The sequence below is a fragment of the Urtica dioica genome, chromosome 5 (genome assembly GCF_054948205.1).
Source record: "Urtica dioica subsp. dioica isolate 48M chromosome 5, U.dioica_male_clone48M_v1_H2, whole genome shotgun sequence".
NCBI classification, from domain to species: Eukaryota; Viridiplantae; Streptophyta; class Magnoliopsida; order Rosales; family Urticaceae; genus Urtica; species Urtica dioica.
In genome coordinates, this window is record NC_142760.1 from 6065496 (window position 1) to 6137267 (window position 71772).

At 38.9% G+C, this 71772-nt stretch overlaps 5 protein-coding genes across 7 annotated transcripts; 3 read left to right on the plus strand and 2 right to left on the minus strand.

Annotated features, from left to right (window-relative positions):
• Positions 1-5600: 5600 nt before the first annotated feature.
• LOC149395010 (uncharacterized) lies at positions 5601-6074 on the plus strand. Its single transcript, XM_089614182.1, has one exon. The coding sequence runs from the start codon at positions 5601-5603 to the stop codon at positions 6072-6074; it is 474 nt and encodes a 157-aa protein (XP_089470308.1).
• An 8471-nt stretch (positions 6075-14545) lies between these two features.
• On the minus strand, positions 14546-19857 carry LOC149395011 (diacylglycerol kinase 7-like). Its single transcript, XM_089615218.1, has 12 exons — positions 19252-19857; positions 18412-18534; positions 18177-18314; positions 17998-18083; positions 17803-17890; positions 17314-17389; positions 17111-17193; positions 16889-16959; positions 16474-16551; positions 15772-15859; positions 15047-15163; positions 14546-14941 (listed from the first exon to the last, which is right to left on the minus strand). The coding sequence occupies exons 1-12, from the start codon at positions 19636-19638 to the stop codon at positions 14783-14785; spliced, it is 1494 nt and encodes a 497-aa protein (XP_089471344.1). The 5' UTR covers positions 19639-19857; the 3' UTR covers positions 14546-14782.
• A 21671-nt stretch (positions 19858-41528) lies between these two features.
• Positions 41529-45747, plus strand: LOC149395012 (tRNA-thr(GGU) m(6)t(6)A37 methyltransferase). Its single transcript, XM_089615366.1, has 9 exons — positions 41529-41668; positions 41731-41852; positions 42236-42336; positions 43119-43314; positions 43422-43514; positions 44013-44072; positions 44203-44277; positions 44515-44595; positions 45184-45747. Exons 1-9 carry the CDS (start codon positions 41599-41601, stop codon positions 45565-45567), a joined length of 1182 nt encoding a protein of 393 aa, XP_089471492.1. The 5' UTR covers positions 41529-41598; the 3' UTR covers positions 45568-45747.
• Positions 45748-48161: 2414 nt separating this feature from the next.
• Positions 48162-52650, minus strand: INDH (INDH1(iron-sulfur protein required for NADH dehydrogenase)). Of its 3 annotated transcripts, none has more exons than XM_089614044.1 (10): positions 52467-52650; positions 51564-51735; positions 51408-51445; positions 51177-51285; positions 50788-50910; positions 50002-50099; positions 49712-49838; positions 49356-49441; positions 48719-48844; positions 48162-48584 (listed from the first exon to the last, which is right to left on the minus strand). In XM_089614044.1, exons 3-10 carry the CDS (start codon positions 51432-51434, stop codon positions 48414-48416), a joined length of 867 nt encoding a protein of 288 aa, XP_089470170.1. In that variant the 5' UTR covers positions 51435-51445; positions 51564-51735; positions 52467-52650; the 3' UTR covers positions 48162-48413. The 3 variants fall into 3 exon arrangements, with proteins under 3 accessions (XP_089470170.1, XP_089470168.1, XP_089470169.1); XM_089614042.1 differs by having other exon boundaries at positions 51408-51450; XM_089614043.1 differs by lacking the exon at positions 52467-52650 and adding an exon at positions 52369-52390 and having other exon boundaries at positions 51408-51450.
• Positions 52651-68724: 16074 nt separating this feature from the next.
• LOC149395014 (uncharacterized) lies at positions 68725-69792 on the plus strand. Its single transcript, XM_089614183.1, has 2 exons — positions 68725-69378; positions 69772-69792. Exons 1-2 carry the CDS (start codon positions 68725-68727, stop codon positions 69790-69792), a joined length of 675 nt encoding a protein of 224 aa, XP_089470309.1.
• Positions 69793-71772: the final 1980 nt, after the last annotated feature.

Genomic DNA, 71772 nt, shown 5'->3' on the forward strand with positions numbered 1-71772 from the left:
AGCGCATAAGGGAGCTTCAGTACGATTTTTATGGCTAGGTGCATTCCATGGTTAGGAATTTGGTGTATGATAGTTTATATTCTCAACACCAGCCCTTGTTCTGCTACTATCATAGTTAGCTTATTGGTGGGGTCTATGTCCTCGGCCCTTATTCCAAATGGGCTTATTGATATTCTGTGTCGATGGAATTCTATGATTTCCTTGAGAATAATAACCACTTAGTTTATCAAAGTTGCTTTGATGAAAGCAAGGGGTAGTTTGTTGAGCTTTCGATTTTTCTTCTGATTTCACATCTCATGATTTCGTTCGTATAGCTCGCTAAACAGCCTCTTGATAGGTTGAGGGAGCTTCTCTTCCAGTATCCATTTCCTTTGCAACTTCTAGATTTAAACCTTGTATAAACTTCTGTTTTCGACACTAGTCACTTGCCATCATGTCCGGGGCAACTCTTGATAACCATTGAAATTGACGCACATATTCCAACACCGACAACCTTCCTTGGTTCAAGTTGTAGAAATCCTTGATCATATAATTACGCACTACATCACTATAGAATTTCTCATTGAAGAGCTCTCGTAATTGTACCCAAGTGAATGCTTGTACGTCCAGCGTCTACTTGATAATCTTCCACCAATATCATGCATCTTTAGTCAACATGTGAGCTGCACAGAGTACCTTATCATGAACTCAAATATTGACTCTAGTTCACTCATCTACTCTTCAAAACAAATGGATCGATATTTTTATCAAAGCTAAGTGGATGTTTTTTCCAAAACTTTTCAAACATTTGTTCCAACATCAGTGGAACATCAGGCACATGTAGCACCGATGGTTGATCTTGATGCTGAACATGTGGTATATAGTAACCTAGAGCTCGAGCTTGAGCTTGAGGTGCGTTTTGCTCTTGTTCTTGTGCTTCTCCTTGTGGCCGATATTGTATAGGTGCGGGATGCACATTATGATAAGGTACTTCTTGTCCCTAGGGAGGTGGTACGTTGTTATGTTGTGGTTGTGGAGCTTCCGACGCTTGGTGTTGAGGTAAAAGATATACTTCTTCATTCAAATCATGACCTTCCTGGTCATTTTAAGCACCTGGTTCTTGTTCCAACAGAGGGAGTAGAGCACCTTGTCTAACCATATGCCTAATAAGATGATTCAACGCCTCAATTTGACGTGCCACACCTTCACACAACTCACTGATTTCTTGGTTTACACAATTACCATCTGGTGGCCTATCTCTTGCCATGATCTAAGTTTTGATAGTTAGCTCCTACGATCTTCACCCATAAATCTTACATACTTAAAAGAGCATAACTTATCTCTTTGCAAGTATGACTCAAATAAGTCAATAATAAACTCAAAACCTATGTATAAAATAGTTAAACAGAGATACTTACAGAGGAGACGTTGAGGTCATGACCTCATGTACATACAAGTTTTATCTACATAATCGACTAAACTGAAGCTCTGATACCAAAACATTTTCACGACATGCTACAACGAGTTGCGACATTTACTGACTCAAAACCATTTACAAAAAAACACTTACATAATTTTTGAACTTTTAGACACGACATATATACATATAGTACTTTAGTTTCAAAATATGTGACACATCTCGTTTTGTTTCACACTAGTTAAAAATATTTACATACATACTCTTGGACCTGGAAACAGTTTCAAAAAGGTCTCCCACTAGGAGAAAAATGACATTTAGAGGCGGCATTTATTTTAGAGGTGGAATCCCGCCTCTATTATTCCGCCTCTAATATCTAGGGGCGGAAAATCCCGCACCTGGACCTTTAGAGTCGCACTTTTAGAGGCAACAAATTCCACTTCATAATCCGCCTCTAAAGTTATTTTAGAGGCGGAAATGTGGCTTTTAGAGACGGATATTCCCGCCTCTAAATGACATTTTTCTCCTAGTGCAAAGGTCGGGCTCGTCTTCCCTCAACTATCCATCTCACTCTTACCTAAAATACATTTAAAGTTATAGGCGATGGCTCAGTCAGTAGATAAGTTAACTAAGCTACACTATAATGCAAGTACATAATGAAATATTTCAATAAATCCGGCACTTCCTCATGCAATAAAACATTTACCGGACACAATATAGTCCTCTATCTCTAACTCGTCCTAGTTGATGTCTAATTCCATAATATACTTAGGCCCATCTAATACTATAGACGGCACTAACCACTATAGGAGCGAGAGAGATCCATAATCCCACCTTATCCCACAACAAACCTATCTTGTAAAGCATCCGTAGTCCCACTTGCCGTATTTTCTTATCAATGCAGGTGAGATCCGCAGTCCCACCTATCATCAGATCAGGCCTCTAAATGAGATCCGCAGTCTCACAATCCATGCTAATAAACAACAAAGATGTTATTCACAGTCCTACCTATCTTTTCCTTGAACTTGGAATATAAATGAGATATTCAGTCCCACTTGCTTTATTACTAATAAACGTAAATGAGATCCTTAATCCCATCTTTCTCCACACATGTTACTATCATCTAACTCATCAGCGTACTTAAGTCAATAACAATAAGTTAACACGTCACTAGGATCATGCTTATATCTCAACGACATGACACACATGTAGTCATCAAACAACAGTGTGGCTTGCGCACACTACACCGTAACATACAAAGTAAACTTGTATTGCAAATAAATATATACTTACGATTAAACGATTGGTACTTGTAGTGAGTTCCAGCAGATTAATGGGAAAAGTAATGCTAGGTGGTTTCGAGGAGGATGGAAAAAGAAATAAAGAACTTTGGTTTATCAGGCCATTGAGGCGTTATCTCGTGGCGGTTGCTCGTCGTGAACGTTGGTTTCACTTTGACGTAGATGAAAAGAAAATGGCAGCACGGTTTAGGATTAGAGAGAAGAGAAAGCGGAAATAGGGTGGTGGATCAACAGTGGGTTCGTTAGGGAAATGAGATATAACTGTGGTGATTTGGTCTCTCTCTCTTCTTCTGTTTTTTCGTCTTTTTTCTTATCGATGTGTATAAGAGTATATGAGGCAACAGAGAACTATATAGACTTATTTTAGATAAGGATGTAAATAAAGCTTCTTATCGATGTGTATCAGAGTATATGAGGTAACAGAGGACTATGTAAACTTATTTTAGATAGGGATGTAAATAAAGGTTCTTTCATAAGCTTATAGAAATGAAATAAGACCAAAAAAAATCGTTATGACAAATAAATCCCTCAAGCATTCTAACAAAAGGATTTTGAGCCCTTCGTCGAGGGGATTGGGTCTCGTTTCTTCGCCTCGCAACGCAATGCCCTTGACGCCCCATTCACCACGAAGGAAGTTAAAAGAACAGTGTTTGACATGAGATGCGACAAGTTCCCGGGACCAAACGATTTCAAAAGGGCATTTTTTTAGAAGGCGATGGATACGGTAGGCATCACGGTGTCTCAGATCTACCTCGGAGTGCTTAATGGGTCTTCCTCGGTTAATGTATTCAGCCATACCTTTGTGACTCTTATTCGGAATATCTCAAACCCGAGACGAGTTGCGGATTTTTGACCAATAAGCCTCTGTAACATGATATATATAAAATAATCACAAAATCTTTGGCTAATCGGCTTAAGATTTTCCTCGACCCTATAATCTTGCCTAGCCAAAGTATTTTTTCTCGAGCAGGTTAATCACAGACAACATCACGGTGGCTTTTGAACTCCTTCATTCGATAGGAAAAAATGAAGAAATGTTCGAACGGTTGTGTAAGCCTCAACATCGACATGAGCAAGGCATACGATATGGTTGAGTAGAGTTTTGTCACTGCCATTATGCAAAAAATTGGTTTCAGCTCTAGGTGGTGCGACATCATCATGGACTGCCTCTCGTCTACAGTCTACTATGTTATTATAAACAGATTTCCTGGTGGTAAGGTGACCCCTCAAAGGGGAGTATGCCAAGGCTGCTCGTTGTCGCATTTTCTATTTCTTCTGTATGCTGAAGGACCTCTCTTCACTCCTTGCCACGATGGCGAGGGATATGGATTTCTTAGGTTTCGCAGGTAGTCGATGGGAACCTTGCGTTAGTCATTTATTCTTCGCGGATGACTCTAAGTCGGGAGACATTACGGCTATCAAACATGTGTTATAGATCTATGCTATAGCCTCGAGACAATGCATTAATTTTTTTAGAAGTCGAAGATGAATTTCAGCCCGATGTGACATTAGAGCTGAGAGACGAGCTGGCTGGTCAGTTGGGGGTGTCATGTGCAAATGTTCATGATAAATATTTGGGATTGTCGTTTCTAGTTGGGAGAGAGAAGAGAAGATTTTTCTGTATGGTTAGAGATCGAGTATGGAAAACGCTTGCCCAGTAGAAAGGAAAGATGTTCTCTCACGCCGGAAGAGAGATTCTTGTCAAAGCGGTTGCCGTCACACTTTTGACGTATTCGATGAACGTTTCTTGAATTCCCATTTCTCTTTGCCGGGAGATGGAATCTATCATGGCCCGCTTTTGGTGGGGAGGCGACAATTCCCAACGTAAAATGCATTGGCAATCTTGGGAGAAGTTGTACAAACCCAAAGCATGGGGGGTTTAGGCTTTTAAGGACTTGGGCCATTTCAATCAAAAGACATGCTTGGTTAAAAAGCGTGGAAAATTCTCACCTGCCCTTTCTATTTGGCATCCCGGGTCCTTAAAGCAAAATACTTCCCTAACTCTACGTTCTTGGAGGAGAAAGTTTCAAACTCGGCACCTCATTTGTGGCGGTCCATGGCTTAGGGCCGTGAAGTTATCAAAAAAGGTCACCGGTGGAAATTAGGGATGGTTGCACGATTAAAGTCTTCAAGGATAGGTAGGTCCCCTACCCACCAAATTTCCGCCCGATAAAAGTTCCATCGGTGGAACACGGAGATATGACGGTAAACTCCCTTATCCTCGAGAGCGGAGGTGAATGGAATGATCAAGCCTTTCAGAGTACTTGTTGTTTAGTAGACCACGTGGTGATAAAGAGCGTTCCCCTTGGTCTGACGCTCACACCTGATAGTATCATCGTGAACTTCGACAAAAATGGTGAATACACAATAAGATCGGGTTACCGGCTCCTTGATCAAACTCTTTACCTGCCGGCCTCATCCTCTACAATTTATCCTATATGGGCTAAGGTGTGGCAGCTGCGAGCCCTTCGAAGGTCAAAGTGTTCATGTGGCAAACTTTATATTGGTGTCACCCAACTTTCGCCACTCTGTCTAATTGAGGAATTAATTGTGCGACCCACTGCCTTACTTGTGGAAAGCTGGAATCTTATGCACATGTATTCTTCGAGTGCTGGAATATTCGAAAGATATGGCAAAATTTGGTTTTTCGTGGAAGCCTCATATCGCATGACAAATTTGACTTCTGAGAAATCGTGGAGTATGTTTTGTAGCGATCTTTCAGAGAGGATCGAGAGATTTTTAGCACAATTTGCTTCCTTCTATGGCAGTCCCGGAAAAATATCATCCACGGGTCTGAGCGCACTCCTCCAGAGAGAATCCCAGTCCGTAAGCGAGTGACTTGCTAATTTCAACGCCGCTCATGACCGACATGGCCAGCCTCGCCGTCGACAAAGCAACGAGAAATGAAGATGGTTTCCACCGAGGAACAGTGCCTTGATTCCTTTGTCGAGGGCAGGAACAAAATTGGAGTTATCGTACGGAACAACAAGGGTGTCGTGATAGGCGCGTTTTGCAAGATGCTTTCGAACGTCTACGATCCACTAATTGCAGAATGTATGGCCATTTGGGAGGGACTGATTTTTGCAAGGACCCACGGTCTTATAGTTGACATCGTCGAAAGCACTTGCGTCCTTGCTATCTCGGGCATCACCGCATGGAACAATTGTCTAGCCACCCCTAAGACCGTCGTCGATGATGTTCAATGTCTTCGCAGAGAAGTCAGAGTTAAGTCTTGTTGCCACGTACACCGGGATGGTAATTATGCAGCTCACTCTCTAGCTTTTATGTCTATTCAATTTCGAACCAATGTAACTTGGTTGAATGAGTGTCCTTCTTGTATCAATAGTATAGTTGACGCTGATGCTGATTCGGGCTAGATCCCGCTCTTTTTGTGCGTGGGGCCTTCCTGGGTCCTGCCCAAAAAAGTTTGAATATTTAATCAGAGGGGGCGAGGAATGATTACATTTCTCGGAATCTGCCGTACTTCATCTTTTTTCTGAGGCTGATTTTGTCCCCGTAACAAACTTTACCGTTGAAGTTATCGTTACTGTCGAAGAATACCGTCAAATACCGTATTTACCGAGAAGAATCCAGTGAACAAATATTTATAAAAATTCATACATAACATAAGATAAAAATGGAAATAGTCTACAATATTTTCATTACATTACAAGTCATAATTCAAATAATTTAAAATAATGATAAACCAAATACCAACACTAAAATCAAAGATTAACAACACAACATTTATTTGAAATTATATTAAATTCATATTTAACAAACAAAGTAAAAATCAAAACATTCATATTAAAAACAATAAAAATAATAAGCAAAAACTGAATACAAAATAAAAATAATGATAATATTCATAAAAACCAACTAACTATAATAAACATTCATATTCCACAACTAATATAACAAAAAAAAACCCAAAAACACTTTAAACAAAACATTATTTTTCAGAAAAAAAACTGGAAAAAATATGGATCAGATTAATACCAATAATCAAGTTAGAAACTAAGAAATTGAACTTAATTATCAAAAACTCACAGGAAATTTCATAAAAACAACTATAGTTCATCAAAGTTTGAAGTTCGTCTGGATTCAAACACTTACCAGTCTCCACGCTCGCTTTTCGTCGGGACGCGGGGAAGAGTCGCCTTCAGACTACTGGAAAAATGAAGGAATCCGTGGGATTTGACGGAAAACAATGACAAATCGTCTTCAGCCAAACAAGAAAAAACCCTAAAACTTCCCAACACTTTTCTGATTTTGGTCTCGATTTCCACTTAAATACCATGGTTTTCTAAGAAAAAATAACTTAACCAAGCCGATTTTCATCAACAAATTTATGTCCTGGTTACCGTCCGGGTTACCATGGAATTCAAAGAAACTTCTGATTTTTTAAGAACCGGTGCTGAGACTCTCCAAAACTCTAGTTTCCATCCGATTTCCGTCCAATTTCAATCCTTGGTCGTAACGGTTGCTTAAACGACACATCCATAACCAAAGTCTATCCAATACGTACACATACCAACTGTGTAGAATGCTCCCCCCAAGTGATCAACCTTTACTTGTGTTCTACATATATGATTTTAGATCAAGCTACCCAGACATAGATCAATCACTAACAAATTTTAGCTCACCGCCCAAACTTAAATGCCCATCATATAACTTAGTTTAATATGGAGGCTAAGGAGTAGATGAATGTTGATAAATCTATAATAGAAATAAATTATAATAGAAATAAATTTTTCGATTCACATAAATAAAAATATGATAACTTAATTTTATTGATAATTTCAGCGTCTCAAAGATTACAAATAAATCTTCTCGTGGGAAATAATCCATAACAATCTTCCTCTTTGACATAGAGAAGATGTGGCATATTTCTAAGACCCATCCCTTCTATGTGCTTTGTGAAGACAGGATCAGACAGTGCCTTCATCGTTAGATGCGCGATGTTATCCAACGTCGAGATCTACATGACAGCTACATCTCCCCTTCGAACAATCTCTTATATAAGTTGGTATTTTCGTTCTATATGCTTTCCTCTCTTGTGGTTAAGAGGTTCCTTTGAGTTTTCTATAGCTTCAGTCTTGTCACAGTGTAGCTGAATAGGTTCACTCATGTTTCGGTGTTATAACAATGGAGCTGAATAGGTTCACTCATGTTAGGAATTACTTCTAGACCGCCAAAGAATTTTTTTAGCCAGCCAGCCCCTTTAGTCGCCTCGAAGGCGGCAATATATTCAGCCTCCATAGTAGATTCTACGATACTGGACTGCTTAATGCTTATCCAAAAAATAGCTCATTCATTGAGAGTGACTAGTGACCCAAACATTGACTTTAACACGTCACAGTCTACTTGAAAATTAGAGTCAGAGTAACCTTGTGCCACCAAGTTCTTACTTGTGTACACCAGCATCATGTTCCTAGTCATGTTCAGATATTTCAGTACGTGTTTAACAGCCATACAATGATCAAGACTCGGGTTTGACTGGTATCTACTAACTAATCCCACTACATAGCATGTGTCAGGCCTCGTACACAGCATAGAATAAATTAGGCTCCCAACTGCTGAAGCATATGGAACTCGTCTCATATCATATTCCTCTTGCAGTGTTTTAGGACACTGCTCCTGGGATAGAATCAATCCATGACGCATTGGTAACAACAAGTTATGAGCGTTTTGCATCAAAAATCGAGCAAGTACCTTACCAATATAAGCACCTGGAGACAAAGCTAGTACTTTATTCTTCCTATCACGAATGATTTGGATTCTCAAAACATAAGCAACATTTCCTAAGTCTTTCATTTAAAAATGCTTTGCCAGCCAGGCTTTCACATGTCTTCTCTTGACGGGTCTGAAGTCACTTTTCTAGAGCTCGGTATACTCAAGAAAAATTAGGGTAATTCGAATGATCGAGAGTTTCGGAACACCTTTGAATCACGAAAAAAGGGGGAGGAATCAACTCCTTTTGAAGCCGAAAAAGAGAGAGAATGTTGGGGATTATACCCGAAACGTCCATCAATCCACGGTTCTAGGGAGAGATTTGAGTGTGATGGTTGGTGGCCCTTCGCTCGACTTGACGCCAGAAGTGAGTTTGTTTTTCTCTCGATTCCACATCGGGAGTGAGTTTGCTCTTCTTTCGGTTCCACGCCAGGAGCGAGTTTTCTCTTCTCTCGACTCCACACTGGGAGTTAGTTCGCTCTTTTTTTTACTCCACACTGGGAATGAGTTTGCTCTTCTCTCGACTCCAACCTAAAAGTGCGTTCGCCATCGTGGTTTCCTATGAAAAGAGAAAGCGTGAACTCAGTCGGTGATATATTCTTCTTATTAAGTAAAGAACATGATAATCGGCTTCTCAAGCTCTTGGACACTTTTACAGATGGAATATATTTTGGCTTGATTAGTCTTTGTTTGTGAGAGAAAAAGAGAATATTTCTTCTCTCATTCTAGCGAGAAATGGAGTAGATTATTTCTCTTATTTTGTTTTTAGGTGAGAGACGTTGAAGATTTTCTCTTTTTTTGTGTGATATTGTGTGAGTGGAGTGGTTTTCTCTTTATTTTTTTGTCTCAAAAGTTCTTGTGGGAGAATAATTATTATAGAGAAGTAGGTGAGAAAATTGTGGAGTGAATGGGCTATTTATAGTGTTTTGAAGTAGACCTGAGGGTTTCTGAGTTGTTTTGTGGGCTCTAGCCGATTTGGCTTAAATTGGATGATTTTGTGCTTTTTGGCGAGCAAAAAGGCAATTAGGCAAGTAGAAATTGCTTAGGGCGGGAAGATTCCTGATTTGGTCGAGTAGATTCTGCATTGGGCGCGAAGAATTGTAGCTGGGTAGCTCCAACTGGGCGATGAGCCAAAAAATGGGAGAGTAGATCTTCCCAAGAAAGAAGTCCAGGCCCGCTTGGGCGGAAAAAAATTCATTTTGGCGAGGAAAGGCACGAAAGTAACGAGCACACGCGCAGGAAGAGAGGCTGAGAGTTGGCAGGCGCGTGGAGAAACAGTGTGTACGCATGGAGAAACAGAGTAAGGCTATGAGGGTTGGCTTTTGGTGGAAAAAAGCCTTTGGGCCCACTTTTTTGGGTCCAACATTAACCCCCTAAATTCTCATACGACTTGTCATGCAAGAAATTTAGTTATCTCGAGGGAGTTCTTCATGTGTCTCTTTCGTCAATGGCGTTGGTGTGTGCTCATCCAGACTGCAAAGGATCTAATTTTGAGCTTTTTGGAGCCGTGCTCATTTGGATCGTGATGGATCTTACTTTAAGCTTTTTGGTGTGCTATGCTCATCTAGACCGCGAGGGATCTGACTTTGAGATTTTTGGCTTTCTCGTCTGGATTGCATGGGATCTGACGTTTTGTTGTATCTGAATCGTTAGAGTGGTTCAGGTAGAGGTCACATGTGGTGATGATGAGGAATGGACTCGACTTTGACCCAACTTTCATGGTGTCAAGCGAAGTATACTTTGAACAGTGCAGCAACCTGAACCTCTTGTAGCCCAAGTTAGTCACTATTTTGGATAAGCTCACTAGTACCTCTTAGGGTTAGTGTTAACAATATTTTCCACTGAAGATAATAAAATGAAGATGAATGATTACTGAATATAATAGAAAGTTTACTTTATTAGCATTATTGAAGAATGGGTTATTTTCTAGTTAGAATCAATAACAACTATCGTCCATAGCCTCCGCACTAAACTAAATTACGTGATGGGCATCTAAGTTTGGACGGTGAGCTACAACATGATCAGTAATTAATCTAAGCTTGGCTAGCTGAATTGAAAATCACATATGTGGAACACTAATGAAAGGCTAATCACTTAGTAGGAGAATTCTATACAGTTGGTCTATATACGACCGAGACAGATCTAGATTAGATGCTTGTTTAAGTAACCATTATGACGCACAATTCTAGGTCGACGGATGGTCATATGATAATTGATCTAAATCCCGAAGTAGTCACATACTTCTAGGTTGTATTACCAAGTACTTTAACTCATTCGTTCATGGCTACACAGACGCCTAAATACTTGTCTTGGGAACTCGGGATATGATCAGAGTGAAATGTAATTCACAGATACAGAATCCAGCCATCACGAATGAGAGTCAATGTTAACTCATCTAAGTGTTGATTCTAAATCGATAGACATAGTAAGTGCGTATGAAAGAATCTTTCGTTAGGGAAGCAACGGTCCTTAGGAGTTATATGTAGCGAGAAGAGTATAATGGTAATAATTGACCTTTATTGCTACGAGTTGAACCTGGAGGATTGATATCATGTAGTGACTATATCAATGGATGCTCGTAAACATCGAGTACAATATAATTCTAGTAACAAGAATAGTGCAGTTCTGGTTCATCTTGTGGTGTGACGTCGGGATTGACGAATTGGATGAATAAGAAAAATAGAGATTTCGTCTGTTTATTCGGATTCATAGGAGCTTCAGTTACCAAGTCCATAGTCACATAGGTGACTCTAATAAGATGGATAGAGCGACTCGTAATAATTAGATAAATGATTACATACTCACACAGTTCAGATTTAATCGTAAAAATATTTCCAATATATAAAATAGTTTTTGGCGAATTAATTATGGTGTAAATAATTATTTATGGTTGAAGTAATTATTTAATTGATTTTCTTATTGGGCTTTAAGCAAGCTGAAAATAAATAAATAAATAATCTCAAGGCCCATGGGCATTTCGGGTAGGCGGCCAAGTAAGGGCAATATTGTCCTTGGATTATCTCTTTATTCGTTTCATATTCTCATGGAAAAAATAAGTTAACTAATTAAATCGAAAGATATTGATCTGACTGATGAGAGAGAAAGAATGATTAGTAATTACGATTTGATGGTTTAGATTTAATGAAAATCTTCTAGAATAGTTTATAAATATTTGTTTCCTATTTTCTTGGGAAAAAAAAAACAAAAAAAAGGTAACTTCCAAATCTAGATTTTGACTGAGGGCTAGGAATAATTTAAGGGATTGAGATCTTGATCTAATGGATTAGAGAAAAAATCTCAACGATAAATACTATATTCCTAAATAAGTACTTACCTAAAATAAGAGATTCGGTTAGAGATTTGATTGTCTAGAAATACTATAAATGGTGGGAGATGTGCAAGGAAAAGCATGCAATTCTATCTCTAAACAGAGTAGAAAAAATTGGCACACCCTTCTCTGGCTGTGGCCGAATTTTTTCTCTTTCCTTCTCCCCAGAATTTCTCAAGTTCCAATCCTAGAATTGAGAGAATTGTTCGAACAACTCGTTCGTTCTATTACTGAGTAAAGAGTTGGCCCATACCTTGGTCCCTATATATCCTTCTAGAGATGACATCTTGGAAGACTACGGTATCGATCTTTCCGAGCAACTGAGGAATCGATGATCCAAAAGCAAGGAGAAGCCGAGGAATCCGAGAGCGTGAAGATCCGAAGATCCAAGGAGCAAGGAGCAGCCGAGAGATTTGAAGATCACTGGAAGCCTGACGTAAAAAGCAAAGAGATCCAGAAAGCTAGGAGCGTGGAGGATATGTAGCTGAGTTGAAAGGTATGTAATCTGAATTCCTCTTATGGTATTGTGTTGATTGGGTTTGCCTAAATATTAGATTTATTGTTGTTGAATAAGTTTAAGTATCCTAGTAATTATTGTTTACATTAAAGATTAGCAATTGTTTGTGTATTCTTCTATTCAGCATTTGTAAACACATTTTAGGGCTAAGAGATTTGTTACCCAATAAGAAGTATCAAATCGATCATTCGTGATCGATACATGGGAACCGTAACTAACCTGTAAGAAGTAATTTATCTAACAAGTGGTATCAGAGCGAAGTGGTATCAAAGCGATTGTTTGTGTCTGATACAGCCTTATTTCCCAACAATTGGGTCTTCGCCTGTTTTGTGATTTTACGAGCCACGGGGGCTAAGCAACACGATTGTGGGGATTGAGCGACTCAAAATCACGGGGGTTGGGATTTTCGGAGCCATAGGCGCTAAGCGACATGATCGCGGGGATCGAGCAACCCAGAACCACGGGGATTGATATTTTCGGAGCCACAGAAGCTGTGCCGACTTGATCCCGTGCTAATCCAAAACAATGGGGATCGAGATTTTAGAAGCCACATGGGCCTTAAGCGACACGATCGTGGGGATCAAGTTACCCAGAACCATAATGGTCGAGATTTTGGAGCCGTGGGGGCTAAAACATAGCCTTGAATCAGTCCTCCCGTACAAAGTGAAGATAACGGGTCATTAATTAAAATTTGATGTACAAAATTAAAAAGAACATTAATATGATGGGCAATAATAACACAAAATATATTCAAATTATAAATCTCCATCACAAATAAACTTTAGAATGAATTACATGACATAAGTACATAAATAAAAAATAAATTTTCAAATGTAAAAATACAGTAAAATGAAAAGTTATATAACTAAATTATAATTTATAATTTAACTAAATTATAATTTATAATTTGTATGTTTTCACTGGCTTATATAATATGTTCTTTTCTTGGGGATATATAATGTGATTAAATCTTTATCTTATTTTATAATTGTGTGCTAATGTTTATCTTATATATAATGTGTGCTTATCCAACAAAATATTTATATTATGCAATCACATTTATATGAGAGACATTAATTTTAAATTCATATGAAATGAACAGGAAAAAAATATCATTGGATATAGAATTCACAATTTAAATATATGTGGATTTAAATGGGATACATAGAAAGTTGTTAAAAATTGATAAAATAATAGATAAATTAGAACATGTTTTTGTGTGTTAAAAATACAATCCTTGGCTAAAGATGAAATACTACTTGATTTGAAATAAATTGTATAATAGAATGAGAGAAATTATATGAAAATAGTTATAGGTTGGAGATAAATTGTATAATAGAACATGTCTTCCACTGGAAGACTCGGACTCCTTAACCAAGTCATCACTCATCTCCTATATCCATGAGGACACGTGTCATGGCAATTTAAGAATGATGAGAGAAATTCAACAAGCGCTCTCCGATAATCGCGCACTTCGACAGTCTATAAATTCATTTTCATACAAAAGATATAGAGGCACTATTTTTTATATACACTATATTATAATTCGCTTGGATCCACTTTTCATATATAGAATCGACGAGCTTGACTCGGTTGAAATTGCAATCATTTAATAATATCAGTTTATTTCATTATTAGTTCATTTCGAATAGATCATTATTCCGAGCTTACGTTATATTCTCATACGACAAATTTTTGAGATTCTTATAACCAAAGTCAAAATAACGTCATAATCACATATTGTTCATGATTTTTGAAGCCTGATTTTGGCATCAACAATAACTGAAAAGGGGAGAATTATACGTATGATATGCGTAGACCAATTATCAAAATATCGATGTTGATATTGATGCTGAGATTCTGATTTTATGGGTATATCAATTACCGACTAGTAAGCCGCAATGATTGCAATACCGCTATTATACTAATTTAAATTTATGAGTATGCCAAGTACCGACAGTCATATCAACTGATATCTAATAATATAAAAAATTTAAATATTTATCAATATTTCTAGTTTCAACTTTATTGTAAAAATAAATATTTATCTAAAATACTGTAGAGCATACTTCGTCAACACTTGAGTTGGGTTAAATTTTGAATATTTTTAACGTTTTAATAGTTGGACGATTATTTCCATGGAAGTTAACATTGGCTATTTCAAACCCTGCCTTCAAAAGTAAACGTATGTTTCAGAAGACCAATCAGAAAATGGTAAGAAGACAACTATACCTAAATAAAGACGCCAGAGACAGAAATATGCACAATAATTACAAACTAGAACACAAATCAGCAAATGAGCGATGAATTGCAAGCCAGGCAAACTCTTAGTGACACGATCAGAAACCAAGAGAGAGAGGGGAGATCTTTTACCAACACAATGAAATCAACACCAAGCCTGAAAAAATATACTACCACCATTCACGATATGTTACAACCACCTCTCTCAAAAGGCAATAAATACACCATTTTCTTTACAATGGCTTGTCGGTAACATGTAAGAAAACTCACCCGCCGTTAATCATAATCGACTGAAACGGAACTCGCTTGATCTCAAGAAAAGTCGAGAACTCCTTGTTTAAGGGCTGTTTCCATGGCTCGCCGTCCATTTGCATGAACGCGTCTTTCCATTCCCCGCCTCTTACTTCCAGCCGAATCGAAGCAGCCTGAATAAAAGAATACCATGAAAAATCAAAAAGAAACATGAAGTATGAATTGATCAGCTGTCGAGGGAATTAAAATACACGAATCATATATAATTTGTATAATACCTGGGCAATGTGCTTGGCTGATATAAGCTCAACCATGACAAAAGAGGCATGCCATCCTTGTTTGAGGCCGAATATCTCCAAGAGACCATCGTCGGCGTGGGCCTCAACAAACCCTCTCTAGAATAAACAAAAAGATTAAAAAAAATTCACAATATATTGCATTATGATAGGAACAAAAAGATTATAAAAATATGGGCTCTCTAGATAAATATCCATATGAAAATTCATATTTTGCAATATAGCTAATATTTGGTCAAATTTTAAGTAAATAACCATGAGATTTTATTAACAAAGCCAAAAAGACATTGATAGTTGTATATATTCGTTAATAATTGTAAATAATCTTCCGACTTCGAGAGCATAGATGTAATGCTACTAACATCCAAACAATCCCACATCATTGTAATAGTTATTTACTTAAAATTTACAAACGACTAGTTATTTAGCAAATCTCTCCAAATTTTAGTGGCTTTACTCAATTAATTGTAAAAATAAAGAAGGCAATGCCCATGTATTTTAGCCTCAATTTGATGAATTCATTTGAAGCCTGATTTTCAATGATTTTCTATAAGATAGTAAAAAAAACTAAAGAACTCTCATGATCCGAAACCTATCTTTCGTGTATTACTTAACTCTCTCACTATGTCAAACAAAGACAATTGAACAAAATGAAAATAATTAATGCCCCTGGTTACGGTCTTACATAATTTTACACAAATACATACCTTTTCCAAGTAATCGGGTTTTAAATTACCCCATGGATGTCGTCCACTTCCATAGTTGTGGAGATTCAAAGCAACGATAGACCTCACACTACATTCAACAAAATAATATTGTTTTCGTTAAATAGCCACAATAACAAAATGAGAAATATATATTAGGGGTAAACTCTTCTAATTATAATGTAAATCAAGATTAAAATTATCACATTTACCAAAGTAAAAAAAAAAATCAAAGAAAAAAGTAAATTAATAGTATTAGTTCTTTTATGTTCCTATACTCTTGCTGGCATAAGGAAAATATTAGAATGAGCAGATATTAATTCCCAATACACTAGCATTTGGATCTGATTTGGTTAATAAAACAATGAAGTGTTTAGTAAATTCATGAACACAATGCAATTGATAGTATTCATAGGAAAATGAAAGCTCCGGGTAATTCGAGAGACCCGTGGCTGTCCACAATTCTTTCAGAAAAATATCCCAAATGATTCGATACCTTTCTCCCACAATTCTCTCTTATTTGAATACTAACATCACATCTCATTATGCTATATTAACCCAACTCTCTTATTATCTACTTTCTGTTATCCAATATCCTAACAATGAGTTAATCAAATAAATTGGTATAGCATAATTATATTAACTACAAACCGTGTTACCAGAAATTAAGTTTGTAAATCGAATTTCGCAGTTCAAAAGTCATACCTTGAAGGGATTGGAATCAGCTCCCATTCTGAACAGTTTACCTTTTTAACATGCAACCTTACAATGTTTCTTAGTCCCCTAAAAATAAAAAAAATATTGGAAGAAAATTAACAAACATCACCAAGATAACATATTTTTCGTAAAGACAAGTGCTAAACAAGGAAATCCTACGGTTCTTCCGAAATCCCACTCCCGCGTGGCATAAGTACTTTTCTTTGCTTTAGCATTTCAAGAAAATTAACAAACATCACCAATATAACATATTTTCCGTAAAGAAAAGTTATAAACAAGGAAATCACAGGGTTCTTCCAAAATCCCACTCCCCCTTCATAAGTACGTTTCTTCGCTTTAGCATTTCGAGTAGCAGAACAGATTGCAAGATTACAAACTTGTTTTCCACTGAAAGATGTCTCACCTTAAACTCGGATCACTTGTGCAAGGTGTGAAGAACCATCCTTGTGTGCAACTGTAGCCAGAATATAGCAGCTGCAATGATAACATACTGATAAGTTTATATAATCTTAGCAAACATATTGAATCAACAGAATCAATAGATCAGGCCATAGATTATAGTAAATAAAGCAGTTGTAACTTATGTGTGATATTTTTTTAAACAAAACAAATTTTAAATACATACCTTATTTGTGACTGGTCCTTGTGCTAGATAGGGTTTTTCATTTCGTAAATTATGGAATCCATAAGCAACCTGTGCATCCATTCCTGTATTAGGCATAGTCACATGGACATTCTCAGCTTTTATGTCACAAGCTACACATGAATGAGTCATGACTGATTTACCCACAAGTTAAAGGTGTAGCGCAAATAAAAATAAAATAGTACCTATGCTAAAGTAATTATAAAATACTCCTTCATACGAAGATGATTTCTCAGGTAATTTTCCTTCATTTTGGAATCCCTGCAACCCAAAAAAATGATAATCCATGAGCTTTCGGTCAAACGTCTCACAGAAGAAAACGACTATTCCAACTAGTTTATTAAAATTAATATAGAGAATCACGAGTAATTGGTCAACTTTAAGTTTTGCTTTAAATTCTATCACATGTTTTAGACTATTCAAAAATCTAACCAAATAGTACAAGTTTTTAAAAAAAAATATATATATATATATATATATATATATATATGTATAACTCGATGACCCTTAGTTTAGGTCATTTACAATTTATTTATAATCATTTACCATATAATGTAATTTGATCATTTACCAGATGCTTTATGATCATATCATCAACTAAATGTGAAAATAAAAGAAAAAAAATTACCAAAGTGGAGAGCTACAAGGGATTAAATGAGCATTTACAAACTAACCTCATCAAAAGCACACTCTTCTGTAGGCTTCAAAGAGTGTGGTGGCTGCATAACTTCACCAACTGGCATTGACAGCGCAAGACGCCAACTGCATCATCAAAATAATCATCATGTCTACCTTTTTATAATCAAATGGGAAAAGGATTGTCTTTTAGAATTCATTGCTACTTGATGAGCAAGTCGATAGAAACATACCTATCCAAACGGCATGTTGGACCCGTAGTTGCCCTGTAGAGTGATCTTTTGATGCCCGATTTCCAGGCAAACGGAAAAGAACCGCCCTGTTAAAAAGATAAAAACAATTTAATCATTATAAATAGGCCAGCAAGCACAAGATAACTAATCCGATATTCACTAAGAAAAATAAAACTCACCCAGCCAAAACTCCTTGATAGATCATTTCCAGTCCCAAGTGGAACAACTGCTACCGGAGGAACTGGCTCACGATTCTGTTTATTAAGATCACCTAGACATCCTAATACCCAACCAACCGTGCCATCACCGCCCGCCACCTGTCCAATCATCCCAACATCAATTTTTTATTTTCTTAGCCATGTCACAAAAAAGCCATACTTAAGAGTAAAATGCAGCTTGGTCTGATTTTCATACCATGACTCTCATCCTCTCACGGCACTCTTTCGCACACGAGTCTCCGAGCTGGGCCAGCATTTCTAGGCAACCCAGACCATACCGGACAAACTCGTGAGGCTTCACATCTTGTAGATCGAAAACCTGAAATTAAATCAAATCAAATCAAATCCCCATTTAATTGCAGTGAAGGCCAGAGAAGTATTGGCAAGAAAATAAAGCAAAAAGCTTCACACTTGATAACCTCTATTTTACCTGACTTCAGATCATCAAACAGTTATCTATCAGACCATCCCTCAAGAACAGCAAAAAACACACAACTTTCAACTAGAAATATCTATAGAACAGAAGTACCCTGTTCTTTATCTTGCATCAAACATCACTCCAGATCCCCAAAATGAAAAAAAATAAATAAAATTTAAAAAAAAAAATCCAACAACTATTAACAGTCCAAGCACACAAAAAATCACTTAAGAACATATTCTTTGTTTAAATAATACCTATAAAGAAAATGCCAACCATATATACCAAATCCGATTCACATAAATTGTATGTCAATACTTTATAAAATAAATAAATAAATAAAAAAGCAAAACATGCAAATGAAGTGAGAACGAATCTAAAAAAGAAGATAAACAACTATTAACAGTCCAAGCAGACAAAAATCACTTCAGAATCCGATTCACTTAAATCGCATTCCAATACTTCAAAAGCAAAACGATCTAGAGATGGAGAGTTGTGAATCAGCAAATCACGCGAATGAGGTGAGAAGAATCTAAAAGAACAAAATCAACAAGACACGTGCTCATGGATAATGATCATGATCACAATGATGAAAATAATAATAATAATAATAACGACCTGTTCTTCGCTCATAAGCTGCTGAAGTCTCTCCTTAAGCATCGGACCATGCCTCCCTCCGCTCTTTGGGTTGATAAACACCACCATCGGCGACTCAGGTGACGGCCGGGAGGACTCGTCGGCGTTGGCTTCTCCGGCGGCGCTCGCGGCGGCGCGTCGCTCGTCGAGGCGCGTCTGAGCGGCGGCGAGGTCCTTGAGCCTGATTGAGTCTCGGAGAGCGAGTCGGAGGTATCGCGGCATCAGAAGCTTCGCCTTCAATTCCTCTTTGTCGATCCTCATCCCAGTCAAGCCACAGCCTCTCAGCGATTCCACCATCGACGATCTCGCCAAGATCCGACCGGATTCCTCCGTCCCTCCGCCGCCGGAAGACTTCGTCGGCGACCTCATTTCCTTCTCTCTCTCTCTCCTCTCACTAAAAATAGCGATTTCTTGCGTCGATGATTTCGTATGTGTATAGGTAGGGGTTAGAGAATTAAGGATTTTGAATTGATTTTTTTTTATAATAAATAATGAGTGTGTCTTTGTGTGTCTGTGTGAATATAAATTGTATTTATATTTAATATTCGCGGGCAAGGAATAGAGGAAAAATATTTTATTTGATTTTAGTTTTCTGCTCTGGAGTTCGGTTTTATGGTTTTGTTGTTCGTGTTGACCGAAATGCCCTTTGCTAGTGTGTTTATTTACGGAAATGCCTGTCCTGACACGTGTACGAAGCGAATCCAACGAAGCAACCAGTCAGGGAACTGCTGATATCATAAAAGGTGGTTGACGTTGATTTTTTTTTTTTTTTTCTCCGGTAAATTTCTACACAGTCAATTCAAGAGCCAAAATGCGACAACTTTATTATTAAATTTTCTAATTGAATTTTTGAAATAATTAATGTCTTTACACATGTAACAAATAATATATTAATATATGTGCTGTTGCTTGTGGAGAGTAACACCCTGTAACCCGGTCGATACATGCTATAAAAATTGATTATTTTCCTTGCTATTATAGGTTACTCAAGCTTTTGAACATTAAATTATGAAGATAAATTGTAATTTCATTAACAAATATCTGTCATGGTATCTTTGTTTTAGTTCTTAAAATAACAGAAATATCATATTATACACGTAAACTGAAACAGTAAAACTAATTACGTTTATATATCGCTCTTTGTTTTTTCCTAATACAATTAACTAGTGCCACCTAGCTTTCCCTCTTATAGAAAAATGAATAAAATGTATATTAACTGAAACATCTCATTTGAGGAAGATATTCCCATTTCGGTTTCTGTGTTAGGTCTGGAGTTTGATTAAGATACAAGCATATCTGTTGGGGAAGAAATGAATATGTTTTGTCGTTGTTGATGGATAATAAGTGGATAACCTTAGAGAATTGAAGCTGTTCCAACCTGTAAAGAAATAAAAGGTAACCTAAAATAGTGTTGTGAGATTCCAATTTTCGATTCAGAAACTTTTGTAGATTTAATAATAGTGTTGATTTTTATAAGGGAATAAATCCATGCTTGAATCGAATAATTATTTGGACTGGTTTTTTTTTTAGAAGCAAAAATATGAAAATGAGCTTTGTAGGAAAATAAATCCAAGTTAGGCAAAGCCTAGTTGTTGAGACCCAACTTATGACTTTCGAATTTGAAACATACGGATCGAGTTCTTGCCTTATCTTAATGTCTTACCCGGATCGAAATCGAAGAAGTTAAAAATGATGTAGCCTTAAAAATAACAATATACATACTAAACTCTCTTTTGTTCGGTAAAAAACAATCTTTTTTTCCTCTCTCGCAAAAATTGTACTTTTGACAACAAGTCAAGAAACAACATATGATTCTCGATGTGAGAACGAGTCTGTTCTAATTAGCTCGCGTGTGAGAAAACGTCTAGTTTTTCGTAAGAGAAGAAGACTTGTCACGGTCGGATTTAAATCGAACCTCGAGCGTTCAAAGTTTTATTTGTTGTTTCCTTTGTGTGGGAGACGGACGAAACTGAGAGTAATTTGGAGGACATTTACTTATTCCTATTAAAATGAAAATTTACCATATTAGGAATCTTTAGTTACAAGTTTGTCAGTAATTCCAGTGATTTAGCGACAAACTCGTAACTAAAGAGTCCTAATATGGTAATTTTTTTGTTTTTCATAAGAATAGGTAAATTGTCTTCAAAAGAGTCTTAATTGTGGCAATTTTGTTTCTTGTTTTAGGCCTACAACAACAAGAACGCAGGCTATGGAAGAAGAGAATAAAGCTTTTTGTTTTCTCGCAATTGAGTCCTCGTTGCCGCAAAGCCGAATTGTAGAAGGGGATAGGGTATCAAAAGAAGCAGCATGTGGGGATAGACAGGGAGGCGTGCAATCTTCTCATAATCAGCCTCTCTGACAAGCAAATGTCAATGGCAGCGTCAAGACACTTTTGATGTTGTGGTATAAACTCAAAACCATCTACATTCTTAAACATGCTCCTAACTTAAAAGATCTTTAATTTATAAAAGAGTGGATTAAGAATTAATTTATTCTAATCTAAATTAAAGTGGTTTTGCTTAACTCTTTGCTAAAAAAAATAAACGTTTACTTCAAGATTCTTTATAATACTTGAGTAGCGACACCTAACTTAGGTTTGATGTTCAGTTTGTAAGCATTAAACAATTATAAATAGTGAATATCTTAGAACTATGTAACTTTCACATACTCTTAGACAGTGGGAAAGCCTACATTGATCCATGATGAGAGCGACAACGGTGGCGAAATCACCGGGAATTGATTTCTCTCTCTCTCTCTCTCTCTCTCTCTCTCTCTCTCTCTCTCTCTTGACCTCTTAAGACTTCAGAGCTTTCTGTTGATGGAAGAGGAAAATTGCGTAATGAGTTGAGAGAGTACCAATCCCTAAGGTTTCTCTTTGTATAGACTCACCATCAGGGTTATATAGGAAAATTATCTTTATTTTAATCAACCAATAGTATTTAGCTTGATTATATGTTAAACTCACTGATTGGTATTACACTTGAGCCACACACAAGTGGGCTTTATAAAATAAAGTCTAGCATTCTCGCACTTGGCTCATGCGTCATTACATACCATATGGTTTAGTAATAAACGTAATTGCGCATAGTATAATTAGATAAATCAATCATAATATCAGTTACATCATAAAGTTTCTATTAATCGTGAAAACTAATAAAGATCGTAGCGATTGTACGTCAATTAGTTGACATAGTCTCTTCTATGTATCACAATACTAGCTTCACACTTAATATGACATATAATAAGATATTCATAACAGTCCAGCAATAATGTCTTTGTCAGGGATAAAACGAATCTTGATCACATCCATGTTTATACTAATTCATTACTTCATATTAGAAACAAAATAAACGAGTTCAAAGATCACATAAAACATACATTACATCAAGGATGACATCCAAGGATCCTCATTCTTTCGACATGATCAATTAATGCCTTAGGGGGCAATCCTTTCGTTAATGGATCTGTAACCATAAGCTTTGTGCTAATGTACTCGATTAACACCCATTTTTTATGAACTTATTCTTTAACAACAAAGTATTTCAATTCCATATACTTAGCACATTTCGAATACTTGTCGTTCTTAGAAAAGAAGAATGTTGCAGAATTATCATAGTAAATTTTCAGCGGCTTGGCGATAGTATCAACAATTCCAAGTGTTAAAATAAAGTTATGCAACCATAAATCATGAACTGTAGCCTCAAAGCATGCTACGAATTCAGCTTCCACAATAGATGCAGCAATGATAGTCTGCTTTACACTTTTCCGTGAAATCTCCCCTTTGGCTAAAAGGAACAAATAGCCAAAAGTAGATTTTCTGGAATCCACGCATCCGGAAAAATCGGAATATGAATATTCAATCACATCGAGGTGGTCAGGTCTCTTATAAGTGTGCATATGATCATTCGTTCCTTGCAGATACCTCAGTACTTTCTTTGCAGCTTTCCAATGATCTATTCTTGGATTACTTTGATGCATGTCCAACATTCCGACAGGAAAACTGATGTTTTGCCTGATACAAGTATGTGCATACATCAAGCTTTCAATAATAGATGCAAATGAATTTGTTCCATTTCTTTGCATTTCAATTCATTCTTTGGACATTGATTGAGACTAAATTTAGCTCTCTTCTTAATTGGAACGACAGAGCATTTATCCATCTTGAATCTCTCTAGAACAAATTAAAGATTTTTGAGGCAATCTCAACAATCATTGTGATCTATCAGGAGATATCTCTATCCCAATCAGATAAAATGCATCACTCATGTCTTTCATTTCAAATTTATTAGAGAGAAACTCATTGGTTTGATGTAATAAACCAAGATCATTAGTAACAAGCAAGATGTTGTCAACGTATAAAACTAGAATTATAAACTTACTCCCATTGATTTTCAGATATATACATCGATCAATGATGTTTTCTTTAAATCCAAAAGATGTGATGATATCGTTGAACTTAAGGTACCATCGTTTGGAAGCTTGTTTAAGTCCATATATTGACTTCTTCAGTTTACACACCATATGATCCTTTTCGTCAACCAAAAAACATTCATGTTGATTCATGAACACTTCTTCATCTAAATTCTCATTCAAAAAGGCAGTTTTCACATCCATTTGATGGAGCTCTAAATCATAATGAGCTACCATATTTATAACGATCCTCAAAGAGTCCTTTTTAGAGACAGGTGAAAAAGGTCTCCTTGTAGTCAACACATCTTTTTGAGTAAAACTGTTGGCAACGAGTCTGGTCTTGAATCTTTCGATATTGCCATTTGCGTTGGGCTTGGTCTTGAAGACCCACTTGCACCCAACTCTTTTACAACCTTCGTGCAATTCAACAAGGTCCCAAACTGCGTTGTGATCCATTGATTTTAGCTTTTCTTTCATAACGGTTAATCACTCAGTAGAACTCTCACTTTTCATGGCTTGTGAAAACAAAACTAAATCATTATCAATTCCTAAGTTGTATTCCGACTCTTGTAGATAAACTATATAATCATCAGACATAGCGGATCTACATTCTCTTACAGATCTTCTTAATGCGACTTTTTATGGTTCATCTATGATAGGTTCATTTGGTACAACATCATTCAATGGTGCTTTGTTGTTAATTTGTTATTCTTGGAAATCATTATCATGGTCAACATGAATAAGAACAATAACTTGAGAAGAAGGTAGAGGCAAATGTACTTACACTCTAACTTCTTGAATTTCCACATTACTGCTGGTGATTATTGCACCTCAAACAACCATTTAAATGCGGAAAATATTAATTACGCTATCATAAGCTAATTAAAACATGGCCATTAATTAAACAAGATCTAGATTTACGTTATTTAATGAGAGCAAACGCAATATGTCAAGCAACCGATAAATTTAATGGCAAGTTCAGAAAACTTCCAAATTTGGGCTCACGAACCGAACCTTCAAGCTTTCATAATACGTCTTCAGTCTATAAAAGACTCCTCACGATCAGACCTTCGGGATGATTATGAAACTTTCGGATTCTTTCATGTCGTGTTGATGACACCGTAGTCTTCCGAAACGTAATCTTCGAGGAAGATAAGACTAATGAGTGGGCAACAATTCTTGATCTCACTTAGATTTGATGTGTTTTAGATCTTTCTCTCTTATTTCTAAGAATGGAATTGAAGCAATTCCAAGGGGAAAAGGGAAGAAGCAAAATCACGGCCAAACCAAAGAGAGGAGGCCAAACTTTTTAATACTGTTTTGGTTAAATTTTGCTTCTCATCAGCCTCATATTTATAGCAGTTAAAAGGAGATATTCTAAAATGTTCTAGAATATATTATTTCCTTTTATTGTGTTCACACTAGTGAATTTATTTTCAGCCCTTGAATCTCATTTCATGAATCATACTTTTTCTCTCATCCATCAAATAAGTATCTAGGATTTTATTTTATATCAAAATATAAAATATTTTATTTGTTGAGAGAATATAGGAAAATATTTCTCCTAAATATTCTTCTAAATATTCTCCTAAATATAAGGAGAGAATATATGACGATAACTAATTTTCTATGTTTTCTCTCCTTTATTTAGGAGCAAATAAAGAGAATAAACTGGTATAAACCAGTATAAAAAATCGCCCACCTCTTGGTAGGGAGGTGAAGAATTTTTTCTTCAGCGCAAGGCCCAGCCAAAAAATCAAAATTATTTATTTACTTGATTCAACAATAAATAAATAAATTATTAATTTATTATTTAGTTGACCAAAAAATAAATAAACAATTCTACTATAAATAGTTATTTAATTCCGCAAATACCCGTTTTTCAGAATTAATGATGTCAATCGCAATTACAGCAAGTGAGACTATAACAATGAAACCATTATTATATGAACGTTCTTATCCGCCTTTATCGAAGCCGGATCGGGAACTATGGACCTAATATTTGAAGCTTAACAAACTCGATCAAAAGACGAAACAATCATTTCTCTTTTACATATCGTTTTGTCTAATCTTGGTCAGTACTCCACCGTGTAAGCCAAGACTGAACTCTCTCATAATACTATAATTATATTTACTAATCATGACGAGTGTCCACTGATTTAGTCAGTAAGTGATCATGATCATCCAGGTTCAACCCGTATCGAGATAGGTCAATTTGTTCCGTTATACATTTCTTGTTACATATATACCCTAAGCACAGTTGCGTCCCCAGCGAAAGATTCTTCCAAACGTAAGCCAACTTCGGAAGTGCTAGCAATCTATCGGTTCTGGAACAAACCCTTAGGTGAGAGAACATTTACCTTCTTTCAGGAAGGCTGGATTTCGTATCTGTAAATTACTTTCTTCTACGATCATGTCCCGACTTCCCATAACACCTATTTAGTCAGCGTTTCATCAGCTTTTAACGTGGTGAATTAAAGAACCCGGTACACATGACCTAAAAGTCCATGATTAATTCAGGATTTAGATCAAGCGTCACTTTGACCATCATAAGCAACCTCGGCTAGTGCATCGTAACGGTCCTTAAACGACACATATATCCAAACCAAAGTCTGTCCGGGTCGTACACTTACCAAAAGTGTAGAATGCTCCCACTGAGTGATCAACCTTTACTCATGTTCTACATATGACTTTAGATAAGACTTTCTAGGCGTATATCAGTCATCGACCTTGTTTTAATTCACCGTCCGAACTCGGATGCCCAGCATGCGACTTAGTTTGATACGGAGACTACGGATGATAGTTGTTATTGATTCTGAATTTTATCTGACCTCAACCCACTAATCATATTATACTAATAAATAATTTCTTATCTTATTTAATAAGCATCATCTTCTAGTGGACAACATTCCTAACAATTACGTGGTTTCAAACTCCCACTAACTTCTCCATTTTCAATGAACCTAAACATTTCCACTTTCAAAAATTCTAGTAATATGGTTAGATAATTACAATAATACCCCTACATGATAATTACTATAATTTTGCTAAAAATCCACGATATGGCTCTAAAATATTTGTTGTGACGAAGGTCCCCACGACAGTAATTAATGGGATTCATACAATATTTTTCGTAACTGTGCAATATGACAACGTCGTGGTGCAAACTTACATTGGACGGCGCTAGTCCCGAGTTCAAGCTTATTGATGGCCGAAATATAATACCACTCGGTAGTCATAAGATTAAGCTTCAACCTATAAAAATATACTATGGCACTGGGAGAATGATACCTACCATAGAGACACCTCCACAAGATAATCATGCATACCAGAGTTCGATATACATTGGGATTAAGTTGAGTCGATGATAAGTTCGATCCTTGAAGAATTCTCTAAAAGAACGGATGAAAGCATATTCCACCAAGGATCTGAAAGATGGCGAGGTTGACCACAACCAAACCCTTAGGAGGCAAGTCGGCATACTAATCCTCTTTCGGGGCGATGAGATCAAAAGTATCACCAATCGCAACAGTACTCTAAAAGCTCTTTAGCTACGTATTTCTCGTGATGATTGAGGGATAAACCCTAGTGGTAAAAGTCCCCAGATTTTCGCTCCACATATATAATGACTTGCATTGAAAACCACACTAGTGATTGGCTTGACAGCCTCAGTCCCTACAGCAAACTTAGAATGAGGTGAATGCTCATGATCTTAAGTCGGCCCTTCATAATGGAAGCTCACGTTGTCAGTAATCGATCCTGAAATTATCACTGAGCTCAAATATCTCAACTACTTGAGGTTCAGGAGGATCCGGTGCCACCAATATTAAAGGAGAAGTTATAATATAGCACTCCGGCCCTTTTTCTAGTGTAAGAACTAAAAATAATTGAAATGAGGGTCATGTTCACTTCGGATTACTAAAAATAATATGATTGCCTTATTTTAAGAAAAACAAAATCGAACCACTAGAGATGCAACCACAAAACTAAAACCTAACCTTGAATGCCGAATAAAATCGCCCGGAAAAAACCTTGAAGCACCATAAAATTCGCTAGAGAAATAGAAAAACAAGAGATTTCTTAATTTTTGTAAAACAAAAAAATTAGGTAACTAGCCAATTAAAAAGTTTGGAATTGCTATATAGACAACGTTTGGTAAATCTTAACTAAATAGCCATAAAGATGACGGCGCATTCCTGCTTTACCCTTTCATTGGAATAAAAGAATGTGGTATTTACGTGTATTTACACGTGTAAATACACGGACGTGACTATTTACCTAAGAATTACGAAACGTTGGCTATATAGCAATGTGAAACTATAAATATGACTATATACCTAATGGACCTTTTTTAAAATAACCTGAAATTGCATCACCTACATGTATTAAAATGCGCGAAAGGCATGATGAGATTTCTAAGAGAAGACTTTCCAATCAAACGATCATGGATGAACCAACACATTATTTCATGGTTTTTCATGAGACTTAAGTATCAAAGACGAATCGACGCATCTTATCAAGGCATCTTTTTATAGCTGACACATTAATTAAAATATAATGCAAAATCTACATGAAAACTTGGTGGAAAAACACCAAAAATGTGTACCGAATAGAATTTTGATCGAGATAAAATAAATATCTTAGTACATAATAAAAGTTAAAGAACAACTAACATACCGGTATCTCGATCAAGAGACACCAAACAAAAATACACATAAGATAAGTTCCTCATTATTTTTTTGCAAAACACTAAAAAACTACAAGACAATGTCATAAGAGGGAAATTACTGAGAAAGCATAATATATTTCACTTAATATCGAAGTCTCACAAAGGGATACCGAACAGAGAAGTCATGTATCATATTGAATGAGAAACGAACATGACTATAAGCTAATATCCTATAACTCTTATACACTAAGACTAGTCCAAACAAATGTTTACAATGACCACGTAAACACTAGATAACTTTTTAAAATCCATGAAAGTTACTTGGTTACTAAAATTACTTGTACATCAACAAACGGCTTGGCAGTTATATAACCGTCCAGACGTTAATTTGATCAGCCCACGATCTAATCTCATCCACTAGTATAAAAAATACTTAAGATGCATCATAATATGGGGGGTTCGCCAAATATGAGAATATATTATGCTATCACACAAATACACCACAAAATTAAATAAATATAGCCAGTGCATTCGGGGAGATTCGATCTCGCAGTAAGAGAATAAATGGTATTACCACCTGTCACAAATAAGTTTGGGCCCCACGTTCCATTCTTGTCATTAACTTGTAAGTAGACATCTCTGCATTACAATTATAAAAAAATGGAAAGAAAAATAAATTCCCATTCAAATGTTGAGACGGTAGACGGTCGCAGCTGATTCAGCCATATTTATGTACATACTTACATTTCATATTAATTGATTGCCATCAACTTGTTGCATAAATTCGAAAATCTAAGTGGGCACCAAAATAGCTTGATTTTTCAACTTGCACAAATCCCATTACTAATAATAATATCTAGCTAGGCTTTATTTGCCACCGCTGGTATATATTGCAGTAGTTTATTATATTTGGAACATATTTAATATAATATTTGAATAGTAATAAGTAACAACATTATAACACAACGGCTTCTAGTCCATAGAGCGCCATTCTTTTAACATTAATTTGGATGATAACTCATATTAATTAGATTTGGGTATGTAGTTTGGTCTTTTGTTTTGATAGTTGATTCCTAAAAGTTCCACAATTATATCTAAATCAAGCCATATATAAACTTTGTTCCCATTACTGCAAATTGTGACTTCTATAATCAAAATTCAAATAATTAACAAATTAGCTAATTAAAACTAGAATTTTTTTAATTAATCAACGCTTTGTAAATTTTAAATCAATAGCCAACATTTTGATAAACATTTCAGTTAATTTACGCGTGTAAATATTTGATCATGGTTATTCATAAAAAAATTTGATTTTTTTTATTAAATAGCAAATTAAAACTGTAAATAGAATTATATATCTAATTGATCCATAAAAATTAAAAATTAAAACTTATTTCTATTTTGAAAAACTCTGACTCCTTTAATTCCATGACTTTAATTCACGATGGAAGTTCTGTCTTTTTGCTGTAAATTCCGAATCTTACCTCTATTCAATTGCATTTCAAAGGAGTAAATTAATTCCTGAAATAATGACAGATCGTAGTCACCATTTCAAGTTTTTTTTTTTTTTTAAATATGATTATTTGACCATTTTTCTATATAATGTTTGTCTCTTTCTTGATGATGTTTGTTTCATTTGCAACTGGTATCTTGGTTTTGATGGAACACAAAATTTGTTTCCGTCCAAATTGCCCATTTTTAACCATATACATAAAGCCAAAAATTTGCTCAATTTGTGGGCATAACAAGCACCGACATAAAAAAGTATATCCATCAGTTTCGCTGTCTCTGTACATTACTATAAACAGAAAAAGAAGGTAACAAATAGGCTAGAAATTGAAATACAAGATTTAATAGTATTTTATGTAAAAAAAAAAAAAAGATTTAATAGTATTTGTTTGCACTGTTTCGAAATAAATTCACCTTCCATTTATTTCCATCTGTGGCTCAACAACGACACATTACAAGGACCTTTAAAAAATATCTGCTCCATCTACCAAAGCAGAGTTACATAAATAAAGAGATAAATAAATATTAATTTATGAGATAATTACCAATTGTTTGTTGCCACTCATTCATTAGGAACATTTCATTAATTTTTGGATCCATTAAATATATTCATTTTTTTGTCTCTCAGTACTTTGGGTAAATTTTATAATTTATAGTATAATTAAGCACGCTTCACTGATCATATCTCAACTTAAATATTTCAAAAACCGGAATACTGTATTAAAATATTTATGCGTCTTTCTTGCATACTTTCGAATTAGATCAATTTATTTAGGATACGGTCACTTTGTTTGGGTGATAGTTAATTGAAACTAAAAGATTTAAAAAATGAAAAGCTTACTATAAAATTAATAAAATATATACTCAAAAAGTTTTTGTTTTCTATTTTTTAATTTTTGTAGTTGTACTGAAAAATTATTTTGCAGTTGTTTTCAAAAAGCTGTTTGGTACAGTTTTCATTTTTGTTTTTGAGAAAGTGAAAAAACTGAAAAAAGTGTTTGGCATAGTTTTCATTTTTGTTTTTGAGAAAATGAAAAGAGAAGGAGGAGAGAAGAGAAGAAATTTTTTTTTCCAAAAACACTTTTTATTTGTTTTCAGTTTTCTTTACTTTTTTACAAAACAACTTCAAAATTTTTTAAAATTTTTTTCCGAAAACACATTACCAAACACATTTTCCAGTTTTGTTTCCTATTTTCACTTCTTGAAAACTCAAAAACAGTTTTTGAGTTGATAACCAAACATGACCATAAATATTAGATTTCAATAAATTCAATTATAAACTTTTTATTTGTTTTCAGTTTTCTTTACTTTTTTACAAAACAACTTCCAAAAATTTTTAAATTTTTTTTTCCGAAAACACATTACCAAACACATTTTCCAGTTTTGTTTCCTATTTTCACTTCTTGAAAACTCAAAAACAGTTTTTGAGTTGATAACCAAACATGACCATAAATATTAGATTTCAATAAATTCAATTAGAAATTATTTATATAAATAGTCAGCAATAGAATTATACACTATTGACTTCATAAAGGAAAAATTGTACAAAGCCATTTGAAACTAATTAATTAATAAAATAATTAAAATTTCAAATTTTCAGCAAAATAGTCAAAATTACGTTGTCAAATATTTTTTATATGAAGATTAATTTTTTTTACAATTATTATAAGTAAATCATCACTTTTAAAAATATTAATCATAAATTAATTTTATTTTTGAAACCTAATTACTGTATATTTGATTATTTTTCTAATTTTAGGTAAATCTTAGTTATTTTACAAATTCTTAATTTTGAATCGACCAAATCTCTTTTAAAATAATATCTTTTGTACAAGAGTCAACTATGCTATGTGATGGAATGGGCCTTTGACTTTCTCTTCCCGGTCTCAATCTAGCTAGTTCGACTAATACAGCACAATGGCAGTATGGTATTTCGTCAACAAGAAGTGGGCAAATGAGTAAATTAACGAGAGAAGGTCTTCGTGTGGGTCCACGCGGAATGTGACTTTACCTTTAATGTTAGTTGTCCAATGAGCGTCGAAAGAGAGAAAAATGCTCAAAAAGGAATTTAAAGAGAAAATTCCAAAAGTATATTTTCCTTCGGCGTGTTGCTCTTCTGTACGATTGACCGCTCCATTGTTTTGTGCGCAAATGTCCTTTTTTTTTTTTTTGCAATGAGTCAAGCTAAGTTTGCCCAATTTAAAGTTTTGACTATGAATTCTAGTCCACAAAATTAGAACGCTTTTGGCACAACACAACTAAAACGACACCAACAATGGCACCATATTTAATATAACGTTTTTTTTTTTGTTTTTTTTTGTTTTTTTTTTTTTTTTTATATTATATCATTACAGCCATCCTTGAATTTATCCAGTGACCATTTTTTCACACAATTTATAAAGGTTTTTTTTTTTTTTTTTTTTTTTTTTAAAGGGGATGAGAGCTCAATTTATAAAGGTTTGATAAGTGAAAATTAAGGACGAGCAAAATCATCATGAGGGCACTTAGTGACCATCAATAAAATTCGTAGACAATAGCAACTTGATCCACGAAAACGACTCATACACGGTCGAAAGCCTCAATGATTATCTCATGACGAAGCTGAAAAGAAATTTATGTAGTAACATAGGTTACGATTGATAAAATTGGACGTTGGACACAAAAATTGAGGCAAGAATGATAACCTCTTAGCCGCGGTAGGCTTTGAGCTTAATCGTACCACGGTTTGAAGTACACTTATAGGTGTGAAAGGAAAATAGCATGCATTACAATATTCAGTTGTTTGATCCTTCTGGCTCGCATGGTGATCACCTAAATATATCACATGGCCAGCCTCTAAAAGGACCGGGAATTGCAAAGCTTCGTTTCACCGCAAGGACCTTATGTCATTGTTTGAACATCGATCCGAATTAGCCCCGAAACAACAAAGACCGATACCATTATTTTGGAACTGTACGAGGCCCTAAGAGAAGTGGTGGGAAAGTTAGTCTGTAACAATTTCGTCAAGGAGGCATAGTAATCGACATGGGTGATTATTCATACTTGAACGACGCATACCCCACAGACGGCTTCCCTCTTTCCTATATCGATCACTGAGTCAATAGAACAATACATAAATATCTCAGTTTTATGGAAGCATACTCATACTATAATCAATCCCAATGTGCAGTCTGGATAAAGAATACATTGCATTTATTATTAATCGTGGCCAATATAAAAATAAGAAAACCAATGAATGACATCACTTTCCACCAAAAATTCTTTTAAATAACTTGACGTGTCAAAACTCATCCCTCATCAAAATAGAAAAAAACTAATTGTGTTTGGAAAAATATGCTCGTGTGACGCTAACGATCTTTAAAGTGCCTCTCATCAAACTAAGTATTGTTATGCTCGACCTGGACATTAATAAAGGAGAATGGAGATGAGTAAAAATACGAGGAAAAACCCACGTCATCTTGGGGACATTAATTCAATAACTCAATGGTCAATGATAGTGGCACCAAATTAACAGTAGCGACATGGTTCTCAAGGATGTTTCCAACCCGATGGCAAGCATCAATGACTATTTTAAGGCTAACATGAAGATCCACCTCGACGTACTCCCTAGCAAAATACCATTTTTTTTACTTATCATTGACTGTACGCACCATAATAGGCATATCCGCCTTAATTTATTCAAGGTAGTTTCTTGGCCGAGAAGGAAAGAAAGTGTTATGTCGTCATTTTCACACTGTAAAAACGGCATCCCCAGAGAAAAAAACGACAAGGCAAGCCATAATATAAGGGCCCGAGCTCACTATTAGGTGATTTAAACCCAAAGTCATGTCTGCGCCAAGACCTTCCCAGCACCAAGCACTCGGTCGTCATGAAGAAAGTAAGTACTTGGCCAGCCAAAAGAGACGATCACTTGACCTTCATGAATGAGTGACCAACCACTGGGCCATCATGAAAAGTTGAGTATTCACCCAAGCAAAGAAGAAGACCACTCGGCCACGTGGGTTGCCTCAACCACTTGGCCACACAAGGTAATGAGTGCTCGGCCAAAAGAGGGAAAGACCACTTGGCCATATGCACCACCACTCGGCCACCAACAACTTGGCCAAGACCATCTGGCCACCAACCACTTGGCCGATATCACATGGCCAAGACCACTCGGCTAAATCTCCACTGCTCGCCCAAGGCTAACACTCGGCCATCTCCACCTTTCGTCTACAAGACCACACATCCAAACGAGACCACTCGTCCGAACAAGACCACTCGTCCATGAGACCACTTGTTCGAACAAGACCACTTGTCCGTCAACCACTCAGCCATGACCACTCATCCATCAACCACTAATTCATAACCACTCATCCATCAACCACTCATCCATGACCACTCATCCATAAACCACTCAGCCGTGGCCACTTGGCCATCCACCACTCATCCATCACCACCAAAATCATTGACTCCTATAAATACCCATTCCACTCACAACACAAGATAGGTTCTCTGAACTTGTCAAAACTCTACACAATTGAAACCACGACTCTCTCTCTAGAAAATATAGAGACAGACACAAATCGTCCACCAATAACGCTACAACACGACTAATGTTGAGCGTTAGAGCGCGCACCAAGGAAAACCACTATGCATCCCTTTAGTTCCCGTTTCTTGTCTTTTCAGACAAAGAACATGACGAAGACGAAGATCGCGAGGAACCCAAAGAACACGATGAACTTGAAGGCCTTGATGAATTTAAAAAACGCGTAGAACCTGGAGATCGCGAGAAACCTGAAGAACGCGATGAACTCGAAAGACTTGATAAATACGAAAATCGCGAAGAACCTGAAGAACATGATGAACCCGAAAAACTCGATGAACGTGACGAACGAAAAGAACACAAAGGCTAACTATTGACGAAGTGACGAGACAGAGACGGCGAGAAGAGAAAAAAATCACCACACTCAACCTACGTGCGGTCATAGGGTCCGATACTAGACCGAACCACGGACGGTACAAGTGTCAACCCAAAAATGTGGTTAACAAAAAGCGCTGTAACTCAAAAGTTGCACGAGTCAACCCGCGCTCAAGCCGGCAGTTTGTAAACCCTAATCCTGCACGTACAACATTTATTACTGAGTCTTTAGGATATTTTTAAATTGTTTTCTATTTCATGACTATATGAGATTTGATTAAAGGTTAAGTCTAGAAGAGGAGGTTGATTTCCCTTCAAATTATTATATATATATATATATATATATATATATATATATATATATATTTTAATAAAGAAAAAAAATTGATAAACCTGATTAGTTTTTTTTTATAATGGTTATTTAATTTAAAGCAACAACCTAATTTAATTGTTAAAAAACTGATAAAATCATAAATTATCTAAAACTTATGTTTCAAAAAGTTAAAAACTTATGAAACCCTATATATATATATATATATATATATATATATATATATATATATATATATATACACACACGTGTGTGATAAAATTCAATAAGAACATGAAAGTAAAATAATAAGCGAAATTAGAGACGTCACATTTCGTGGAACAAAAAAAATCAAGTTATTGGGGTAGCTAATTTGGTCTAATAGTAATTTTACACATGCATCGGTTAAGAAGTTTTGGGTTCGAGCCATCTATATTAAATAATGTGTTTTTGATTAATAGTTACCATCATACGTTAGTACTGCTAATATATCATGTAATTTTTGTTATCGAATCACTTCTTAGAATAGAAAAGAAAAAAAAAACTATTATAGGTTATCAATTATTTTTTTAATTAAATAAACTATGAATATTAGCTATTCCGTCAAAGACTTTCTCGAGGGAAAGACTCCTGAAGTAATGTATACAAAGTTGGTCATGTATTTAGTCTATCGACCAATAAAGTCTATTGAGACTAATTATATCTTCTTTTTTAAGATGAAGTGTACCACGTGACAATCACGTATACCGGTCGAGCTTTTAAGGTCTCATGAATGAGATGGGTAGTAGTATAACTGCTACCAATATGTTGCAAGAAATTAATAAATATTGACTTGAAATTACTAGTTCCATTTTTTCATCAAAAACTTGTTGATTATGCTATGTTGATCGACAGCATGTCATCCAAAGCATCATTTTGATCAATTACTAAGGAGAATTAAGCAAATAGCTTATTTAAATCTCTTATATTCAAATTTTCGCTTAATTATTTAAAAATTAAGAATATAACTCAAACTAAAGAAGTTTGCACCATATTACTAGACACAAACATAAATTTAACTATATGTGTAACCAAGACCGGCTGGATATATATAGAAGCCTTGAGCAAAATTTAAGAAAATATGCATTTTGACAATATATATATATATATATATATATATATATATATATATATATATATAATCATTTCTAATAAATATAAAACATACATTGTTTTCATAAAATTCAAAACACAATGTCTATCAATATGTCTATCATTTGTGCATGTTTCTTCATGTTTTCCATTACTGTGTGTAAATGGGCCTTTTTCCATTATTTAAAAAAAAAAATTGGGCCAACAATTAGAATGAGTCTTTTATGACCTAAGTTGTCAACACAAGTAGATTAAAATAAGAAAAAGGGAGGGAAGAAATTTAGTGTTTGATAACTCATTTTTTATTCTCAATCAAAATGCTAATTTAGACATTTTTATCAGTAAAAAGAGTAGATAAATATTTTATATTCATTTTTACCCTTTTTTTTTCTTAACCTTTTTTTTTTCCTAATTTTTCGTTTTCCAATAAATCTAGTTTGTTAAACGATTTGTTGACACATATATATGTCAACAAATGACACAATTTGTTGACATATATATGCAAATAAATAACACTTTTTTTACACGTCAACAAATGACATAATTTGTTTATATATATGTCAATAAATAACACGATTTATTGACATATACGTCGACAAATGACAACATTGAAAAGTTTGTGGATTTGTTGACATGTATGTCAACAAATATCACGATTTGTTGACATACGTGTGAATAAATGACACGATTTGTTGACATAATTATCAACAAATGACACAATATTATGTACTTTTTTATGTGAATGTTAACATGTCATACATACCATACATTCAAGAATCAAAATTAATTTCATACGTATCACATTAGAATAAAAATGAATGTTAAAAATAAAAAAAATATTAATGTCTACTGTATGGAAAGAACACTAGGCAATTCATAAGAAACCACAACAAAGAACCAAGTAGCTGGCATATTTAAGCAGAAAATTCTTAGTAACCATACCGCAATCAACATTTCATTTTTTTTTACTATACATAATTATTCTGAAAAGTATAAAAAAGAAGGTAAGAAGATTTTTTTTTTTTTTTTTTTTCAGTATAAAATTCATCATTGTTGACACTTGAATTATAAAGATTTTGATTCCTTAAAAAAATTGTACCAATGTCTACGGAATAATTTAAGGGTCTCGCGAGTCATGATTCAACTTAATTAAAAAGAGCAAATGAGCTTTTGATCTTTTTGACTTTTACATGGGAAGCATTATTATATGCCGTTAATACGCTTTTACACGAGTGTAGCATTGTATAAGGGTGTTTTTTTTTAGAATGAATGTCCTTTTCATATTTTTAATCTGAATATGAGTTTTTTTTTTTTTTTTTTTTTTTTTTTTTTTTTTTTTATGTCGTAGATGATAATTTGATGATTGATTATGATGTTCTTGAGTTGATGTTCTTGAGATGAATATGATACTTATGATGTTTAATGATGATTAATAATGTTCTTGAGTTTAATATGATGATTTGTAATGATGAATTGATATCATATATTTGTTATATGAAGTATGAAGTTTGAACTATGAAAAATATGTTCATTTTTGTAAAATATTTGTCTGAATATTTATCGGTTTCCTATATTTTATGTCTGTTTCATCTACAATATGCGATTTTCTGTCGGTATCGATTTCCTTTTTTTTTGTCTGAATATTCATTGGTTTCTCCTCCAATAAGCAATTTATCCCTCAAAATTAAAGTCTCGGTACGATAACGATAACGATAACGGTAAAGCGAACCTTGCTTATGACTTGTGACTTTTGAGTTTAGAAAAAAAAAACTTTTAAAAACATACATATCGATTATGGTGGGACACAAGTCATGTATCTGACGTAAATAATCAAATTATGTAGGGAAATGGCCAGATGTAGTAGTCTTTTTAATGATTTGGACCAAAATATAGAGTTTTTTGTTTTGGACACTTTTAGTAGTTGCTTAAGTGAGCAAATACATATTTGCCCTTCTTCTTCATTCTTCACGTTATCTTCTTCTTCTTCTCTCCTCACCCGTGCGACATTGGAGAGCAAATAGAGCAAGGAAAAAAAAAATTCCAGACCACATCATCCAAGCTCTCTTCCCGGCCGGCCACCCAAAATCATCACTGCCACCTTTCCTCGTCTTCCTTCTTCCTTTCCTATTCCCGCGCGCCACCACCAAGTCTCCTCCATCGCGCGACTCACAGCCACCGATCCTCCACCGCGTGCGCGCCAGCCGAGAGACGGGAGAACGCCGCTGCCGAGTCTCCTCGAGCGCTCGACCGCCGTGAAGTGTGCGCCGCCGCGAGCTAGGAAACGTCGGGAGGGAGAGAAAGCTTGTGGAGGAGGCCGGATTTCAGGAACATAGAGAGGTGAGGAGATTTCTTCATATTGGAATCCATGTTGATTAGGGTTAGATTTTGATTTGGGGGTTTTGGTTGTGAACGTGTTTTGATTATTTTAGTTGAAGATTTGAATTGCTTTCGGTGATGGTTCTTCTGGTTATGGGTTTGTTCTTGGTTTTGGACGAGTGTTGTTTTGGATTGGGTCTTGGCCGTGAGCTTGGTTTGCTTGTGTGTTTTTGGCCATGAGCTAAGGTTGGCCGTGAGCTTGGTTTGCTTGTTTTTGGTCGTGTTTTACGTTTTGTCCGTGTGGTTCTTTTGGGTGGGAATTCTGAAATGTGTTGTTGTTGTTTAGTGTCTTGTGATAGAAAATCTGAGCCTCGGGAATTCTGAAATTTGAGATTTGATATTTCGTTCGGGCTCGGGTTTCTGTTAGTTAATTCTGAGATTGAAATGTGGTTTTTATGACGAGTTAAGTAATTTAGAAATTGACTCAATGTTCATTTCTGAATTTCACAGCTCAGTCGCAGATCAAGTCAAAGCGAGCGAAAATCGGCGTAAACTGAGCGCGTCGAAGCCGAATAGTAGTGAATTCATAAAAAGATTTTAAATCTCGATCTCACTCGTGAGTCGTTTATCGCTTTATAGCGTTAGACTCGAGTTTTAATTTTTGGATTTGAGATTGTATTCAGGGATTATTAATTATTTATTTAAGAATGTTCGAGAATTTAAATTCTGGTTAATTAATTCATAATTCTCGGTTTGTATGATTTTTCAGATTATTCATTTAATTTATTTAAGACTCGTTAAATTCTCGAACCCCTGAACCGACTCGCAGTGAATCCCGATAATGAACCTTAAGCTCGTCAGCTTCTCCCGAATCATTGACTAATGAGATTTCAACAATTTGAACAACTATTGTCATTTATGTTTAGGAATTATAGACGTCAAAAAGACATAAATTACTGAAATTGTAACATATAATTAGTCATTCATCCATTATTGGAATACACTCCCAAGTTTCAAAAAGACATATAATTAGTCATTAAACTATAATAACTGAAATTAGTTCAAAAAACACATACAACTATAATAATTCATCCATTCCTATCGGACAAAGGAACTGGACTGTTGCATGTAGTCCGGTTGTGACCAACTTCTCCACATCGCGAACACTTCCTAAGAATAGGCTATTCCCCTTGAGAATGTATCTGTCTCTTCTTCGGTCTACCGACGGCACGTGATCTGTATGTCGGAGGCTTGTCTCTCATTTATACAACAAATATGTTCACTCTCATACCTTAATAAGAAAATTCAAAAATCAGAATAACTTTAGATTGATATGTATAATTGTAATAAAACTGTCATAAATTGTAGACTTATAAGTCTACAGTTAACAACAATTGTAGATATCGACGTCTAGAGTTGTAGTAACTGTAGATTTATAATATCTACAATGAGACTATTTGTATATATGTATATCTACAATTACACCAATTGTAGATATACATGTCTACAATTCTTTCAATTGTAGACATATAGGTCTACACTTTCAGCAGTTGTAGACTAATAAATCTACAACAGCTTAAGGTGTAGACCTATATGTCTACAATTACAAGAATTGTAGACATGTATATCTACAATTACAATAACAACGTATGACGGGGACAGTCTACAATTTCAGAGATTGTAGACATGTATATCTACAATTCAAGAACGCGAAAAAAACTCAAATGTTCAAAAACACGAAGAACAACACACAAACATGCAAACCCAACAACAAACAACACAGAGACGACGGGTAATGGCACCAACAAACCCAGAACGACACATACCTGAACTAGATCTCCAGCCATGATTTTTTTTGCCTCACCACCGGATCGCGGCCATGAACAACCGTCGTGATTTAGAAACAAAGCCATGTGCTGAATCTCAACAAGGTTCATCCTCATGTGCTCACGCGCTCGAGCTCGTCGGTGGTGAGCGAGGACGACCAACATAAAAATGTAAGCTTTTTTTTTGTATGTCAAAATGAACGAGAGAGAAAAACAGAGGAGAGAGAGAGAGAGAGAGAGAGAGAGAGAGAGAGAGAGAGAGAGAGAGAGAGAGAGAGAGAGAGAGAGAGAGAGAGCTCTGAGAGGTGAGAGTTTTTTTGGCTTTATGAGCAAGTTTTGGATTAAAATGAACAAAATTAAAAATTAAAGGGCAAAGAGGGTAACAAAGATTTATCTCTCCTCATATTGGTAGTATAATTGTCCAAAAACATGTACCACAACATTTTGGTCCAAACTTTCTAAATGACTACTAGTTGAGGCCATTTCCCAATTATGTATGTGCATAATACACAATATATGCTATGGGTATCAAGTAGATAATTTTACCCGGTAGGTATATCCGCTACTCGGCCCATTTAAGAAAACAGTAATTGTGAGCCCACTATCTCTATTGTCTATCGAGTAATGTATATGGAAAGTTAAAATTTAAAGATGTAAATTCTTTGAATAGTTTAAATTTTCAAATCTTTCAGGGATACTTCTTTATTTTTTAGTAGAGCAGGAGCGGATTCCGCACAAGATTTTTCTTATCGCAGGCCCACAGTTGAGTTTTGAGATTATTTCGCAACTGTCCACTTTTCCCAAATTCCACAAATATTGTAATTATTATAGTAAATACCGCAAATATTTTAACAAATTCCATAGATACTGTAATTATTTTAGAAAATACCGCATGTATCATTTATATTAATTAATTTATTTATATAATATCTCGCGGTAAACCTTCGACACTTACCTAAATCTATAAAAATGAAAGTCGGGGTAATTAAGCGGTATTTTAATCCTCAGTTTTAACCCATTTTATCATTATCTTAAAAATGATATAAAAAGAAAAAAGAGTTAAAAATAACTCAAATAAAACTATAATTAACAAACAAAAGAAGAAAATTTATGGAATAAAATAAATAAATAAAGTATTTGAGGGAATAAATAAAAAAAATGTTTTCTCTAATGTACATACGAAATGAATCAAGGAAGTAAAAGTTGGAAGAAAACACTGTGTTGAGAGAGTGAAGGCGTTGAAGCAACTGTAAAACCAATGGCGGAACGAACTCAATCCCAGCTCTTGGCGACCGCTCTCATTGCCGTTGCTGTCTATGCTTTCTCTGGTAATTTCATTTCATTTCCGATTCGCTGTTCAATATTCTCATTCGCTTTCTTCTCTTCTTAGCTTATTTGTGGAAGAGAAAGTCCAGAGCTTTCGAAGCTAAGATTCGTGAGCTCGAGAGTTCACTCAAGTCAGCCTCCGAGAAATGCGCTTCAGAGAGACAAGGCCGAATTCGCGCTCAGCAGGTTTTTTTTTGCTTCTTATTTTACTTTTTCAATTTACAATTTTCGATATAGTGTGTAAATGAATGGATCAAGAAATTAGCAATTTATTTGGAAAATCGAAGAAGCAATCATATTCATATGCTGTAACAAGGTTTCTTGACCTAGTTTAAGTTTAAGGTCATTCAATCCTTATATATTGCTATTCATTTTCTGTCTCTCTACGTACTATTTTGTTCAATGCACAGAAAATTTCTTCTTATTTGTATTGATGAAAAAAGGTTCGGAGCAGATTGTGAATTTGATAGCTCTAAGTACCTTGATATTTCAATTTCCTGATCATAATACTATCAATCCAACAATGCCACGGCTAATATATATATTTTTTTCTTATAAATATATTGCAGAATTTAAGGAAAACACTAACTCAACCAAAGTTTGGCGATTCGGAAACGACTGCTTATCCAATGACACCTATTGGTACGGTCCGGTCATGCTTTTCCACTAGGTAGTGTAGTTCACTTGATCAATCACTTTTTGAAGTAGATATTCTTACATATTTTTATGTCATTTTACACCCATGTACTTTGAAGCATAACATTATAAGGACAACAGTGGCGGCTGTTTTTTTTTCCCTGCTGAGTGAGAAAACAATTCGTCATGAAATTATTCTTAGATTTAATATCATGTTATGTCTAAATTCCCTTGTTGAGGAGCCATGTAAATCTTTGGTAAGATGTGCTATATGTTTCTGGTGATTATTGTGTGAAAAAAAAAAGATGCTGTGAATTTGTGTAGAATTATGCGTTTGTTTAATGAGCATTTGAAAAGCTCCTACTTTAGATATTGACGAAAATTTATCTACAATCAGCTCTTGCTGCTAATGTCAAATCTGCAAGGATTATAGGTAGGTAATTCATGCAATAGATGACCAATCTGACTTTTCCGTGTTATTTCCTTTGAGGTGCCTTGATTATTATTCGATAAGGTTTTGTTATTGTGCCTTCAATGTTTGTTCGTCTTTTATCTTCCAGAATCCTAAAATTCATTGATCGCCATTTGCAAATTTTTGTCCCTGACTGAATATCAATGAAATTTATATCCTTCCTTTACAAATATATCACAATTGATTTATTTTCCAATGCAAAAGGATACCGTGTGTTGTGGTGTCAGTTCAGCGGCAGATATTTACGTTTCTCATCCTCTTCATTCAGCGTCCGGAAATATATCCTTTCTTACCATAAAATAAATAGTGCCTTACTGCTAAAGTAATGATTTGTAATTGTCCAGGAACGGGACACCGAGACAACCTTTACTCGTACCTCTTGCTAGAGCGTGTTTGGTCTTTGATACATCTCGAGTCCCACCAGCATCTCTCGAGGGTCTTTCTGAATACTCTCATTGCTGGATTATATATGTTTTTCATCTAAACACTAATCTGGAGAAGCTTTGGAGGAATCCAAGAGAGTCAAAGTTCAAAGCCAAGGTATATTTTTTCCTTTATTGCTCGGCCATGGTATTTTAGACCTGTCTTTTGGGACATTATTCATTTTTCCCCCCATGAATTTTTATAAAAAGTTGGATCAATGATAGGTGCGAGTTCCAAGACTAAAAGGTGGGAGGGTTGGAGTCTTTTCAACACGGTCTCCACATCGTCCGTGCCCCATTGGACTAACTGTTGCGAAGGTAAAGCTTCAAATTACTCATAAGTGGATGGTTAGGTTTTGGAGACCCAATATCAAGGACCTTGAATTACTTAGAATACCGTAATATATTATTGTAATCTGTGCTACGAAATGTATGACGGTTCGAGCTGAATTCACATGGGAAATCTATAGTTCTTAAGGTCTGTGAAAAGAGCAGAAGCTTATACGCTATTTGAGCTCTCCTTAATTAATCTGAGATGGAATGAGTGAAAAAACCTTTAACCAAAATATACGAAATTAATCTGGTAGTTGATCCACGGATTTCAATCTATGTTCTCTTTTTGATTTTATTAGATTGACTATGTTTATGTAATTGAGTTTTTATCCCATTCTGGTTTTTTCCTATCCTTCTACAATTATACCAGTTAGCTACTTGTAAAAGTGTCTCAATATTACTCTGTATTGAACTTAGAAACAGAATGCTTGTGGGGTATGAAACATTCTAAAAATTTATGCGTTGGTGAATGTTTCTTCATAGATTGAGGCAGTCCAAGGGAATATGATATTGCTCTCTGGCGCAGATCTGGTAGATGGGACAGTAAGTTTTCACGGCTCTCTGCTATCTGGAATTTAAAACTGGTATATATGCATGTGGGATTGGGTTTTCTCTATTCACTTTGAATGTCTTGTTTCTATATCACGTAATCTGTTTTCTCTTTTATCAACAGCCAGTGCTTGACATAAAGCCCTATCTCACATACTGTGATAGTGTTGAAAGTGCAAGTGTACCCAAATGGATCACGGTATTACCTCTTTTGTTTTTCAGTTACACCTTTCTTGTTAAAATGGTACACTTGGTACCAAAGTGGTTTTCTTTCTGTTTAACAGAAGCGAGGTTCACTTGGGCTTTTGGTACATTTAACTTCTAAAGAAACTAATCATGATTGCCTTCATCATTCCATGTCCTCGAATTAAATACTAGCGCCTCTCAGCGACATTGTAACGTTGATTTCTAAAGATTAAATGTGGTATTTGAACAGGGGGAAAATTTGTTGGCAGTAGATTCTGTTAGCTTTTCCGAGGGCTTTGGTCCTTCACTCATCGATTCTTGGAAAAAAGTGGTGGGCGCTCTATCTAGCCTCTGGGTTTCTGTGTTTGCATTTCTACTTTAAGCCATAATTTGCATTACTTCCTTTACGCTGTTCAAACTATTGCTTAGTTGAATGTCATATTCACAATGTTGATTGGTAAATACGTGTTTTTTTTTTTTTTTTTTTGAAACTGAACCGTTTGCTGCTAGATCAATATTCAGTTTCCAGGGACTTTCAATACAATTCCATATTAATCTTCAATGGCTGTCAATAAGAGTGTGAAGTATGACCACTGTGTTTTGTCTGAAAGAATTTAGTTCCACTGGAGTTGTATTTCAGAGTCTAAATGTGAACTGATTTTTTTATCTTGTACATCAAATACTAGAGAGAAAGAGAGCGAAAACGAAAGAAAGACAATTTCTTCGCTTTGATTTCCCAAAACAACAGAAGAAAAGTAGATCCATTTCATTTGAACTTCATGTATTTCTACATAAAACATAAGTCTGAATGTTTTTTTCCAGTTTATATTATTATTATTATTATTTTGTATTTTTTTTTCATTTCCGATGATATTATCCTTGCATTCAATACAAACTTGTTTATCTCCGGTTTTTTCAGGGTAAGCATTCGCTATATGCGTCTCCGGATGAGTTTCAAAGGTTTATAACGCAAGTTCTGTCGTGGGACATTCGTTCGCTATCTCAACGCAACCGACCTCACGAATCCGTTACAACAGAAGTCGATGGTGATGAGCGTTCTAATAATGCTTCAGATTCCGATGATCATGGAGGCGAAGCTGCTTCTGACTTGGGAAGCAATGTATCTCCTATTGATAGTAAGGAAATAATCTATAAACTAATTTTGGAAGGTTTAGATATTTTCTATGAAATCGATGGCAATGGTAATGTCATTGTGCACAAGATTTCACAATCATCAGCGGCTATTTCTAACGGTAGGCAAAACGGGTGTAATTACTTGGCATGGAGAGAAAAGCTAATCTGACTTGTACTGCAAGATATCTAGCTTCGAGCATGGTTTCTTTCCTCAAATAATTATTTTTTTAATAGTAGAAGGTTACTTTTTCTTAATGTTTTGGTTAGGAATTAGGATAATATTTGCATATCTATTAAACTATTTTATTCTCTCTCTTTCCATTTTTGAATGGCATATGATTTTATCTATTTCCTTCCCTTTTCATGAGTTGTCTAGTTTTTCTTTTAGTACCTTATTTATTTATTTATTTTTTTTCATAAATATATGGATAAATTACATTGTTGCTCCTTTTATTATGACGTTGGTAACGTTTCACCCCTGAATTCTAAAATCGTGCATGATAGACTATGAAATCTTACATTGCAACAAATTTACCCATTCTGTTAAATTTTATTGACGGACGTCCAGTTATTTGTCATGTTTTGGTCATGTGACCATTTATTTTTGTGATAGTATCAAAATACCATTATAAAAGTTAAATAAGAATAAAACTTTATTTATCTCTCCCTCTCTCTCTCTCTCTCTCTCTCTCTCTCTCTCTCTCTCTCTCTCTCTCCTTGACCCTAAAAATCCTTACGGTTTTTTTTAATAAGGCAAGCCAGCAAGATCGATTCACAGTTTGTGGTTCTATCAAAGGCGCGAAGGTCGCGACTCACGAGCATGGTAATTTGTAGATCGTTTAGCAAACTGTCGCAGCCACAGAGATTAATCCATCCGCTCTTTAGGCTGGCGAAGATCAGCCCTAGGATCCCGAGTTTAGGACTAGGTTGACGGAGATCGACCATTTCTCCGCGCTCCGCCTCACGAGGCCCTCGACTGTGTTTTTTTTTTTTTTTTTTTTTAAATAGAACATGGTGAGAGAGAGAGAGAGAGAGAGAGAGAGAGAGAGAGAGAGAGAGAGAGAGAGAGAGAGAGAGAGAGAGAGAGAGACGACGGTGACAATGTTGGGAGTTTGTTGAAGTGTTGGATCTTGGACTGTATTTTGTTGGTATAAAGAATGAGATTCATGGCCCTTTTTGGCTAATTTGTTGGCGAAATAGAGGTAAGGTGTAATATGGCCAAAATTGTTGTGACTCCATAAATGTGTTTTCAAGGAAAGAAAAGAAATTGTTTAAGATTTCAATGTCTTTACGGGAATTAGAAACCAAAGAATTAGAGAAGGTTTAAGGATGTTATAATAATTTTGTTGCACTTGGTTTGATGGGTTGGTTTGACAGGTTTATTTTGTGGGTTATTAGTAATGGTTTTAAGATATGGATTCATTTCAGAGGAAGAAAACAGAGAGAACTATAAGTGATTCCAAGCAACAATGTAAGGCACTCCAATTCCAAGCACTAGACTCAGCCATAGATCGAGCATGAGTTGGGTTAAATTATTATTATTTTTTTAATTTTTTTTTTTTAATTTTTACATAAAGTTATTATTAACATTGGTGTGCTTTATTCCAATTAGAAATAATGACTTCAAAATGATTTTACACTTTTATCCCTAAATATTATCTCACATAAGCATTGACCGTTTAAAATATGTTAAATACTTAATAGAAGAGGTAAATTTGTTGCAATGTAGGATTTCATGGTCTGTCATGCACGATTTTAGAATTCAAGGGGTGAAACGTTACCAACGTCATAATTGAGGGGGCAACAATGTAATTTATCCTAAATATATTTGTAATCTATTCTCTAAATTCCAATGCGAGTGATTGGGAAGATAACTAAACTACTAAGAGCCGCAAATGTCATGTTTTGACGTCACCGTAATTGTGAAAAAATAATGGTCTAAATTTGTAATCTCGAGATATCTATGTACTTTTTTTATTTTTTATTTTTATTTTTTAAAACAAGAACACCGTTATATTGAAAACATTCAATAGCCGATTACATGAGTGGTGCTTCAAGAAAAACCCGAAACAAGCCCCAAAAAAGAAAACAAAGTAAAAAAGGGACATCTCAAAAGCAAACGTCCTAGAGCCTATTTGAGAAAAAAAAAAAAAATCTTAGAGATTGCAAAACAAAAAAACCGCCCGCTGCTCCCTGCTCGCTGTTTCGAAGGAAAAACAAAACACCATACTATAATCCACGAAAACCAAAAGCATCCTCCGAACCTTCTCTCAATCCAAGCGAAAGACTTCATAAAAATCCAGAACGAATCCTCATGAACTTCGGTTTCCATAAGCTAAGTAGATAAACTATTTTTCGAAGGATCTCTTGTATCCAACTCGATCTTCTCAACCTTTCCTTTTCACCACCACATGTTCTACGCCACCTTGCTCTTTATGTACTTTATTAATGCCCTATGCTAAAACGTTATTGGTGAACAAATGTGTACATTATGTGAATGGATTATTATGACCCTATAATAATAAAACAAAACTATGTTAATATACCCGCCGGCATTTTTACAGAATAAGACCATCGTCCAACATATTAAACCTATATTGCAATTAATAAAAAAAAATTACTTTTATCCTGAAAAAACTATTCTTGTTGTCGAATTTCCCAAAAAAATATGATAAGCAAATTTCTGTCTGGAATTCTAACGTAAAAATAAAACTGTAGAAGGAAAAAAAAGTCGAGGGAAACAATATAATCTAAAGCTAATAGTTAAACAAGGAAAATCTAATTATATTTATATCTTGTAATAAACAATAATAAACAACTGAAACAAAAATTCCAGAATGATACACTTGAAAAGAATACATAAAACTTTCTTTTCATATATTTTTTTTTTCCTGTTGTCAAAAATACAAATTAGTCAGAAACTGGTTACTCAGGTATGTCATTTTATCTCATCTCGGTAATAATCAGCCGATGAGTCTTTTACTGGGGATTGCTGAAAGTGTAAGCACAGGAAAATCAGAGTCTGATATCCGGCCCGGATTTACCCTCTTCCGAAAGTTCCTCAAGTCTTCGGATAACTTTCGCGGCCAGATTTGTGTACGCCTTCGAGACTACAGACTCGGGCATCGAAATCACTACGGGGAGACCTTCGTCGCAGCCTTCTCTGATTGCCGGCTCCAACGGTATCTGAAATCATTAGAGCTAGATTAGAGTTTGAAATCGGATAATTATGATGAATCACAGGTTATAATCAACCTCGACAAAAAAAAAAATAAAAAAAAATAAAACCCCAAAGAGTAATGGTGAAGAAGCGAGCAGACCTCGCCGAGAAATTCTAAGCCCATTTCGGAAGCTGCCTTTTGTGTGCCACCTTTTCCGAAAATGAAAGAAGGCTCGCTGCAGTGTGGACACTTGAACCAACTCATGTTGTCTACAACTCCCAAAATCTGTTTAAGTGATATGGGTCTGATTAGTAAAAAAATATTAATTATATAATTATGGGAAAACAAATAAAATTATCTTCATTATACTTGTGTTATTTGAGAGAGAAAATTTATAAAGAATAACTTCAGGGCCAATATATAACTAAAATCTAGATTTAATTTTTTCTATATGCTAATGCATGGTTTTTTCTCTACTCTTGATTTTCAATTTTTGCAGTTTTTTCTATCAAACTTCTAATGAGAAAACTGCGAGCCCCAGAACAATGAGAAAACTGCACGCGCACTTCTTTTTCAACTCTAAATTTTCAGCGACTTCAGAACATAATTTCAAATATTGATTTTCACTTTTTCTTGGTAAATCTTGGATTCATAACAAAAGTTAAGCTAGCATAAAAAGCGGTTGAAGAAACTGTTTAAATATGTTGTGTCCTAGTTGTCGGTACTGATCTACCTATCTTTCTAATATGCATGTGCTCTAGACAGGACGATAATTAAAACACAAAGGGTTACATACAGGAACGTGAACTTTCGAGAACATGTTAATTCCTCGACGAACATCCATCAATGCAACATCCTGAGGCGTAGAAACAATCACCGCACCTGGAAAAGGAAGTGTTTTAAAAAAAAAATACATATTCAAAATTCATAAGAGAGTGCTAAATTGTTGATAAAAAAAATTCACACAAAATATGAAGGCTCGGGTCAAGCTTAAATCCAATTTCGCACACATTAAAATAACTAGAACTATAAACTGGCAAGGAAAATGGGGAAATCTTCGGAATAAAATGTTACTCATCTTAGGAAGAGACAACATAGAACAATTTTACTTCTTTTTTTTTTCGTTTTTAAATGAAACTTTTTGTTGGTTACCTGAGAGTTGCAATCTTTGGGAGAAGGTTATCTGTGTATCACCGGTACCAGGAGGCATATCCACAACAAGAATATCGAGATTTCCCCACTCAACTCCTCTTGTCAATTTATCAAGCGCATTCGAGACCTGAAAGAGTTTTAAGACACTCCGGGGTTTTATAAGTTGCAACAAAGCCTATTAGGAGGAGTGTAACACTAGTCTGATATTATGCAAGATAAGTTAATATATCACTTTAAAATACACACACACACACACACATATATATATATATATGATAAAAAAAGATTACCATTGGACCTCGCCATACAAGTGGGGCATCTTTCTCCACAAGCAACCCCATTGACATACACTTAACTCCATAGTTCTCAACTGGCACCATTTTCTTATCTGCGAGATGAAGAAAATTAGAATGAAAGCATTCACATGCAAGATAAAGCACTTGAAAACTCACTTGGTAGAGTACGCAACAAAGAACGGCAAACAAACAAAATGAGTAGCTTACGAATTCCACACCTAAAAGTATCTTCATTTTCTTGAAAGTTGTAACTTTTCACTGCCTATTGAAAATTATTCTTTTAGATTACAGGGGGGGGGGGGGGGGGGGGGGGGAAATTAAGGTTATGAGACAAAGAGTAAACCAAAAAAATAAAAATCAAAAGACAGCAGAAAAATCCTATAGCAATCCCTTAATTCATCAATGTTAGTAATTGAGAGAAATCTTCTGAATTTTCCGAAAATACTCTTGTCAAAATTTACAAGCGTATATGTAGAACTGTGTGTTTTAAAGATAAGAAAGAAGCCTGGTTGATGCCAGGCTTTTAGGGTTTAGAAAAGCCTGGTTGAAAACCTTTACAAAATACTTACTGATACAGGTATCAAAGAATTGAGAGAAAATCTGGATTATATTTATTTCATCAAAGCTAGACATACAATTTCATCGATGATAAAATTATAATAGACAAGCAACATGAGACAAATCAGAAACTACAGACATTGTGAGCTATGAATAAACAGAGATAAAGGTTCCAAATTCAAGAGGAATGAAAGAAAAAAGAGAAATGTCGATGAGAAAAACCTTTAGTCACATCAGGCTTCTTATCCAGCTTCATCATGATCGGAACATTTGGTCCATAAATATCGGCATCAAGCAAGCCAACCTTCAATTGACACTTATTGGCAAGTGCAACGGCCAAATTAACTGGAGAAAAAAACCATTAGAAATAAATTAAAAGTCATTTGCTCCGGTTTATCCTAGAGATATTTGTTAATTGTGAAAGAGTTGCTCTGAGAAAACAATAGAAAAGTGTATCCCTCTAAACAAGGAAATTTTTTGCGAACATACAGCTCTGAAAGAGTTACCTAATTTTTTGTTACCTATAACCAAAGAACTACTAATTCATTAATGTGAAACCAAGAACCAATTTGTGGAAAACTAGATGAAAAGGGAAGATAAGTAATAATTACCAGCTGTGGTGGACTTGCCAACACCACCTTTAGCAGATGCAACAACAATGGAATGCTTGATTCCATCGATCTTAAGCCCTCTAGAATACGATCTAAAACCTCCAAGCCTCTTCACAATTAAAAATGTCAAAAATCAGACATTAGGATGTTGGTGTGGAAAAATCTCTTTTAGTGCAAGCGTGCGGGAAGAAGTATCAGTAAATACGGAACTAAAATGATCAGAAAACTCACAGCCAAGGATCTTCGGACCTCCTTCATGACTTCCAAAACTTTCCTATCACAAATTAATTTAAAACAAAAACATCCAACTGTGAAAAATATATACATAAAAATGAAGTCAATACTTTTTTTTTTTTTTTTTTTTTTTAATTATACGAAAATTGGTACCCCTTGGCAATGATTTACTGGATCCAACTTTCAACAATGGTTGAGCTCGAATTTCATTCCCTACACTTCTCGGTGATTTGATAATTAAGCTCCGGTGTGTCGTTACACATCTTCGGAGCTCGATGAGACGAGTTCAATGGAACTGTGGCTTCTCAGATTGGATTAGGCTAGCCTGAAAATGGACCGATTAAACGAGTGTGGGTCAGAGGATCTCAGTGACTTCTTCTATTAGATCAAGTATTAGATGGTTGGAGCTTTGTTCGTTCCCGTGAGCTATTGCAATAATTGTCATCCTTATTCATATTTACAAATGCAGGTCATACTTAGGGCACACACAATCGCAGACCAAGAACACGCACACACCAAAAAAAAAAAATCAGAGGAAAAAGAAATCGCGAGTGAGGAACTTCTTGTTTTCTCGAGGAATTGACCACATTGTGTAGTAAAGTTTCACAGTTTCTAGTAGTGCACTTGAGGAATTTTCTCAAACATCTAGCGTGCATTATAATTACACATTCGTCCTTGGAAAGCAAAATCTTTGTATTTTGTGTTCTTTGTGGACTTATCTGTACCAAGCATAAAGATAGCTTGTGAAAAAGAGAAAAAAAAAAAAAGAAAAAAAAAGCTTCATTTGACAGCCATCATTGGACCAAGATTCAACAATAATTAGTGTTCCTTTTAAACGTCTCCAAAGGCCACAGTTAATAACAAACTACGATAGGCTAAATCAATAATCAGAAAGAGAGGCATGTTAATCTATGTTCCTATTGGAAAAATATCCAATAGTTAATCCTCAGGTTCATACCGAAGAAAAGACGATCAAGTCGGAGTTGAATGTCATTGGAAAAAACGCAGAGAGCAAAATCAACAAAATGATAAAATTCGAAACCGGGAAAATCTGACCTTGAGGCAGAGACTTTCGCCGGAAGTAGAGGCTCGAAATCGTGCAGTGGAAGCTTGTACAGTGTTCGGGAGTTGATCGAGTATGTCTTGGCTGGCTTGCGGAGGAAGAACGAGCGTACGAGTTCAGACTTTGGTTGAAGAACGATTAGTCAGGGGAAGAAGGACTTACTAAATTAATTGGCAAAACAATAAAAAACTAATTCAGACAAATAATCAAAGCTACAATGTCAAATATTTTTTTTGACAATGTTATTGAAACTTATTATTAAAACCAAGGTTGATTTATGAAAAATCGTCGTACCGACGGAAAACCGAACGGAAAAAATATGGAAAATGACAACTGATATGCCGTTTTCAAATGTCGTTTTCCATGGAAAATCGACACGTTGATGAAAAACCGAATGAAACAAATGTTGCATGTTGTCGCACGAAAATGAACAACTATTGAAAACCTCGGGCGGTTCGATCCAAGGCCGGACCAAGTGATAGCACCCGGGCCAAGAGTGTGAACTCGATAGTCTCGAGCTAGGGTTTTCTCCGATCAACCCGCCTCTCGGGAGAGGTAGGGGGTGAGGAGGAGGAGTGACCGTGCCTTGGTTGTCGGCTGCCTACGTACCCGTGTGTGGGATCAGGTCAGAACGTAGTTCAAGCGTGTGAGACGCAGTATGAGGCGCGGAGCCTTGGTGGAGAGGCGTGCTCAACGAAGGAGACGGGGCGCGGAGGAGTCCTCGGCGACGTCTCAGAACTTCGGAGATCGCGTGCGCGAGAGAGAATGTGTGTTTTCTCTCTTTTGGAGACGTGGAAGGCTCTAAGTCAAGAGTTCCTTGTTGTGGCGGAGATTCCGGACGCGTAGGCGATTCCTAGTTGGAAATGCCGGACGCGTAGGCGATTTCTCGTCAGAAATGGTGGACGCGTCTAGGGTGCTAGACGCGTAGGCGATTTTCAGTCGAAAAACGTTAGAGCACTCGTGGGCTCAAGATTAATCGTTCGATCAAGAGAGGCGGCACTCGGGAGTCCCCGGAAAGCGCTTCAGAATCTCTGAGAACGAGAAATCGAGGAGAATCTGCTTCAGGCCAAGGATGACATCCAGAGAAGCAGAGAGAAGTCTCAAGTTCCTTGAGAAAGAATGAGATCGCTTTCCCCTCAATGAGAGGGGTATTTATAGGTGTTTGGGGGCCTTAGAAGGCTTCTTTTTCGTCCATGTGGGACTAGGAACGCGCGTGGCATCAATTGGAGGCGCACGGAGCGCGCGGCGCGCGGCGCACGGCGCAGGGGGCGCGGCGGGCGGGTCGTCTGGCGCGGCGCGCGGGTCACTGTACGCGGCGCATGGAGCGCGCGGCGCGGGCGCGTCTTGGCGCGGCGCGCTGCCTTCCTGGAGCGGCGCGCGGCTTGCTGCATGGCTGGCCGACGCGGCATGCTGTGCGCGCGGCGAATGGCTCGTCTTGCCGGACTCTTGTGGGCCTTTAGGGGTCTTCGAATACCATTCTTGCCATGTGAAATATGAAGGTTTTGACTCGAGGAACAACTCAAGGCTCGACTCGAGGAGCGACCCAAGGCTCGACTCGAGGAATGACTCGAGGCTCGACTCGAGGAGAACGACTCGAGGAACGACTCACGGCTCGACTCGAGGAATGACTCGAGGCTCGACTCGAGGAGAACGACTCGAGGCTCGACTCGAGGAACGACTCACGGCTCGACTCGAGGAACGACTCGAGGCCCGACTCGAGGAGAACGACTCGAGGCTCGACTCGAGGAACAACTCAAGGCTCGACTCGAGGAGCGACCCGAGGCTCGACTCGAGGAACGTGATGATTTGGCACGAGGACTTGTCAGTCGACTCGTGACAGAAGGCTTGCCGCTCTTCAGGACCTCCGGCCTGACCATCGGCCCTTTGAACGGCGTGTCTTCTTGGCGTCTCGGGTTTTCCGAAAACGACCGACAACATTAGCCCCCCAAGTTTATCGCTCGGGAGGCCCTGGGCAGTGAACTTTTAGTTGTTTCCGCCGGGTGTTTGAGGAAAATTTATCTCCCAGGGCTTCGCTGTCGCGAAGCTTTTGTGAACATAGAGAATATTCTTGCGAATGCTAGTGCTCTCTCTCGCTTTTCCGTCTCTCTCGACACGAGTGTGTGATCGCCACGTGGAGGAGGATCTAAGCGGATAGGAGACGTAGCTCGACGTGGGCGAGGCAGACGCGTTTGCGTCCATCGCTCTAGCCCCGGAGCAAAGGGGACATGCGTGGGCAAGCGGGACACGCATTTGTGTAGAGGCGGCCCGGCGTGTCGCGGCTCGTTGATCTTTTGGCGAAGTCATGCCCAAGTCTTTCTTCGATGGCATTTTGCTTGATAATATCATCAATCCGGAGTCCATGGGACTCGACGGTGACTAGCAGGGCGACGATTGTGTAATCGTGACTTATTAGGGGAAGATCATGGCTTCCGTCTCGGCCAGCTTGGAAGGCGACTGCACTCTCGGCCACGGAGGTTGATGCTGCGGGCTGATGCTTCGAGAAGACGGAGTGGCACCTGGCGGAAGGCTCTGCCGCACCGGAGGGCTTCGACTGCTCGGGGATAAACGCTAAAAGTTTGACCACGTATCAAGCATAAGTCGGTCTCACGGGGCATCCGCCATTCCTGCCTTGGTGACGCTTCTTCGTCTGCGTTCGGAAGATCGGCCCTTATTCCCAAGGCGCGAGCGCGGGTCTCTGCTTTGGCTAACCTGTTCTTCAGGTTGCTCCAGCTGTTTGTTCGAGGAGCGGGACTCGACTCGAGGAGAACGACTCAAGGCTCGACTCGAGGAGACTGACTCAAGGCTCGACTCGAGGAGCGAAGCTCGACTCGAGGAGACTGAATCAAGTCTCAACTCGAGGAGCGAAGCTCAACTCGGGGAGCCGACTCAAGTCTCAACTCGAGGGGCTAGGCTCGACTCGGGGAGCCGACTCAAGTCTCGACTCGAGGGGCTAGGCTCGACTCAAGGAGATTGGCTGGACTTTAAGGAATATGACTCTACTCGAGGAGCGATGCTCAACTTGAGGAGTATGGCTCGATTCGAGGAGCAAGGCTCGACTCGAGGAGGATGTCTTGACTCGAGGAGCAAGGCTCGACTCAAGGAGAGCGACTCGACTTTAAGGAGCGATGCTCGACTCAAGGAGAATGATTTGACTCAAGGAGCAAGACTCGACTCAAGGAGAGCGACTCGACTTTGAGGAGCGATGCTCGACTTGAGGAGAATGGCTCGACTCGGGGAGCAAGGCTCGACTTGAGGAGAATGACTCGACTCGAGGAGCAAAGCTCGACTTGAGGAGAATGACTCGACTCGAGGAGCGAGGCTCGACTTCGAGGAGAATGACTCGACACAAGGAGCGAAGCTCGACTTTAAGGAGAATGACTCGACTCAAGGAGCGAAGCTCGACTTCGAGGAGAATGACTCGTCTCGAGGAGCGAAGCTTGATTCGAGGAGAATGACTCGTCTCGAGGAGCGAAGCTCGACTCGAGGAGAATGACTCGTCTCGAGGAGCAAGGCTCGACTCGAGGAGAATGACTCGACTCAAGGAGCGAAGCTCGACTCGAGGAGAATGACTCGTCTCGAGGAGCGAGGATCGACACGAGGAGAATAACTCGTCTCGAGGAGCGAAGCTCGACTCGAGGAGAATGACTTGTCTCGAGGAGAATGACTCGACTCGAGGAGCGAAGCTCGACTCGAGGAGAATGACTCATCTCGAGGAGCGAGGCTCGACACGAGGAGAATGACTCGACTCGAGGAGCAAGGCTTGACTTGAGGAGAATGACTTGTCTCGAGGAGCGAAGCTCGACTCGAGGAGAATGACTCGACCCGAGGAGAATGACCTGTCTCGAGGAGTAAGGCTCGACTCAAGGAACGACTCACGGCTCGACTCGAGGAACGACTCGACTCGGGGAGCAAGCTCGATTCGAGGAGAATGACTCGACTCGAGGGGGTTCTACACGACCTTAATTGTCGCCTGGGACTCTTCCAGGAGGAGCTTGCTCGAGTGAAGTCTCAGCTAGCTCAGGCTGAGCGAGGTTCTCGCTCAGAGGCGGGGTTTGCGAGTTTTTACGAGAAGCTTTGATTAGCTCGCACGGAATGGGGAGTCTCCCAAGGCGGGTGTGATCGTGCTCAGTCGGCGGTGGCGGAGATAGCATGAACTGTGCCTAGTGTGGCGGTTCATGTGCGTTACGGTTAGTCATCATATGCAATGCCTTGTGGTGACTTAGAGCGCGTCGTTAGAGACGGCTCTGTACGTTGTTTTAGGCATCGTAGGCATGTCGTGAGGGATGGCATAGATGCGGCATGTAGGTCACTTAGGTGCGTCGCGAGGGACGACTTGGTTGCGCCATGTGGGCGTCTTAAGTGCGCCATGTAGGCGTCTTAGGTGCGTCGCGAGGGACGGCTTGGTTGCGCCATGTAGGCGTCTTACGTGCGCCATGTAGGCGTCTTAGGTGCGTCGCGAGGGACGACTTCGGTGCGCCATGTAGGCGTCTTAAGTGCGCCATGTAGGCGTCTTAGGCGCGCCATGTAGGCGTCTTGGGTTGCGCCATGTAGGTGTCTTAGGTTGCGCCATGTAGGCGTCTTAAGTGCGCCATGTAGGCGTGTTAGGTTGCGCCATGTAGGCGTCTTACGGGTTGCGCCTTTACGCGTCTTACGTGCGCCATGTAGGCGTCTTAAGTGCGCCATGTAGGCGTCTTGGGTTGCGCCATGTAGGCGTCTTATGGGTTGCGCCTTTACGCGTCTTACGTGCGCCATGTAGGCGTCTTAGGTTGCCCCATGTAGGCGTCTTACGGATTGCGCCTTTACGCGTCTTACGTGCGCCATGTAGGCGTCTTAAGTGCGCCATGTAGGCGTCTTAGCCTGCATCTCTGGGATGGCTTATGGCGCGCCGCGGAGGCGTCTTAGCCTGCATCTCTGGGATGGCTTGTGGCACGCCGCGGAGGCGTCTTAGCCTGCATCTCTGGGATGGCTTATGGCGCGCCGCGGGGGCGTCTTAGCCTGCATCTCGGGGATGGCTTACGGCGCGCCGCGGAGGCGTCTTAGCCTGCATCTCTGGGATGGCTTGTGGCACGCCGCGGAGGCGTCTTAGCCTGCATCTCGGGGATGGCTTATGGCGCGCCGCGGAGGCGTCTTTAGCCTGCATCTCGGGGATGGCTTATGGCGCGCCGCAGAGGCGTCTTTAGCCTGCATCTCGGGGATGTCTTACGGCGCGCCACTGAGGCGTCTTACGTGCACGCTTGTTCCCGTTTTATGTTCGGGTGTTTTGTTTTGATGGAGCGTGCTTTCTTTTTGTGGAGCGTACTTTCTTGAGGATTTTGAGCGTACTTACCATTGCCTATGTCACTAGCCCCCCGAGTTTTGGGTTTACAAGTGTAATCTTTGATGATTGAAAATCTTTGATAAAGTGGGTTTTGAAAGAAAAACATCGAACTTTATTAATATTGCAAAAATTTGAAATCCTAAAACATTGGCTCGTAGGCCTTATTGAATGTTGGAAAGCAAATGAATAAAATGGGGGGAGTGCTGGCTAGTGGTAGTAGTCTCTCAAGTTTTCCGCATTCCACAGGCGACGGATCGGTGTCTCGTCCGTGTAGTGTGTCCCGTCATGTATGACTTGGCAGACTTTGAAGGGTCTCTCCCTGTTTGGGATGAAGACGTCGTTACCTTGCACTTGGGTGTCATGCAGGTGTCTTCATGGACTTCGCGGAGGACCTTGGTCGACTCGACGCCATCTCTGAGCTGGGAGATTGTGTTAACCGTCTTTCTAGCAGTTTTTCCATCGATTCCCTGGACGTAGCATATTCTGGCTTGGGATTGATCTCCAGCCATGATGCCGATTCCATCCTTTGTAGAGAACTTCACCAGTAGGTGGTATGTTGAAGTGATTTCCCTTAGCCGGTTCAACGTGGGTCGTCCAATGATTACGTTGTAGGGGGACTCTTGGTCGACCACTAGGAATGGGACCATGTGAACGACTTCAATGCCTCCGGGAGTTCCGAAGGTGACCGGTAGATCGATGATGCCTTCGGTCATGACTCTCTCCCCAGTGAACCCGAATAAAGGTGTTTGGGTCGGAGTTGGGCGTAGCCTCCCGAGCTTCATGCGCTCTAAGGTGGACTTGAATATTATGTCGGCAGCACTGCCGTTGTCGATGATAACCCTTTTCACCAAGTTATTAGCCACTTGGGTTTTGAGCACAATCGCGTCATTGTGCGGATGCACAAATCGCTTGGCCTCTTCGTTGGTGAAGTACATCGTCTCGTGAGACACGGACGGAGGTTCTTCATATGTGAAGTTGACGTGCATAGCAGCGTCTCCTTGGGACGCGGCCCTCAGGAATTTCTTCCGCTGTCGGGCTGAGTCTCCATCTTGTGGACCGCCCAGTATGGTGGTCACAACGTGGAGTTGTGGATTGGCATTGGCAGTAGCCGTGGTTCGGTCGGCAGAAGCGGCTGTTCCTCCTCCATTGCCAGACTGTGGTCTGTTCGAGGTGGGGCCCGCAGCGCTAATCATGCGTAACACGAACTCTTTCAGCTCACCCCGTTGGATCAGAGCCTCGATTTGCCTTTTGAGATTGTAGCATTCGGAGGTCAAGTGACCGTATTCCTGATGGAACTCGCAATATTTAGATCTATCGCGAGTCGCGGGATCTTTGTTCATTGGAGCCGGGGGAGTGAACTTGTCACGCGCTAACGCTAGGATTTGATCCGGCGTTGTGTTCAACGGCGTGAACGACGAGTACCCTTTGAAGTTTTCCGCAAGTCGCGGCTTTTGGGGCATCGGAGGTCGGTTATTAGAAGTCTGACCCCCTCTGTTTCGTCTTTTATGGGAGTGGCCTTGCTCGTTGCTAGGCTCGTCTCGACGGTGAGGGCTTTGATTATTTCCCTTGCGGCCATCGAAATAATCTTCGACTCCCATGAAGGTCTTGGCTCGAGTCATTAACTCGGCCATAGTAGAAGGGACACGGCCGAGACTTAAGGAAGTCACTTGTGTGCAAGCCTTCAATGATGGCATTGATTGCATCTTTGTCGTCAAAGCGGTCGACCTTATTCGATTCTTCAGTGAATCGGGCGAGGTATCGTCTAAGAGACTCGCCATCCTCTTGCCTGATTGACCACAAGTACATCTTGGTCTTCTTTGGGACCATAGATGTAGCGAACCGTGCTAGGAACATGTCCTTCAGGTCTTTGAACGAGTGGATGCTTCCTGGCCTTAAGTTCTTGAACCACTCGAAGCCGGGTCCGGCGAGGGTAAGACTAAAAGCTTGGCACATGGCACCGGGAGCGACACCCTGCATCGTCATCCAGGTTTCATAGTGCTGGATATGGTAAGTGGGATCCGCTTTTCCATCGTATGGAGCGAGGTTCGGGAGTTTGAAATTTCCCGTACACACCTCGGCCAATATCTGAGCCGTGAAAGGCGATGAATTCTCCTCGACGACCCCATAGGCACTTCCGCCTATTCCGTGTTCTCGGAGATCTCGTACTTCATTTCGAAGATTATGGATCATAGTGATCACATCGAGACCGGTAGTCGGAGTAACTCCCTGTTCGGGAGGAGTCACCTGTCGTCTTTCATTTGACCCTTGACCCGTGCGGCGGTTCCCGTTAGTTGGGGCTGCTACGGGGATGTTTGGCCGAGAGCTCAGTCGCTCTCTTAGGTCATCGCCACGCTCAATGCGTTGGGCGGTGAGGTGGTCCCTAAGATCAGGGCTGGTCGTACGGAGGCGCAGGCTTCGTCTGCGACGGCGCGTTCTCCGCGTGCCCTGACTCTCCGCAACATTCTCCCTTTGACCTAGTCGATCGAGGGCCGAACGTCGGGAATTTCCCTCTTGAGAAGCAGCCGGCGCGTCGCCTGTCCGGGGTAGGGGGTTCGAAGGACCGGCTTCAAACACGGCGGGGTGTTCCCCGTCCTTCGTGAGAGAAGTCTCGATATCCTTCGAATCGCCAGTACCCTCGTAATCAGGGTCGCGGTCGCGGCTTTCCTCGTTGAGGTTTTCAGGATCCTCGTTGGGGGTCATTGTGTCATGCGCGGGTTGCTTCGCAGCCAGTCGGCTGTGGTACCTCGCGTTCTTCGCCTTTAGTTGGCGGACATTCTCCTCCAACTCCATGATGCGGTGGTCCCTGCTATCTGGAGATGGAGATGGTGAGCGGATCGAGCTCTCTTCATGGAGCGACTCTTCGTCACCATGCGCTCGGGAGCGCAAGAAGTATTTCTTGGTCCCAGTGACGTTTTCGGGGTTGTTCACGCCCTCAGAACGTACGGGTGGTTGGCTACTCATCGTTTCTCAAGTTCGAGAAAGTTGAGTTCGCAGAAGAAAAGAAGAAGATGAACAGAAGGGATTTCGGGCTGAATAGGTCGGGAAGTCCCCTCCTTCTAGCGCCAAAATGTTGTCGCACGAAAATGAACAACTATTGAAAACCTCGGGCGGTTCGATCCAAGGCCGGACCAAGTGATCGCCCCCGGGCCAAGAGTGTGAACTCGATAGTCTCGAGCTAGGGTTTTCTCCGATCAACCCGCCTCTCGGGAGAGGTATGGGGTGAGGAGGAGGAGTGACCGTGCCTTGGTTGTCGGCTGCCTACGTACCCGTGTGTGGGATCAGGTCAGAACGTAGTTCAAGCGTGTGAGACGCAGTATGAGGCGCGGAGCCTTGGTGGAGAGGCGTGCTCAACGAAGGAGACGGGGCGCGGAGGAGTCCTCGGCGACGTCTCAGAACTTCGGAGATCGCGTGCGCGAGAGAGAATGTGTGTTTTCTCTCTTTTGGAGACGTGGAAGGCTCTAAGTCAAGAGTTCCTTGTTGTGGCGGAGATTCCGGACGCGTAGGCGATTCCTAGTTGGAAATGCCGGACGCGTAGGCGATTTCTCGTCAGAAATGGTGGACGCGTCTAGGGTGCTAGACGCGTAGGCGATTTTCAGTCGAAAAACGTTAGAGCACTCGTGGGCTCAAGATTAATCGTTCGATCAAGAGAGACGGCACTCGAGAGTCCCCGGAAAGCGCTTCAGAATCTCTGAGAACGAGAAATCGAGGAGAATCTGCTTCAGGCCAAGGATGGCATCCAGAGAAGCAGAGAGAAGTCTCAAGTTCCTTGAGAAAGAATGGGATCGCTTTCCCCTCAATGAGAGGGGTATTTATAGGTGTTTGGGGGCCTTAGAAGGCTTCTTTTTCGTCCATGTGGGACTAGGAACGCGCGCGGCATCAATTGGAGGCGCACGGAGCGCGCGGCGCGCGGCGCAGGGGGCGCGGCGCGCGGGTCGTCTGGCGCGGCGCGCGGGTCACTGGACGCGGCGCATGGAGGGCGCGGCGCGCGCCTGCCCGGCGCGGCGCGCTGCCTTCCTGGAGCGGCGCGCGGCTTGCTGCATGGCTGGCCGACGCGGCGTGCTGTGCGCGCGGCGAATGGCTCGTCTTGCCGGACTCTTGTGGGCCTTTAGGGGTCTTCGAATACCATTCTTGCCATGTGAAATATGAAGGTTTCGACTCGAGGAACAACTCAAGGCTCGACTCGAGGAGCGACCCGAGGCTCGACTCGAGGAATGACTCGAGGCTCGACTTGAGGAGAACGACTCGAGGCTCGACTCGAGGAACAACTCACGGCTCGACTCGAGGAATGACTCGAGGCTCGACTCGAGGAGAACGACTCGAGGCTCGACTCGAGGAACGACTCACGGCTCGACTCGAGGAACGACTCGAGGCCCGACTCGAGGAGAACGACTCGAGGCTCGACTCGAGGAACAACTCCAGGCTCGACTCGAGGAGCGACCCGAGGCTCGACTCGAGGAACGTGAGGATTTGGCACGAGGACTTGTCAGTCGACTCGTGACAGAAGGCTTGCCGCTCTTCAGGACCTCCGGCCTGACCATCGGCCCTTTGAACGGCGTGTCTTCTTGGCGTCTCGGGTTTTCCGAAAATGACCGACAACATTGCATATTATTATAAAATATATAAATACATACATATATACATCTTTTAATTTTTTAACTTTGTAATTTACATGATATTTAAATTTGGAGCTATAATAATATCTGTAAATCTAATATATAGACTTATACGTAATGGTATATATGTTTCTTTTTCTAGTGTATATACACTTGCATATTGAAATTTTCATTTAAATTATTTTTATATAATATTGTATTGATATATATGTGTGTATTTATTTGATCTTCTATAGATATGAGTCATAGTTAAACCTGGCTTGGCGGGAGATACCGTGACTCCCGCTCCCGCCAAGCCCGGACTCCCGTTACTTGGCCAAACGGGAGTCCCGTCCCGTTAATGAACGGGACGGTAACGGGAGTCCCGCCTAACAGGATTCGGACCCCGTTAGGCGTAAAAAAAAAGAAAAATATTAAAAAAAATGATTTAAATGAATTTAAATAATTATATAGAAGGACTTAATTGAAAAGATTTTAAAGTAAATGGGGAGAAAAGAATAATAAATAAGAATGTGAAATTAAAAATGGGCCTCCTAAAAAATCTCATCGACCCCTAAAAAGGTGCGACGGCGAGGAAAAAGAGCACCCATTTCCTCGTTTATTATTTGAAAAATTATCCTAGACAAGGGCCGGGATATCCCTTAGTTATACAAGTTAGTCTAACCATTGATGTTTACATTTGCGAAATCAACTTCAAAATCGTCAAGAATATCGAAGCACATGAATGTTTCTTGTGCTCGATTTCTATGTTGAATCCAATCCTTACCACACGCCAATACTTCGACCATCTCCGGTTTCAAGCTACATCTTCTATCGTCGATGATGCGGCCCGCGCTACTAAAAGACGCCTCAGATGACATGGTTGAAACAGGGATGGTGAGGATGTCTTGTGCCATAGATGACAAGACCGAGAACCTCGCATTCTGTCTCCACCAAACCAGTAGGTCGATGGCTTCGTCATCCGGTTTGACCCACTCGTTCCGATCGTACTCTTGGATCTCCGGATGGGACCGTGCGTCGGCTGGGCCCTACCTCGTCTGACTTGTCCCAGCTTCTTGTTGTTGAGGGGATGGGCTGTAAGCGGGCGCGTTGACGAAGACATTCATGTATTGGTGTCTTCTTGGATACTGCGTCTGTGATTGATTTGTTTGTGCTCGATATTGCGGTAGGAGTTTCGCCTCGTATACCCTGAAAAGATCATAAAAAGCTTGCACGATCCTCGCGAGATCAAGTGCAATGTAATCTTGGTCCTCGAAATGATTTCTAATGTACTTAAGAAATTTTTTTAAACCACCAATTTTACTTCGGCAGTCTAGAATGGCTCCAAAACCATATAATAATGGAACCTTTCCAGCCCCCCAATATTTTAAAAACTTGGCTTCCATTGCTTGAATGCAATCTTCAAAAATTGTTTCGTTTTTATATTTATCAAAATGCACAGCAATTGCGGTCATAATATGAAGACCGAGAAAAGAAGTAGGAGTGTAAACAGCAGAGAGATAACAAGTTTCTTTGTAAAAAATGTCGAGAAAAGAAACAAATGATTCAGCCATCCTAATATCATATTCGGTGATAGCGTCATCACCATGTTCACTGTTAATGTGAGAAACAATAACATAATATAATGCTCGGATAAAAAGTTGGTCAACATGAGAAAGGTAGAATTTCACCTAATTTTGTTATCTAGGTGAAAGGTGCGCTCTTGGAGACCGTTGTGTCTAAGGCGTCTCTTAAGCTCGTCAACTCTAGAGGTTGAACTATTTATCCAACTAATGTAATTCCTAATCTTGTTGATTGAATGGTCATAACTAGCGGCTCCAGCTTGAACTATAAGGTTTATGATATGGGTAGCACATCGTTGATGCAAAAGGGTATCGTCACAATGAAGTTTCTTCTTTAACTCTCTAATCATGGCGTTGTTGCTTGTGGCATTATCTAAGGTTACAGACATAATCCTATCGGTCAAACCCCACTCAGCCATAACACTAACTATGATATCTAAGATGTTTTGACTAGTGTGAGAACCTTCTATCCTCCTAAAGGCTATGATACGTTTGTTGAGGTTCCAATCGTCGTCTATATTATGCACTACAACACTCATGAAATCCATCTTTGATTGACCAGTCCAGATATCCGAGGTTAAGGCTACGCTATACCTACCAGATGATATTGTGTCTTTCATTTGTTCCTTTTCTCCTAAAAACCATTTTAGGATACCGGATCTCAAGGCTTTCCCAGACATTATTTGAACGTTTGGAATTATAGAACTCATGAATCTAACGAAGCCTTGAAATTCATATGACTAAAAGATTGATCGGTGGAAACAAAATACTCTACTAAATCCCGTCTAAAGCTTACAGGATCGATGTGACTTACAACGCTTGTCGAGACTCCAGATTGCGTCCCTTGGCAGTGCCTGTGATGACTCCACAATAGTGACGTCCCGACTCTTGTGTTGTGAGCGTTGAAGATTTTGCCACAACTGTGACATTTTCCGGCTTTTTCGCCGTTTGCCATCACCTCTTCAAAGAAAGTCCACACAACGGACCTAGCACGACGTCGTGGTGGTTGTTGTTGTTGTTGAGCACATTCATGTTGTTGTTATTGTTGTTGTCGTGCTCGTCGTTGTCGTCGTTGTTTTGTCTCATCTTGTTGTTCACGTTGTCGAGGTCGTGGAACTTGACTTTGACGTTGAAGTGGTGGTGGTACGTCTTCTTCTTCTTCCTCCTCATCTTCTTCATTTGGATTTTGGGTTTCATCGTCATCTTCTTCTTCATTTGGATTTTGGGATTCACACATATGTTGCTCGAATTCTTGAAATGCTTCATAAGCCACTTCGGATGGCGGAATTTGAGCTTGATAGGCTTGCTCGGGATCCATTTGAGGGTAGTATGGCACTTGGGTGTTTCGGTGAATTCCGAATGGCCGAAAGTAGGAGCAACATAATTTGGATCGAAACTGTATTCGGTGTTTTGGTCGAGGGCGTTTTGAGACAAGTGCAACCAATTTTCTTCAAATCGGTGCATTTGTTGACCTCGGGAAGCTCTTCCCTTCGACCTCCTCGGCTGTGGGATGAGGATGCCATTAAAAATTGAGAGCGTTTGAGAGAATATGAGTTGAAGATTGAGAGAGTTTGAGAGGATTCGAGATTGAGATTGAGAGAGTTTGAGAGAATTTGAGAGAGTTTGAGAGAAAGGTGTGAAGAAAATGAATGAATTGGGGGGCTATTTATAGATTTTAGAAATAAATGGGTAAAAAAAAATTAAAAAAAAAACTCGAGATAGCCACCAACGGTAATATTGCAACGGTAAAAAAAAACGGCTACTTTTTTTCGTCTGTTGGATCTTTGAATTTTTTAAAAAAAAAAATCTCGGCCGGGGCTAACGGGATCACCGTATCCCGTTAGTCCCATTAACGGGCTCCCGTCCCGTCCCGGTAGCAGTAACGGGAGCGGGACTCCTGTTACTGTGCCTAACGGTAGCGGGGATTCCGTCTCGTCCCGCTACCGTTAGGCCAGGTTTAGTCATAGGTTAATCTTTAATTGTTGGTTGATTGTGTCCAACCAGAGAGAGAGAGAGAGAGAGAGAGAGACAGAGAGAGAGAGAGAGAGAGAGAGAGAGAGAGAGAGAGAGAGTGATCGGCCCCACTTTTCAAAAAAAAGCTGGGCAAACATAATTAAAAGAAAATACTTAATATAATATTGTATTGATTTTGTGTCACTGTCAATTCAACATCGCGTAACATCCCCCCCCCCCCCTCTCTCTCTCTCTCTCTCTCTCTCTCTCTCTCTCTCTCTCTCTCTCTCTCTCTCTCTCTTCTTCTTCTTCTTCTTCTTCTTCTTCCACCACCATTTTTTTTCCAAAAAAACTAAGCTTTAAAGTCTTCAAACTGAAAAAAAAAACAACAGTTAGAAACGAAAAAAATGTCTTCGTCGGCTGCGACCCTTTTGGAGCGAAACGACACATCGTTTCGACGAATGCCGAGCGACATTCAACGAAGAAACGAAAAATAACGTCTTCGTCGGCCGCTCATATCCCGGCAACGGCACCGCCACCGAATTTCGTCGACTTTCGTCGACATTTAAAACCGTGATTAAAACTGCGTGAATTGATTAACGTTAATGGTATCTTGTGTCGTGTGATATACCGTTATTCCAGAGAGTCGAAAATAAACCGAAAAGTATTTCGCGAGATATTTCGGGAGATATACATATTTTATATATATTAAAAAAATATCTCTACAAATATATTCTTAACCCCTTATTTAGTGTTTTAAGAATGACCCATAATTATATTACATTTTTTAAAAATATAAATTACTTTTTATTTAGAATATATATGATGTTTTTAGGTGTTGAATTACATAAATATATAAATAACTTATTTTAAAAGGGAATCAAAATATTCCATGAACAAAACCATTTTACTCCAAAAATAGTTTAACCACAAAAAGTAGTTTAACTGTACAACTGACACAATTTATTCCTAAACGATGGGAAGGATGTGGGGAGCATCAATGACACCATCATCACGCTGATCCCTAAGATTGAGGAACCTAGGAGAGTGAGTGAGTTTCGGCTCATCAGCCTGTGTAACGTCGTCTATAAGATAGTTGCTAAGTGCCTTGTGAATCGTCTTAAAGGCACTATGCATGCGGCCATTTCAGAAAATCAGAGCGCGTTCGTGGGTGGTAGGCTTATCTTTGACAACGTTATGGTGGGTTTTGAAGCGCTTCACACGATGAAGCGAGGCAGGTTTGGGAACGGGAGGTGGGCGTCTCTTAAGCTTGACATGGCGAAGGCTTACGACCGGGTTGAGTGGTCCTACCTGGAGGCGGTGATGCTGAGGCTCGGGTACTCGGTCCAATGGGTGGAAAAAGTGATGAGATGTGTCTCCTCGGTTCGGTTTACCTTCAACATTAACGGGACCACTCGGGGCCACGTGGTTCCCAGAGAGGCCTCCGACAAGGCGACCCGCTCTCTCCCTTCCTTTTCCTTTTCTGCCCAGAGGGCCTTTCGAGTCTCTTCAGAGCGGGAGAGTGTACAGGAGCTATTAGTGGGGTCCGCTTCGGAAACCTTCGCGTGTCCCACCTCCTTTTTGCGGACGATAGTTTGATGTTCTTTAAGGCGTGCCATGAGGAGTGCGTGGCTGTGGCGGAGATCCTCCGGGCTTACTCCACGGCCTCGGGCCAGCTGGTTAATTTTCAGAAATCTGATGTCTGTTTTGGTAAAGACGTCGGGACGGAGGAGGAGCATGAGCTCCTTGCCCAGACCCTTGGAGTTCGGAGGACAGAATGCCATAAACGTTACTTAGGCCTCGCTGCGTTCACTGGACGGAAAAAGAAAGAGCTCTTCGATTACGTGAGAGAACGTATCTGGGAGAAGATTAAGAGTTGGAACGGTCTTTTCTTCTCGCAGGCCGGTAGAGAGGTGCTTATTAAGTCTATCCTTCAGGCTATCCCGTGCTATGTGGCCTCATGCCTCAAGCTTCCGAAGACTCTGACCTCGGAGATCCATTCGGCCATAGCCAAGTTCTGGTGAGGGAACTGCAACGGGGCCAATAAGACGCACTGGGTTGCTTGGGAGGTCCTCGTGCGGAATAAGTTGGAGGGTGGCATGGGCTTCAGGGATTTGGAAAAGTTTAATTAAGCTCTGATCGCTAAGAACGTGTGGAGATTCCTCAGACGACCTGGCAGTTTAGTAGGCAAGGTCTTCAGCGAGAGCTACTACCCACACGGGGACATCTTCAGTGGTCACTGCGGGTCGAACAGCTCCTTTATGTGGCGCAGTTTGGTTTGGGGGAGGGAGATCATCTTGGCCGGCACGAGATGGAACATTGGGGATGGCGAGTCAATCATGGTAATGGGAGATAAGTGGATTCCTAGACCGAGGTCCTTCTCGTGGGCTGACCCCCCTCTGATCCCCCCGGATATGAGAGTTGCGGAGCTGATGAGGTTGGACGGAGATTGGGATGAACCGCTCATTCGGGCCATGTTTGGAGAGGAAGACGTTAGAGCTATTCTGAGTATCCCGTGCGGTGGCGAAGGGGTCCCTGATCGACGTCGTTGGCACTACACTGAGGATGGTGAGTACACGGTTAAGAGCGGGTATCAGGTGGCTATGGAGTCCATCTCTGAAGCCAGTTCGTCCGACCAATCATTGACGAAGATGGTGAAGAAAATTCTGGAAAATTCTGGAAACTAAGAGTCCATCCAAAGGTGAAGCTCTTTATTTGGAAAGTCTGCAAGGGTCAGATCCCGACTCGCACCGCCTTGGTTAGGAGGAAGGTTATCACTGACGATCGCTGCCCTATCTGTACCGGAATGGCCGAAACGGTTCACCATGCGCTCTGGGGATGCAAGTGGAGCAGGAAGGTCTGGAAAGAGGCGGGTTTCGGCGGGATCCTCCCAGCGCACGGGGAGGGCGAGGCTTTTGCTAACATTCTCAGAGCGGCGGACTCTCTCGAGGTGAGTTCTTTTGAATTTTATATCACTATCATCTGGGGATTGTGGAACCACAGGAACAATGTCGGCTCGGGGAGGAAAGCTTGGAATCAGTCAGAGCTTGTTCAGTGGACTGGGAGCTTCCTCGAAGAATTCAGAGACGCGAACAAGGTAACCGCACGGGGAGAAGATATAAGGAAGACCAAGCCTAGGTGGATCCCTCCGACGCAAGGAACAATCTCGGTGACTGTGGATGCTGCGCTAGATCGGGACCAGGGAGGGTTTGGTGTGGGGTGCATTGCTCGGGACCACACCGGAATGGTGATAGCCTCGCAAACGTTTTCCCAAGCTAGGGGGTTTTCCCCCCAGCTTGCGGAGGCGTTTGCGGTTCTCCAGGGCGTAGTTTTGGCTAGCAGCATCGGCGGGTCGAGATTGGAGCTTCATTCGGATTGCTCGGAGGTGGTCAAGGCGGTGGCCGGAGGAGAGATTCCAACGACTGAGCTCGGGACGATTTTGCATCACATCAAGAGAGAGGTAAGTAATTTGATTGAGTTTAAAATTATGTATATTCCTCGTCTCTGTAATGTCGCGGCACACAATTTAGCCCGTTTTGCTGTTACTCAAAGTTCGAACTCGAGATGGATGGGGCTTGTCCCTCAATGCTCGGAAGAGGCTATTAGAGCCGATGATAGAGAGATTCAATCCCACATGTCGGGATAGATTTTCGTGTTTGGTTTGCTGAGTTGGTTGCGTGGTTGTGTTTTTGTTCCTCATCTCTTGTAACCACGGTTTTCCTCCGCCATACGTGAGGGTTTATATGATATCTCCGTGGCACCGCCCACGTTTCTCAAAAAAAAAAAATTATGCTTAAGCAAATACGGACATAAGAGTATACGACATTTCTGTGACATTTTAATTTTATATCAGTATTTGAGCTTGCACGTGTAATTGAATTCTAATAAGTTAATACTTAATAGTATAATTTATGGAAACTTGAGTAGATTAGCCAATCAGAAATATAAATTTGTCAAAAATAGTCAATGGTTAGTTTATTTTGCGAAATAGCCAATAAATAAATGAAGGATTACAAAAAATTAATTAATTAAAATATAAAAAATATTACAATAAATAACTCTTCCATTAATAGATTAAGAATTCCCTAAATATATTATGAGATCTTCACCGTCGATTTTCACCGCTGAGTCAACTTGTCGTCCGTCTCGAGCCTCCGATTTTTCGACCGAAAACGCAGAACTTCCCTCGCTTTCGCCGCCTCCGACTCAGCCTGAAACAACCACTCCGAATGAACGAATTAACACTGAACGAATTAACATAAATTAACAAATAAACACAATTAAACTTAAATTAATACGACTAAACCGAAATAAACTGAAATTCCATCAATAAAAAAAGAAAGTGTATTTAAAAAAAAAAGAACAGTGATAGCTCTGTGAAGAGCAGCGATGGCTCCGGGAAGAGCAAGGCTAGGCGAGGGACTGCGACGCGCTTCTCCGCTGCGTCGCCAAGCTCGATCTTCAGATCCATCCTATGGATCAACGGAGCTCCGCCAATACTTCTGCTGAGGTCACTGATGCGATCTTAGGTCTGATCGAGTTTTCGAAGGAGAAGAGTATGAACTCGGAGACGAGTTTGAGCACGAGCCCTATGTTTTTAATTGGTGGAGAATGAGAAGAAGAGAGATAGAGAAGTGGAAGATAAGGTTGTGGTGGAGCGAGTGATCAAGGTTATGAGTGAAGAAGATGTGGTTGAAGAAATCGGAGTCGAATCACACAAAATAAAAAAGAAAGTGTGTGAGAGAGTAATTAAAGATTATTCAAAATAACTACCCATCAATCAAATCCCACGAAATCAGCAAACTTTATATTGATTTTTTTTTTATTAAATCAAGATAAAAGGTTAAAACCAGCATATAATTTTTGGTTTACCTGTCATGTCATTCAAAGTGGCTATTTGTCTAAATTTTTGGAAACGTTGGTTATTTTACAATTTTAACGTTTCAAGTTAACTAATTCGTATAATATTAGTATTACTTTCCATTCTATTATCTAATGTGTCACTTTTTTTTTTAAGTCCCACATCGCTATAGGAGTTAGGCTATACAAATTTTGGAGTATTATAAATAGAAATGAATTTGATGCAATGTAATGATCTTGATTGACCATCACTAATTAAAGGTTAGTTTCTATTTTTTTCTTAACGGACAAATTTGTTAATTTGAATTGATTATTTAACAATTGCTCATATTGGTAAGATTAGAGTTCATATATTACTCGGTTAAAATTAACCGTATATTTAGGTATATTTTACTCATCTAATTAACTCTAACTGAGTAAAATGTTGGTTAACTTAAAGATAATCAAATTATTAATAATAGTTTTTTGTTTTGAACGAACAATTGTAAATTATAATGTTGGCTTTTGTAATCACAGTATGACTTATGTATTTCAATCTATCATATGTTACAAATTTTTTTAAATAACTAGCCATTCAATGACATGGCATTAGAAATGACAACGAGTACGGGTATGAACGGGTACACTTAAACCGGTACCCTACCTGTTAACCCGTACCCATTAATCCGTTTTCTCAAACGGGTCGTGTAGCGAGTGTGAAATTTCGATACCCGTTACCCGTTGACCTGGTTCAAAAGTAAAAAATAAAAAAAATAAAAAAATTAACTATTCAATAAATCTAAATATAAATTATAAACTATAATTTACAGTCAAAATATATAATTTAAAGTGAGAACACTAAAGCAAGTTAAAATTCATATGTACAAAACAAACAATTTAGAAGTAGGTGTTTATATTTTTTTTTTCTAAATAAAAAAATTTTATAACGGGTCGGGTTAACGGGTTAGCGGGTCGGGTAAAGTTATACATGTACCCGTACCCGTCCCCGTCCCCG

Excerpts from the sequence above, each read along its gene's own strand:
- LOC149395010 (XM_089614182.1), top strand. The coding sequence starts at position 5,601 with ATGAAGATGGTTTCCACCGAGGAACAGTGCCTTGATTCCTTTGTCGAG.
- LOC149395012 (XM_089615366.1), top strand. The coding sequence starts at position 41,599 with ATGGCGGAACGAACTCAATCCCAGCTCTTGGCGACCGCTCTCATTGCC. Across the intron at positions 42,337-43,118 it reads CGGTCATGCTTTTCCACTAG|GAACGGGACACCGAGACAAC; the intron begins GTAGTGTAGTTC and ends GTAATTGTCCAG. Across the intron at positions 44,073-44,202 it reads CAGATCTGGTAGATGGGACA|CCAGTGCTTGACATAAAGCC; the intron begins GTAAGTTTTCAC and ends TTTTATCAACAG.
- LOC149395011 (XM_089615218.1), bottom strand. The coding sequence starts at position 19,638 with ATGAGGTCGCCGACGAAGTCTTCCGGCGGCGGAGGGACGGAGGAATCC. Across the intron at positions 17,194-17,313 it reads TTATAATTACTTTAGCATAG|GAATGGATGCACAGGTTGCT; the intron begins GTACTATTTTAT and ends TGCCTAATACAG. Across the intron at positions 16,552-16,888 it reads ACAAGTGATCCGAGTTTAAG|GGGACTAAGAAACATTGTAA; the intron begins GTGAGACATCTT and ends TTTTATTTTTAG.
- INDH (XM_089614044.1), bottom strand. The coding sequence starts at position 51,434 with ATGAAGGAGGTCCGAAGATCCTTGGCT. Across the intron at positions 50,100-50,787 it reads GAAGCCTGATGTGACTAAAG|ATAAGAAAATGGTGCCAGTT; the intron begins GTTTTTCTCATC and ends TTCATCTCGCAG. Across the intron at positions 48,845-49,355 it reads TCTCGAAAGTTCACGTTCCT|ATTTTGGGAGTTGTAGACAA; the intron begins GTATGTAACCCT and ends TCACTTAAACAG.
- LOC149395014 (XM_089614183.1), top strand. The coding sequence starts at position 68,725 with ATGGCCGAAACGGTTCACCATGCGCTCTGGGGATGCAAGTGGAGCAGG. Across the intron at positions 69,379-69,771 it reads TGCATCACATCAAGAGAGAG|TATTTGAGCTTGCACGTGTA; the intron begins GTAAGTAATTTG and ends ATTTTATATCAG.